The sequence below is a fragment of the Patiria miniata genome, unplaced genomic scaffold (genome assembly GCF_015706575.1).
Source record: "Patiria miniata isolate m_02_andy unplaced genomic scaffold, ASM1570657v1 HiC_scaffold_25, whole genome shotgun sequence".
Taxonomy (NCBI): Eukaryota; Metazoa; Echinodermata; class Asteroidea; order Valvatida; family Asterinidae; genus Patiria; species Patiria miniata.
The window spans coordinates 15,034,022-15,098,136 of NW_024037064.1; the positions used below are offsets into that span (position 1 = coordinate 15,034,022).

The window sequence follows — 64,115 nt, forward strand, 5'->3', positions numbered from 1 at the left end:
GCCATGATTCTACTAAAAAAGGGCCTAAAGGGCCCCAAAACCAGGAGCTGAAAGCTCCCACACAAAAGGGACCAAAAGGGTCCCAGTAAACCAGGAGCAAAAATTCTCCCACACAGAAGAGACCTAAAGGGTCTAAACAGCAAACACCAAGGGTTTCAAAAACCTAAAGGCGAAGAATTAGCTGACCTCCGACGACTGTGCAGAGAATTCCCCGCACGCACCACGTAGCACGGAAGCCGTCTTCGGTCAGCCTAGCAAAATCAGCACGAATTCTATCCCTGACCGCGCGCTTAATCCGATGGAGAACAATATCTGCGCTGGCAGTAGACTTATCGAACAAGGTCTCGCAACGCGAAGACCAAATAAGCCACTTGACAACGCAGATCAAGTACCAAACCAAAACACAATCTGCACGGTTATTCAAACCATCAGCATACAATACACAAGGTGCGGTCAGGGAGAAATGTTCCCCCAAGATCCTCCCACCCACATGTTCAACCCAACCCCAAGGAATAGAAACAAAGGCACAATCCCAAAAAACATGGTTAATAGTTTCCGGTTGGCCACAACCGGCGCGGGGGCACTTGCCGGCCCCATAACCCCAATTAAGAACTTTTTGGGCCGTTTTCACGGCCCGCCAAATGATTCTCCAGTTCAGATCCCGGAGACGGTGATCCAAAACGGAGCAGTTAGCAAATTTAAAAACCAAGGCTAAGTCTTGGAGGACTAAGACCGGTTTCCTAACAGGATCTTGGCCGAAAAAAATCAGGTATAATTGGCGGGAGGTACCCGCTTCCCAGGCAAAATTCGGAGCCAGCTTAAAAACAAGCAAGACCAGCTTGCAAAAATACCCATACCAAGAAGTGAGGTTCAAGGCGTGCGGCCTGCTGTTAGACCAAAACCCAACAGGCAGGATACTACGCAACGAAAATGTTACCCAATAAAGGGCAAAAAACCTCCAAGGAGGACCATCAACATCCAACACGCTCCTCAAACCCCGAACAAAAAGACTATCACATTTATGTCTGATATTAACTACGCCCAGCCCACCCTGATCAACAGGTTGAAAAAGGACTGGGCGCGAAACCAACTCGGTCTTATTAGACCAAATGAAACCAAAAATAGCCTTGTTCACCACCTTCTCCACCGAGGCGGGGAGGGGGTAAATAGGCGCTAGATAATACAGAGGCGAAAGAATAACTGAATTAACAACCAAAACTTTACCAAGAAGAGAAAGATTTCTCCCTTTCCATTTAGTAAGACAAGTGAGCAGAGCTGGAATTCGTTCCTTCCAGCTCTTCTCACCCATGTTTCCCTTACCAACAAAAATACCATTAATTTTAATGGGAGTTCTGGTCCACTTAATGTCAACCAGAGAAGACATATCATCAGGCCAGGCCCCGAAAATGAGGCCCTGAGATTTGGCCATATTCAGGCGAGAACCGCTCGCTAACTCATACTGTTTAATGATACCGAACAGTCGCACCAGCGACAAGCGATCCCTGACAATGCAAGTGGTGTCGTCAGCGTACTGAACGACTTTGCACTGCAAACCACTGCTGCCTGGAACCACCAGGCCACCGATGCGACCGTCACGGATAACTGTAGCCGCAAACGGCTCAATAAAAAGAACGTAGAGGAGAGGAGATAGGGGACATCCCTGCCTCACTCCCCTCGACAAACCAAACGGATCAGAAAGAACACCATTAACTAAAACTTGACTAGAAATGTCGGTGTACAAAAGTTTGACCCAGTGCAAAAAGTTAGGGCCGAACCCAAAACGACTCATGACTTTAAACAAAAAATTCCAGTTAACTCTGTCGAAAGCCTTCTGTTGATCTAAAGAGATTACAAGGCAGTCAAGGTTCTTTCCATCCACATACGCCACCAGATCCCGTAGGAGTCTGATGTTGTCGTGGATGGACCTCCCCTTGACGCCGCAAGTCTGGAAAGGACTGATGATGTCTGGCAGCACTTTGCTGATACGTAAGCATAAGGCCTTCGACAAAATTTTGTAGTCAACATTCAGCAAAGAAATTGGCCGTTTATTACGGGGATCTAACGGGTCACCGGGCTTTTCTAATAGAGTTAGAATGCCCGACCGCTGAGAAACAGCTAAACAATTCAACTTATAAGCACAACGAAAAACCCCCAGCAGGTCTGGACCTAACAACTCCCAGAAGGAAATGTAAAATTCCCTGGGAAGTCCGTCCCCACCAGGGGTCCTACAGTTGGCCATCCCCTTCAGTGCATCGGTCAACTCCGAGAGTTCAAGTGGACTCTCGAAATCCAAAAAAAGGTCATGAGGGACTCTGGAGGTTAACGAGTCTAGAAAGGGAGACTGGAGATCCTCCTCTACCGGCTCCTCGCTAAACAAATCGGAATAAAAGGACCGATAAACAGAGGCAATTTCTGCCGAAGTCTCGACAACAACGTCGTCGGCACCGCGGACAGAAGAAATAAACTTTTTTCTGGCTTGCTCGGACTCCAGCCGAAAGAAAAACTTGGATGGCTTCTCCGCATCATTGAGGACACGGACACGAGAACGTATTCGAGCCCCCTCAGCTTCAAAGTCATCCAATGTCTCCAATCTCCATTTCAAAGAGTCATACTGGGCTAGAAGCGCGGGGTTAGAATCCCCACTATTCAAATCAAGAAGAACAGATTTAAGAGAAGACATTAAGTCCTCCCTTTTCTTCCGTCGTTTCCTGGCTAAGCGGCTAGAAAAGCTGACCAACATTTGCTTGGAACGCAATTTGACGTCCTCCCACCAGAGGAGTTCATTATCAAACCCCTCCTTGAGCGAACGCCAACCTAAATAAGCTTGCGTAAACTCTTCTCTAAAAACGGCATCAGAAAGGATGGAGACGTTACACTTCCAGTAACCGCTCCCGATGCCGGGAGAAGAGGGGAAGGTAAATTTCAAAGTAATAGCATCATGATCAGACAAATAACAGGGCGAGTGCGAACAAGACTCCACATCCAGCAGACGGGACACGTAAAAACGGTCCAGCCTACTGGAGGCGGAGTTCGCCGCATTTCGCCAGGTAAAAGAATGAACATTAGGAAAACGATCTCTCCAACAGTCTTTTAGGGAAAAGGTGGACAAAAGCTGCCGCAACTCCGCGGCTCCCAAACCACACGAAGTAGCAGCAGAACCGCGACGGTCCAAATGGATGTCCAAAACACAATTAAAATCGCCACACAAAATAATTGGATGATTGCCTCTCAAATGAGAGGCCAGATTAGAAAAGAAAAGACGACGGGCTCCAGGGTCCGTGGGAGCGTAAACTACACAGAGATTAACACTACCCCCGTGACCCTGGAGGGTACCGCTAATAATACGACCCTCAGTATCCACTGAAGAATCGAAAAAACGTAAAGGACTACGCCTAGGAATAAGAATTACAGTACCAGAGGAGAAAGATGTGCCAAAACTGGCAAACATCTCTCCCCTCCATTCTGCACTCCATAAAGCCAAATCTGCAGGGGTGATATGACATTCCTGCAGGCAGGATATGTCATAATGATGACAAAACTGAAAAATGCGTTTTCTTTTCAGGGAATCACGCATTCCATTAACATTCAATGAAATAATGGAAATCATTGAAATAAATACAAGAAAGGAAAAGAAACAGACTGATGAAGGCGTCATTTTGCCTAGAAAAAAATACTCAATACTTCAAATAGGACCTAAGGTCCGCCGATCCGGCATCCAAAACGAAATGTGCATGTTCCTGGATCAGGTGGCTAAACCAGTCATAAGAAGACCGGGTGGTCTTGTCACAGCGGGGACACTTGAATTCCACAGGGGACTTATCCTGATGGACTGTCACCCTGTGGCTATTAAGCTCAGACCAAGCCTGGAAAACCTCCTTGCAAGCAGGAACGCTGCAAGGGATCAAATTTTCTTGGATCCCAGGAAGCTTAAGACTTTTAAGTTTAAGTCTGGCTTTCCTTACTACGGCAACGGTAGGTCCTTTAAGAACCTCCTGTGGGGCATCAGGGGTCTCGCTACATGTTTCCATGCCCTCAGAGCCCGAGCCGGAAAGTTCCTTCTCGGAAGCAATGCGGAGCACGGGCGTCAGTGAAGGAGGAGAACTTTTTTTGTGTTGTACTTCCTCATCCGAAGATGAGGAAGAAATTACACGCCTCTTTCTGTTACTTGGTCTTTTCCTGCTGGAACCAGCAGGAACCTTTGGGATTTTTCGCTGGCGTTCCAGCAGAAAAGTGTTGCACTCAGGCTCACTGCAAACAATTTGCGGCGGGCCGTTAACATTAGTGCAATCAGCACAAGAAAGAACAGTGATTTTCCTGTGACCGATGGGGCAGTCACAGGAAATACATAAAGCATCAACCCCGTAGGGTCCAACCTGCGTATTGCAGGAACTACACCGCACCTTCGGACGGCTAGACAAGCCGTCCTCCGGCGCGGTGCTGTTAAGCTTAGTGGGTGGGGTCTCCCCTACGGTTGACGAGCTAGATGGAGATGCATCAGAGGCAGCAGCCTGGGACTCAGGCTCGGCAGGAGTCGACGAAGTCGTCTCCTCCCGCACCACCTGAGCCCAGGTGCGTTTAGGAACTACTTTGTTTGCAAAGGAGTTAGGGCACATCTTAAAGTTGTGCCCCTCCTCCCCGCAAACAGTACAGACAACTCGGTTGGGGCACGAGGAAGCCACGTGCCCCACACCAAGGCACTTATAGCACTTTTCCTGCTTACAGGAATTAGCAAAATGGCCCTGCTGGCCACACTTTGCACAAGTCCTGGGCTGTCCAATGTAGGACACCCAGGCATTTCTATTACCAATCCGCATAACGGACGGTATGTTTTTCTTGATCCTCATACGGTACTGCCTAGTACCGTTGAAGATCGTAGGCTCTCCAGCGTGGGTACAAAACCGACCCTGGAGAACCTCGCCATAGGCACTCAGCAAACGACGAACAATATTGTCGTCGATGCTAAGACAAACATAGTGCATCGTCACAATGGCAATGCCATCAAAAGCAATCACCTGACATCCGGGGATGGATGTCAGGGACGGTTGATACGTCTTCGCCAGTTCTGGCGTCTTGAACACAACATCGAATCGATGCCCTGGCAAAGGCTGGACAGCCGACAGGTGGTCCTTGGCCACAATTCCCAACTTACTAAATTCCGAAAAAACTAGTTTCGGCGTAACTTCGCCGCCGAACCGCAGCTCGACGGCGCACTCTTTATATCGGAGAGATGGCATCTTGCCTATCTCCGACAAGGAAACAAAAAACGAAGGAAAACAAATGCACAGGCCGGTAAATACTCCTGGTAAAACACCGACCAGTTACCAAAATGATTACTGCAGGATGCAACTGCCACCCTGCAGCAAAAAGAAAAAAGGGACGGTCAGCAAATTGCTGATCAGTGAGGTATTTAAATATACAAGTGCAAAATGCACAGAGCCTATATATACAAAATGGCGTAAAAGGCAAGGCTTTTTGCCTTTACGCTTAGACAAAAAACAACAAGAACACAAAATCCCGTAGAGTTACGCACACGAATGCTGTTACGCAACACCACGGGTAACTGAATCAGAAGAAAGGAAAGGCCGTGCACTGCCCGGCGTGAACAAAAGAAGAGCTGAACAAAGGAATACACTGGCTAATACTGTACTGTGTGTTCAGCCAGCTACAAAAACCCACCCCCAAAACCCTCAAAAATACACCCAAAATCCAACAAATTTCAAACGAAAAGTAGACAGACTTCGTCTATGAAATAACCAAAACCCCTGGTAAAAAATTTAACTTTAGAAAAGCTCTGAAGATTTACTACGCTTCAAGAAAACACGGAGCTTCGGGAAGTCGTGATGATCTTAGCCAAAAGGGCGAGAAGCGATAACGATTAATATTAAAACAATAGCGCGGAAAGGGATTATTCGTCTTGAAATACTGTTTGCTATTGTTCTTCTTATTATTTATTTTTGCCTTTTTTTGTTTCCTGGTGTGAAAACAAAAAAAAAGACTCCTGCGCGTCCACCGCAACTCAACGAAACCAGGGGAGAGAGAGATGAGCAAGAAATCTCCGGCTTTCTCAGATTAACAGAGACATATACATTCTTAAAAATATTTCTATCATGCATTTTCATACACCTCGATCATATTTCACCCAAAATCTTGTTGAAAAAATTAATCCAGACAAAAAATGGGATCAATGCATCAGTGAGCGAGAGCGTCGGCACTAAATGCCGTACGTACGATGTACCGGGACAAGCATATCAATAGATGGCGCCCTTCAACACTCCCGGTCATCGCGCCTCGGCGTTTCCCATCTGGGTATTTCTCAGGGCCTGCCAATGGGTCCCACATTAGGGGCGGGGAAATACTTCAGTTTGTCAGTAAGCTCCGTGGCCGAGTGGTTAGAGAGCACATGTAGAAAGTAATAGACCGTGGGTTCGAGTCCCAGCCTGCCGCTTTCCTTTAATTGCTTGGTTATTGTTTTGTTTTGTTATTTTTTCACTTACTTATTTCCCCTTTTTGTAATAATTACTATTTTATTTCATTGATTTATTGTTTATTTCGTCATGAAGTTATAAGAAGAAAATTCGAAAGAAAAGAAAACATTCGTCATACCGTTTTCATTTGCGCTTATAATACTTATGTATCAATATCAATGCGGTCCCGCGGGGAGTTAATTGAAGAGAGAGAAAGAAAGAAAAGAAACAAACGGGAAACAAATGTCAACGCACCATTATTTGTCCATTTTTGTAACCTTTGGTGAATAAGTCATTCACATTCTACATGAGGCAACATTTAAGACAATGCATATACATACATGTATGGCTAATGTACTCAGCCGGCCGGCCGGTCACATACGCAGTGCGTAAAATTTTGCATAATGATTAAGTTAAAGGACACAGTGGGAATTCTATCTGGAACAGTGTTCTATTGTTTATAAAAAAAATTAGAGAAATTGATTTCGGCTATGAGTGAAGGTAGAGGTGGAGTTAGACAGGCAGCGACAAATCTCTTTTTTGAAGGTTGTGGTGGCTCTGAAAAGAGCCTTTTGGGTTTGTGGATGCAAAGTAAGTTCTTTTCTTTACTTTGACACTTTGGCGGTCTTCTTGGGCAGAAGAACTTGCTGGATGTTGGGAAGGACACCACCCTGCGCGATGGTAACTCCGCTCATCAACTTGTTCAACTCCTCGTCGTTGCGTATAGCAAGCTGCAGATGGCGGGGATTAATTCTCGTCTTCTTGTTGTCTCGTGCAGCGTTTCCGGCCAGTTCCAAGATCTCCGCGGTAAGGTACTCCATCACTGCCGCAAGGTAGACCGGTGCACCGGCACCGACACGCTGGGCGTAGTTGCCCTTACGCAGAAATCTGTGAACACGACCCACGGGGAACTGGAGTCCCGCCCTGGAGGACCTGCTCTTGGCCTTGCTTCTTGCTTTGCCGCTCTTTCCTCGCCCAGTCATCTTGACAGTATAGTGACAGAAGATGAATGTACTCTGCAGTAAAGGTGGTGTGTGAATGAACCCACTTGGAAAACACAACACTAGTTATAGCGTTCTGGTGGATTGGCTGAAGCGTGCCAAGTAGCCAATCACGCGACACGGGCGTGCCCGTCGCACGGTTGGGTGCACCGCATCCATTTTGGACGCGGGGGACGAGGGAACAAAAAATTACAACTGTGTCATCGTCGTTCAAAGTAATGGAATCACTAGATAAAACACAGAAACATGCAACATTCTTACCTCCATTTTAAGACGTTTTATTGTTATTCCGCCGAAGAAGTCCCATGATCTTTCGACCAGCCTCCGCACAATGGCAGTGATTCGTTGCTCTCACGCGGCGGTTAAAACTGGCCTCGGTTTCTTGCTAGATATTTGTAACATCCCACAGACGAAATCCTAATTTATTTTTTAATAGTAACCCACTCAACAAAATGCAAGCACTCGTCCGGAGATTGAAAGAAATGACCAATTGAAAAAGGCTGTGGCATAAATTAAATTATGTGTTTACGACGACGACAAGACTCAGGGATTAACTTTAATCGCATTACCTCCCCTCGCCTCACGAAGGGTAAAAGCATATTAAAAAAAAAGAGAGAGAGTGAAAGGGACACAACAGAATAAAAAAAGGTTAGTTGTAAAACCTAAGAAATGGGCTGATCGGGCGAACTGAGCTGACTGGCAAATCTCTTTTTGGAAACTGTGTTGGCTCTGAAAAGAGCCGTTTGGTTTTGAAGCCTTCAAAATTTCTATTTTGAAGTCGTGTACTTGGTGACGGCCTTGGTGCCTTCGCTGACTGCATGCTTAGCAAGCTCCCCGGGAAGAAGTAGGCGTACTGCTGTCTGCACTTCACGGCTTGTGATGGTGGACTTCTTGTTGTAGAGAGCGAGGCGAGAAGATTCGCTGGCGATGCGCTCAAACACGTCGTTGACAAAGCTGTTCATGATGCTCATTGCCTTGCTCGAGATTCCGGTGTCGGGGTGCACCTGTTTCATCACTTTGTAGATGTAGATGCCGTAGCTCTCCTTGCGACGCCGGTGCCTCTTTTTGTTTGCGCTAACCGGACCCTTAGTATTTCCGGCCTTCTTCTGACCTTTTCCGCTAACTTTGGGAGCCATATTGGAGGACTTGGAATGTATCGGATCGTGAGATCGAATGAAAGACCAGCACGTCTTGGCCGGCTTTTATTGTGCACAGCTTGGATTCTGACCACCCATGCATCGTCCACTTTCCCGCCAGTGACCGCTAACCCATGCGTGAAGAAAGCGGTATGCGTGCATAGTTATACAATGCACGCACGGCACGACCCCCCCCCCCCCCCTCCCCGGCAAGGGTATTTTTAGCCTTTTTCTCAGACTGACACGTGTATAAGTGTCCTTCTTAAATATTATTGTCTACTGAATTTCTGGGAAATAATAAAGTCATCTCCAGCGGAGGGCGAATTAATATGTCGTAGTGCACCAATACTTCTTTAAATGTTGTTTCCCCCTTATGCACCATCCATTTATAATGAATCATACAATGTAACGCAAAACCGACGAAAATAAGAGAACGAGTACCTGTAATTGTCAAAACAGATAGGAAATATATATCATTATTACCATGCCCATAACAATTCAATTTTGCCTGGAACACGTTTCGGATGAGGCATACGTATAGAACCCAAAAAGTGGAATGTATTTGGACAGAATATCAACAATAATAATTCGGAAAAAAATCAACGGCCCTTTATTCTTTATTTGAAGGAAAACTCAGGGATTGGACTTAATCTCTCTTTGAAGAAGTAGTGGCTCTGAAAAGAGCCGTTAGTTTTATTTCTTTTTGCGCACACAACGTGCTCAAGCTCGTTCACCCCGAATTCGGCGGGCCAACTGGATGTCCTTGGGCATGATGGTGACCCTCTTGGCGTGAATGGCGCACAGGTTGGTGTCTTCGAAGAGGCCGACGAGGTAAGCTTCGCTCGCTTCTTGCAATGCCATGACGGCAGAACTCTGGAATCGCAGTTCAGTTTTGAAATCCTGTGCAATTTCACGCACAAGTCTCTGGAATGGCAGCTTTCGGATCAGCAGTTCGGTGCTCTTCTGGTAGCGGCGAATCTCACGGAGGGCGACGGTTCCCGGTCGGTACCGATGGGGTTTCTTGACACCGCCAGTCGCCGGTGCGCTCTTGCGGGCCGCCTTGGTGGCCAACTGCTTCCTGGGGGCTTTCCCCCCGGTGCTCTTTCTTGCCGTCTGCTTGGTGCGCGCCATGGTCAAGGGTATGGTTTGATGAACGGTGATCACAACTGAGTGCAGATTGAGCGAACGGACCCCGCCTCTTAAGGCCGGCGCATAGCATCCTAGGTTGGAAGCCTAACAATGGGCTATCTTCCGATTGGGTGCTTCGGGGGCCAAGCGGAGACGCTTCAGTGATCACGATTTCCGTACGTTGAAAAAGTATAGACGTTAAATTTCAATCGAAAATGCTGCTTTTCCGAGCCTATAGTATTATGAGCCCTCGGCAACAGAATCCATTTGGGATCGTTGTGACTACAATATTTCTCCCACCCCCTACTTGGGATTAATTGAACCCCAATAAACACCCCCTCCCCCACCCCCTAAAAGAAAAGTGACAAACATACGGATTTCCCTGGCTGCTGTTTATGTTTGTTTTGTAATAAAGACAATAATCACACACACCCATTCGCGAACAAAATGTCACGGATCCCTCTATACGTTCCCCGCTATATCCTGAGACGAGCACCCAGTAATTATTACTTAATCGACTTTGACAAAAAATGGAGACCAGACATGTTTTACAGTGGAAATAGGGAGGGGAAAAGCAACTCTAAGAACACACATGACAAGGACAAGTGAAATCGAGTAAAATCAAGATTCAATCTCTTTTTTGAAATAGTGGTGGCTCTGAAAAGAGCCGTTCGGTTTGATTTTTGAATATGGTGTCTAGCCGCCGAAGCCGTACAGCGTGCGTCCCTGTCTCTTCAGCGCATACACCACGTCCATTGCAGTGACAGTCTTCCTCTTGGCGTGCTCGCAGTAGGTGACTGCATCGCGGATAACGTTCTCCAGGAAAACCTTGAGGACTCCGCGGGTTTCTTCGTAGATGAGCCCGGAGATACGCTTGACTCCTCCGCGGCGGGCCAGCCGACGAATGGCTGGTTTAGTGATTCCCTGGATGTTATCTCGGAGAACCTTGCGGTGTCGCTTGGCACCCCCTTTGCCTAGTCCCTTTCCTCCTTTGCCACGGCCAGACATGTTTGTGTCTCCTCAGTCGGTTGTAGATGATTCAATGGCCATCCCAGCCCCGGCGAGGCAACTTATAGGACATGCGCGGACGCGATATGAGCATGCGAAGCCATCAACTGTTACGGCGCCCTCTGGCGACCAATCGTGGCAGGAGCACTCATCCTGGGAAACAAACAAATCAGAAGCAAAACAAGGGGGAAAAGGGATAACAAATAAGAAAAGGAAGAAGATGCCTAGAAACATATTGCAACGAGACTCAAACAATACATTTATAACCAGACACAGAGGGGTCGTGGCCAAGCCTTTTTTTTTTTTTTTTTTTTTTTACACCTTGAACGGAAATCAATGGAAACGCCAACATCATAATTTAACAAGACTTTACACACTTACTAATATTTACCGTAATTCAATGTGAAAGCCCTGTCACCAAAACGTCAAAAGAAAACGAACCTTTAACGACGGGGCACCGTAGTCAGAACCTGTTTTTGTATTAATTTATGTTCCCCGAAGGGAGTGGGCCGAATCCCGGATGTACTGCTATACCGGGCCAACCCGTGGCCGGGACGAGGCAAGCCTCTATTCCACGGCCCAAATCCAAAAATCAGTTTAATATACTGGCTGTTCAATGAACAGCGTTTCAGATATTAAGCTGAAAAGAACAGATACTAATTTTTTGGTTTCGGGATCCTCCTAAAGAAGATCCCAGGATAGGGTAGTCACACTACACCTTAGTAAGTGAGGCTACGAGCCTCCCTACCCTTTGCCTAATAATTAAACTGACAAACACTTAACACGGACAAGACAAACAAACTGTGTAGCCACGCTACCCACGCGTTACCATGGTAGGGTACGACCCTAACTGTCTGCCGAAAACCATATTCAAACAAAATGCATACTATACACATCCAGACGAAACTTCCAAACTTCGATAAAAAAGACCTAAAGGGTCTAAAACATGAGAGCGAAGACTCTCACAGGTTCGACACAAGGCTCTAAAGAGATGCCATGATTCTACTAAAAAAGGGCCTAAAGGGCCCCAAAACCAGGAGCTGAAAGCTCCCACACAAAAGGGACCAAAAGGGTCCCAGTAAACCAGGAGCAAAAATTCTCCCACACAGAAGAGACCTAAAGGGTCTAAACAGCAAACACCAAGGGTTTCAAAAACCTAAAGGCGAAGAATTAGCTGACCTCCGACGACTGTGCAGAGAATTCCCCGCACGCACCACGTAGCACGGAAGCCGTCTTCGGTCAGCCTAGCAAAATCAGCACGAATTCTATCCCTGACCGCGCGCTTAATCCGATGGAGAACAATATCTGCGCTGGCAGTAGACTTATCGAACAAGGTCTCGCAACGCGAAGACCAAATAAGCCACTTGACAACGCAGATCAAGTACCAAACCAAAACACAATCTGCACGGTTATTCAAACCATCAGCATACAATACACAAGGTGCGGTCAGGGAGAAATGTTCCCCCAAGATCCTCCCACCCACATGTTCAACCCAACCCCAAGGAATAGAAACAAAGGCACAATCCCAAAAAACATGGTTAATAGTTTCCGGTTGGCCACAACCGGCGCGGGGGCACTTGCCGGCCCCATAACCCCAATTAAGAACTTTTTGGGCCGTTTTCACGGCCCGCCAAATGATTCTCCAGTTCAGATCCCGGAGACGGTGATCCAAAACGGAGCAGTTAGCAAATTTAAAAACCAAGGCTAAGTCTTGGAGGACTAAGACCGGTTTCCTAACAGGATCTTGGCCGAAAAAAATCAGGTATAATTGGCGGGAGGTACCCGCTTCCCAGGCAAAATTCGGAGCCAGCTTAAAAACAAGCAAGACCAGCTTGCAAAAATACCCATACCAAGAAGTGAGGTTCAAGGCGTGCGGCCTGCTGTTAGACCAAAACCCAACAGGCAGGATACTACGCAACGAAAATGTTACCCAATAAAGGGCAAAAAACCTCCAAGGAGGACCATCAACATCCAACACGCTCCTCAAACCCCGAACAAAAAGACTATCACATTTATGTCTGATATTAACTACGCCCAGCCCACCCTGATCAACAGGTTGAAAAAGGACTGGGCGCGAAACCAACTCGGTCTTATTAGACCAAATGAAACCAAAAATAGCCTTGTTCACCACCTTCTCCACCGAGGCGGGGAGGGGGTAAATAGGCGCTAGATAATACAGAGGCGAAAGAATAACTGAATTAACAACCAAAACTTTACCAAGAAGAGAAAGATTTCTCCCTTTCCATTTAGTAAGACAAGTGAGCAGAGCTGGAATTCGTTCCTTCCAGCTCTTCTCACCCATGTTTCCCTTACCAACAAAAATACCATTAATTTTAATGGGAGTTCTGGTCCACTTAATGTCAACCAGAGAAGACATATCATCAGGCCAGGCCCCGAAAATGAGGCCCTGAGATTTGGCCATATTCAGGCGAGAACCGCTCGCTAACTCATACTGTTTAATGATACCGAACAGTCGCACCAGCGACAAGCGATCCCTGACAATGCAAGTGGTGTCGTCAGCGTACTGAACGACTTTGCACTGCAAACCACTGCTGCCTGGAACCACCAGGCCACCGATGCGACCGTCACGGATAACTGTAGCCGCAAACGGCTCAATAAAAAGAACGTAGAGGAGAGGAGATAGGGGACATCCCTGCCTCACTCCCCTCGACAAACCAAACGGATCAGAAAGAACACCATTAACTAAAACTTGACTAGAAATGTCGGTGTACAAAAGTTTGACCCAGTGCAAAAAGTTAGGGCCGAACCCAAAACGACTCATGACTTTAAACAAAAAATTCCAGTTAACTCTGTCGAAAGCCTTCTGTTGATCTAAAGAGATTACAAGGCAGTCAAGGTTCTTTCCATCCACATACGCCACCAGATCCCGTAGGAGTCTGATGTTGTCGTGGATGGACCTCCCCTTGACGCCGCAAGTCTGGAAAGGACTGATGATGTCTGGCAGCACTTTGCTGATACGTAAGCATAAGGCCTTCGACAAAATTTTGTAGTCAACATTCAGCAAAGAAATTGGCCGTTTATTACGGGGATCTAACGGGTCACCGGGCTTTTCTAATAGAGTTAGAATGCCCGACCGCTGAGAAACAGCTAAACAATTCAACTTATAAGCACAACGAAAAACCCCCAGCAGGTCTGGACCTAACAACTCCCAGAAGGAAATGTAAAATTCCCTGGGAAGTCCGTCCCCACCAGGGGTCCTACAGTTGGCCATCCCCTTCAGTGCATCGGTCAACTCCGAGAGTTCAAGTGGACTCTCGAAATCCAAAAAAAGGTCATGAGGGACTCTGGAGGTTAACGAGTCTAGAAAGGGAGACTGGAGATCCTCCTCTACCGGCTCCTCGCTAAACAAATCGGAATAAAAGGACCGATAAACAGAGGCAATTTCTGCCGAAGTCTCGACAACAACGTCGTCGGCACCGCGGACAGAAGAAATAAACTTTTTTCTGGCTTGCTCGGACTCCAGCCGAAAGAAAAACTTGGATGGCTTCTCCGCATCATTGAGGACACGGACACGAGAACGTATTCGAGCCCCCTCAGCTTCAAAGTCATCCAATGTCTCCAATCTCCATTTCAAAGAGTCATACTGGGCTAGAAGCGCGGGGTTAGAATCCCCACTATTCAAATCAAGAAGAACAGATTTAAGAGAAGACATTAAGTCCTCCCTTTTCTTCCGTCGTTTCCTGGCTAAGCGGCTAGAAAAGCTGACCAACATTTGCTTGGAACGCAATTTGACGTCCTCCCACCAGAGGAGTTCATTATCAAACCCCTCCTTGAGCGAACGCCAACCTAAATAAGCTTGCGTAAACTCTTCTCTAAAAACGGCATCAGAAAGGATGGAGACATTACACTTCCAGTAACCGCTCCCGATGCCGGGAGAAGAGGGGAAGGTAAATTTCAAAGTAATAGCATCATGATCAGACAAATAACAGGGCGAGTGCGAACAAGACTCCACATCCAGCAGACGGGACACGTAAAAACGGTCCAGCCTACTGGAGGCGGAGTTCGCCGCATTTCGCCAGGTAAAAGAATGAACATTAGGAAAACGATCTCTCCAACAGTCTTTTAGGGAAAAAGTGGACAAAAGCTGCCGCAACTCCGCGGCTCCCAAACCACACGAAGTAGCAGCAGAACCGCGACGGTCCAAATGGATGTCCAAAACACAATTAAAATCGCCACACAAAATAATTGGATGATTGCCTCTCAAATGAGAGGCCAGATTAGAAAAGAAAAGACGACGGGCTCCAGGGTCCGTGGGAGCGTAAACTACACAGAGATTAACACTACCCCGTGACCCTGGAGGGTACCGCTAATAATACGACCCTCAGTATCCACTGAAGAATCGAAAAAACGTAAAGGACTACGCCTAGGAATAAGAATTACAGTACCAGAGGAGAAAGATGTGCCAAAACTGGCAAACATCTCTCCCCTCCATTCTGCACTCCATAAAGCCAAATCTGCAGGGGTGATATGACATTCCTGCAGGCAGGATATGTCATAATGATGACAAAACTGAAAAATGCGTTTTCTTTTCAGGGAATCACGCATTCCATTAACATTCAATGAAATAATGGAAATCATTGAAATAAATACAAGAAAGGAAAAGAAACAGACTGATGAAGGCGTCATTTTGCCTAGAAAAAAATACTCAATACTTCAAATAGGACCTAAGGTCCGCCGATCCGGCATCCAAAACGAAATGTGCATGTTCCTGGATCAGGTGGCTAAACCAGTCATAAGAAGACCGGGTGGTCTTGTCACAGCGGGGACACTTGAATTCCACAGGGGACTTATCCTGATGGACTGTCACCCTGTGGCTATTAAGCTCAGACCAAGCCTGGAAAACCTCCTTGCAAGCAGGAACGCTGCAAGGGATCAAATTTTCTTGGATCCCAGGAAGCTTAAGACTTTTAAGTTTAAGTCTGGCTTTCCTTACTACGGCAACGGTAGGTCCTTTAAGAACCTCTTGTGGGGCATCAGGGGTCTCGCTACATGTTTCCATGCCCTCAGAGCCCGAGCCGGAAAGTTCCTTCTCGGAAGCAATGCGGAGCACGGGCGTCAGTGAAGGAGGAGAACTTTTTTTGTGTTGTACTTCCTCATCCGAAGATGAGGAAGAAATTACACGCCTCTTTCTGTTACTTGGTCTTTTCCTGCTGGAACCAGCAGGAACCTTTGGGATTTTTCGCTGGCGTTCCAGCAGAAAAGTGTTGCACTCAGGCTCACTGCAAACAATTTGCGGCGGGCCGTTAACATTAGTGCAATCAGCACAAGAAAGAACAGTGATTTTCCTGTGACCGATGGGGCAGTCACAGGAAATACATAAAGCATCAACCCCGTAGGGTCCAACCTGCGTATTGCAGGAACTACACCGCACCTTCGGACGGCTAGACAAGCCGTCCTCCGGCGCGGTGCTGTTAAGCTTAGTGGGTGGGGTCTCCCCTACGGTTGACGAGCTAGATGGAGATGCATCAGAGGCAGCAGCCTGGGACTCAGGCTCGGCAGGAGTCGACGAAGTCGTCTCCTCCCGCACCACCTGAGCCCAGGTGCGTTTAGGAACTACTTTGTTTGCAAAGGAGTTAGGGCACATCTTAAAGTTGTGCCCCTCCTCCCCGCAAACAGTACAGACAACTCGGTTGGGGCACGAGGAAGCCACGTGCCCCACACCAAGGCACTTATAGCACTTTTCCTGCTTACAGGAATTAGCAAAATGGCCCTGCTGGCCACACTTTGCACAAGTCCTGGGCTGTCCAATGTAGGACACCCAGGCATTTCTATTACCAATCCGCATAACGGACGGTATGTTTTTCTTGATCCTCATACGGTACTGCCTAGTACCGTTGAAGATCGTAGGCTCTCCAGCGTGGGTACAAAACCGACCCTGGAGAACCTCGCCATAGGCACTCAGCAAACGACGAACAATATTGTCGTCGATGCTAAGACAAACATAGTGCATCGTCACAATGGCAATGCCATCAAAAGCAATCACCTGACATCCGGGGATGGATGTCAGGGACGGTTGATACGTCTTCGCCAGTTCTGGCGTCTTGAACACAACATCGAATCGATGCCCTGGCAAAGGCTGGACAGCCGACAGGTGGTCCTTGGCCACAATTCCCAACTTACTAAATTCCGAAAAAACTAGTTTCGGCGTAACTTCGCCGCCGAACCGCAGCTCGACGGCGCACTCTTTATATCGGAGAGATGGCATCTTGCCTATCTCCGACAAGGAAACAAAAAACGAAGGAAAACCAATGCACAGGCCGGTAAATACTCCTGGTAAAACACCGACCAGTTACCAAAATGATTACTGCAGGATGCAACTGCCACCCTGCAGCAAAAAGAAAAAAGGGACGGTCAGCAAATTGCTGATCAGTGAGGTATTTAAATATACAAGTGCAAAATGCACAGAGCCTATATATACAAAATGGCGTAAAAGGCAAGGCTTTTTGCCTTTACGCTTAGACAAAAAACAACAAGAACACAAAATCCCGTAGAGTTACGCACACGAATGCTGTTACGCAACACCACGGGTAACTGAATCAGAAGAAAGGAAAGGCCGTGCACTGCCCGGCGTGAACAAAAGAAGAGCTGAACAAAGGAATACACTGGCTAATACTGTACTGTGTGTTCAGCCAGCTACAAAAACCCACCCCCAAAACCCTCAAAAATACACCCAAAATCCAACAAATTTCAAACGAAAAGTAGACAGACTTCGTCTATGAAATAACCAAAACCCCTGGTAAAAAATTTAACTTTAGAAAAGCTCTGAAGATTTACTACGCTTCAAGAAAACACGGAGCTTCGGGAAGTCGTGATGATCTTAGCCAAAAGGGCGAGAAGCGATAACGATTAATATTAAAACAATAGCGCGGAAAGGGATTATTCGTCTTGAAATACTGTTTGCTATTGTTCTTCTTATTATTTATTTTTGCCTTTTTTTGTTTCCTGGTGTGAAAACAAAAAAAAAGACTCCTGCGCGTCCACCGCAACTCAACGAAACCAGGGGAGAGAGAGATGAGCAAGAAATCTCCGGCTTTCTCAGATTAACAGAGACATATACATTCTTAAAAATATTTCTATCATGCATTTTCATACACCTCGATCATATTTCACCCAAAATCTTGTTGAAAAAATTAATCCAGACAAAAAATGGGATCAATGCATCAGTGAGCGAGAGCGTCGGCACTAAATGCCGTACGTACGATGTACCGGGACAAGCATATCAATAGATGGCGCCCTTCAACACTCCCGGTCATCGCGCCTCGGCGTTTCCCATCTGGGTATTTCTCAGGGCCTGCCAATGGGTCCCACATTAGGGGCGGGGAAATACTTCAGTTTGTCAGTAAGCTCCGTGGCCGAGTGGTTAGAGAGCACATGTAGAAAGTAATAGACCGTGGGTTCGAGTCCCAGCCTGCCGCTTTCCTTTAATTGCTTGGTTATTGTTTTGTTTTGTTATTTTTTCACTTACTTATTTCCCCTTTTTGTAATAATTACTATTTTATTTCATTGATTTATTGTTTATTTCGTCATGAAGTTATAAGAAGAAAATTCGAAAGAAAAGAAAACATTCGTCATACCGTTTTCATTTGCGCTTATAATACTTATGTATCAATATCAATGCGGTCCCGCGGGGAGTTAATTGAAGAGAGAGAAAGAAAGAAAAGAAACAAACGGGAAACAAATGTCAACGCACCATTATTTGTCCATTTTTGTAACCTTTGGTGAATAAGTCATTCACATTCTACATGAGGCAACATTTAAGACAATGCATATACATACATGTATGGCTAATGTACTCAGCCGGCCGGCCGGTCACATACGCAGTGCGTAAAATTTTGCATAATGATTAAGTTAAAGGACACAGTGGGAATTCTATCTGGAACAGTGTTCTATTGTTTATAAAAAAAATTAGAGAAATTGATTTCGGCTATGAGTGAAGGTAGAGGTGGAGTTAGACAGGCAGCGACAAATCTCTTTTTTGAAGGTTGTGGTGGCTCTGAAAAGAGCCTTTTGGGTTTGTGGATGCAAAGTAAGTTCTTTTCTTTACTTTGACACTTTGGCGGTCTTCTTGGGCAGAAGAACTTGCTGGATGTTGGGAAGGACACCACCCTGCGCGATGGTAACTCCGCTCATCAACTTGTTCAACTCCTCGTCGTTGCGTATAGCAAGCTGCAGATGGCGGGGATTAATTCTCGTCTTCTTGTTGTCTCGTGCAGCGTTTCCGGCCAGTTCCAAGATCTCCGCGGTAAGGTACTCCATCACTGCCGCAAGGTAGACCGGTGCACCGGCACCGACACGCTGGGCGTAGTTGCCCTTACGCAGAAATCTGTGAACACGACCCACGGGGAACTGGAGTCCCGCCCTGGAGGACCTGCTCTTGGCCTTGCTTCTTGCTTTGCCGCTCTTTCCTCGCCCAGTCATCTTGACAGTATAGTGACAGAAGATGAATGTACTCTGCAGTAAAGGTGGTGTGTGAATGAACCCACTTGGAAAACACAACACTAGTTATAGCGTTCTGGTGGATTGGCTGAAGCGTGCCAAGTAGCCAATCACGCGACACGGGCGTGCCCGTCGCACGGTTGGGTGCACCGCATCCATTTTGGACGCGGGGGACGAGGGAACAAAAAATTACAACTGTGTCATCGTCGTTCAAAGTAATGGAATCACTAGATAAAACACAGAAACATGCAACATTCTTACCTCCATTTTAAGACGTTTTATTGTTATTCCGCCGAAGAAGTCCCATGATCTTTCGACCAGCCTCCGCACAATGGCAGTGATTCGTTGCTCTCACGCGGCGGTTAAAACTGGCCTCGGTTTCTTGCTAGATATTTGTAACATCCCACAGACGAAATCCTAATTTATTTTTTAATAGTAACCCACTCAACAAAATGCAAGCACTCGTCCGGAGATTGAAAGAAATGACCAATTGAAAAAGGCTGTGGCATAAATTAAATTATGTGTTTACGACGACGACAAGACTCAGGGATTAACTTTAATCGCATTACCTCCCCTCGCCTCACGAAGGGTAAAAGCATATTAAAAAAAAAAAGAGAGAGTGAAAGGGACACAACAGAATAAAAAAAGGTTAGTTGTAAAACCTAAGAAATGGGCTGATCGGGCGAACTGAGCTGACTGGCAAATCTCTTTTTGGAAACTGTGTTGGCTCTGAAAAGAGCCGTTTGGTTTTGAAGCCTTCAAAATTTCTATTTTGAAGTCGTGTACTTGGTGACGGCCTTGGTGCCTTCGCTGACTGCATGCTTAGCAAGCTCCCCGGGAAGAAGTAGGCGTACTGCTGTCTGCACTTCACGGCTTGTGATGGTGGACTTCTTGTTGTAGAGAGCGAGGCGAGAAGATTCGCTGGCGATGCGCTCAAACACGTCGTTGACAAAGCTGTTCATGATGCTCATTGCCTTGCTCGAGATTCCGGTGTCGGGGTGCACCTGTTTCATCACTTTGTAGATGTAGATGCCGTAGCTCTCCTTGCGACGCCGGTGCCTCTTTTTGTTTGCGCTAACCGGACCCTTAGTATTTCCGGCCTTCTTCTGACCTTTTCCGCTAACTTTGGGAGCCATATTGGAGGACTTGGAATGTATCGGATCGTGAGATCGAATGAAAGACCAGCACGTCTTGGCCGGCTTTTATTGTGCACAGCTTGGATTCTGACCACCCATGCATCGTCCACTTTCCCGCCAGTGACCGCTAACCCATGCGTGAAGAAAGCGGTATGCGTGCATAGTTATACAATGCACGCACGGCACGACCCCCCCCCCCCCTCCCCGGCAAGGGTATTTTTAGCCTTTTTCTCAGACTGACACGTGTATAAGTGTCCTTCTTAAATATTATTGTCTACTGAATTTCTGGGAAATAATAAAGTCATCTCCAGCGGAGGGCGAATTAATATGTCGTAGTGCACCAATACTTCTTTAAATGTTGTTTCCCCCTTATGCACCATCCATTTATAATGAATCATACAATGTAACGCAAAACCGACGAAAATAAGAGAACGAGTACCTGTAATTGTCAAAACAGATAGGAAATATATATCATTATTACCATGCCCATAACAATTCAATTTTGCCTGGAACACGTTTCGGATGAGGCATACGTATAGAACCCAAAAAGTGGAATGTATTTGGACAGAATATCAACAATAATAATTCGGAAAAAAATCAACGGCCCTTTATTCTTTATTTGAAGGAAAACTCAGGGATTGGACTTAATCTCTCTTTGAAGAAGTAGTGGCTCTGAAAAGAGCCGTTAGTTTTATTTCTTTTTGCGCACACAACGTGCTCAAGCTCGTTCACCCCGAATTCGGCGGGCCAACTGGATGTCCTTGGGCATGATGGTGACCCTCTTGGCGTGAATGGCGCACAGGTTGGTGTCTTCGAAGAGGCCGACGAGGTAAGCTTCGCTCGCTTCTTGCAATGCCATGACGGCAGAACTCTGGAATCGCAGTTCAGTTTTGAAATCCTGTGCAATTTCACGCACAAGTCTCTGGAATGGCAGCTTTCGGATCAGCAGTTCGGTGCTCTTCTGGTAGCGGCGAATCTCACGGAGGGCGACGGTTCCCGGTCGGTACCGATGGGGTTTCTTGACACCGCCAGTCGCCGGTGCGCTCTTGCGGGCCGCCTTGGTGGCCAACTGCTTCCTGGGGGCTTTCCCCCCGGTGCTCTTTCTTGCCGTCTGCTTGGTGCGCGCCATGGTCAAGGGTATGGTTTGATGAACGGTGATCACAACTGAGTGCAGATTGAGCGAACGGACCCCGCCTCTTAAGGCCGGCGCATAGCATCCTAGGTTGGAAGCCTAACAATGGGCTATCTTCCGATTGGGTGCTTCGGGGGCCAAGCGGAGACGCTTCAGTGATCACGATTTCCGTACGTTGAAAAAGTATAGACGTTAAATTTCAATCGAAAATGCTGCTTTTCCGAGCCTATAGTATTATGAGCCCTCGGCAACAGAATCCATTTGGGATCGTTGTGACTACAATATTTCTCCCACCCCCTACTTGGGATTAATTGAACCCCAATAAACACCCCCTCCCCCACCCCCTAAAAGAAAAGTGACAAACATACGGATTTCCCTGGCTGCTGTTTATGTTTGTTTTGTAATAAAGACAATAATCACACACACCCATTCGCGAACAAAATGTCACGGATCCCTCTATACGTTCCCCGCTATATCCTGAGACGAGCACCCAGTAATTATTACTTAATCGACTTTGACAAAAAATGGAGACCAGACATGTTTTACAGTGGAAATAGGGAGGGGAAAAGCAACTCTAAGAACACACATGACAAGGACAAGTGAAATCGAGTAAAATCAAGATTCAATCTCTTTTTTGAAATAGTGGTGGCTCTGAAAAGAGCCGTTCGGTTTGATTTTTGAATATGGTGTCTAGCCGCCGAAGCCGTACAGCGTGCGTCCCTGTCTCTTCAGCGCATACACCACGTCCATTGCAGTGACAGTCTTCCTCTTGGCGTGCTCGCAGTAGGTGACTGCATCGCGGATAACGTTCTCCAGGAAAACCTTGAGGACTCCGCGGGTTTCTTCGTAGATGAGCCCGGAGATACGCTTGACTCCTCCGCGGCGGGCCAGCCGACGAATGGCTGGTTTAGTGATTCCCTGGATGTTATCTCGGAGAACCTTGCGGTGTCGCTTGGCACCCCCTTTGCCTAGTCCCTTTCCTCCTTTGCCACGGCCAGACATGTTTGTGTCTCCTCAGTCGGTTGTAGATGATTCAATGGCCATCCCAGCCCCGGCGAGGCAACTTATAGGACATGCGCGGACGCGATATGAGCATGCGAAGCCATCAACTGTTACGGCGCCCTCTGGCGACCAATCGTGGCAGGAGCACTCATCCTGGGAAACAAACAAATCAGAAGCAAAACAAGGGGGAAAAGGGATAACAAATAAGAAAAGGAAGAAGATGCCTAGAAACATATTGCAACGAGACTCAAACAATACATTTATAACCAGACACAGAGGGGTCGTGGCCAAGCCTTTTTTTTTTTTTTTTTTTTTTTTACACCTTGAACGGAAATCAATGGAAACGCCAACATCATAATTTAACAAGACTTTACACACTTACTAATATTTACCGTAATTCAATGTGAAAGCCCTGTCACCAAAACGTCAAAAGAAAACGAACCTTTAACGACGGGGCACCGTAGTCAGAACCTGTTTTTGTATTAATTTATGTTCCCCGAAGGGAGTGGGCCGAATCCCGGATGTACTGCTATACCGGGCCAACCCGTGGCCGGGACGAGGCAAGCCTCTATTCCACGGCCCAAATCCAAAAATCAGTTTAATATACTGGCTGTTCAATGAACAGCGTTTCAGATATTAAGCTGAAAAGAACAGATACTTATTTTTAGGCCCCCAACAAGACCACAGGTGGGGCCGAGCAGGCCGACCACGCCGGACCAAGCTAGTAGGGTTGCGAACCCCCCTGCCCGACAAACAACAAACATGCAAAACCCGAAGGCCACACAAAAACTGACAACATAGAAACTGACCGCAAAACACATCAGGCTGCGCATGCGGCGGAACCAGGCTAATCACCAACAACAGAGCCACAATACGCAATAACACCCCGAAGGGATACAAACCCAAGCGTAGAAACACCGAAGCGGATAGGATCACCCTACTGGCAAGGAACCAGCCGGGGACCGCTTCGGGGGCGGAGCCTTACAGTCTCAAGGCAAAGTGCAATGCCGAGTCTGGACCTCCTCCTGATATTCCTGACCAAGACTTAGACCAAAGTGCAATGATCTTAGCCAAAAGGCCGAGAAGCGATAACGATTAATATTAAAACAATAGCGCGGAAAGGGATTATTCGTCTTGAAATACTGTTTGCTATTGTTCTTCTTATTATTTATTTTTGCCTTTTTTTGTTTCCTGGTGTGAAAACAAAAAAAAAGACTCCTGCGCGTCCACCGCAACTCAACGAAACCAGGGGAGAGAGAGATGAGCAAGAAATCTCCGGCTTTCTCAGATTAACAGAGACATATACATTCTTAAAAATATTTCTATCATGCATTTTCATACACCTCGATCATATTTCACCCAAAATCTTGTTGAAAAAATTAATCCAGACAAAAAATGGGATCAATGCATCAGTGAGCGAGAGCGTCGGCACTAAATGCCGTACGTACGATGTACCGGGACAAGCATATCAATAGATGGCGCCCTTCAACACTCCCGGTCATCGCGCCTCGGCGTTTCCCATCTGGGTATTTCTCAGGGCCTGCCAATGGGTCCCACATTAGGGGCGGGGAAATACTTCAGTTTGTCAGTAAGCTCCGTGGCCGAGTGGTTAGAGAGCACATGTAGAAAGTAATAGACCGTGGGTTCGAGTCCCAGCCTGCCGCTTTCCTTTAATTGCTTGGTTATTGTTTTGTTTTGTTATTTTTTCACTTACTTATTTCCCCTTTTTGTAATAATTACTATTTTATTTCATTGATTTATTGTTTATTTCGTCATGAAGTTATAAGAAGAAAATTCGAAAGAAAAGAAAACATTCGTCATACCGTTTTCATTTGCGCTTATAATACTTATGTATCAATATCAATGCGGTCCCGCGGGGAGTTAATTGAAGAGAGAGAAAGAAAGAAAAGAAACAAACGGGAAACAAATGTCAACGCACCATTATTTGTCCATTTTTGTAACCTTTGGTGAATAAGTCATTCACATTCTACATGAGGCAACATTTAAGACAATGCATATACATACATGTATGGCTAATGTACTCAGCCGGCCGGCCGGTCACATACGCAGTGCGTAAAATTTTGCATAATGATTAAGTTAAAGGACACAGTGGGAATTCTATCTGGAACAGTGTTCTATTGTTTATAAAAAAAATTAGAGAAATTGATTTCGGCTATGAGTGAAGGTAGAGGTGGAGTTAGACAGGCAGCGACAAATCTCTTTTTTGAAGGTTGTGGTGGCTCTGAAAAGAGCCTTTTGGGTTTGTGGATGCAAAGTAAGTTCTTTTCTTTACTTTGACACTTTGGCGGTCTTCTTGGGCAGAAGAACTTGCTGGATGTTGGGAAGGACACCACCCTGCGCGATGGTAACTCCGCTCATCAACTTGTTCAACTCCTCGTCGTTGCGTATAGCAAGCTGCAGATGGCGGGGATTAATTCTCGTCTTCTTGTTGTCTCGTGCAGCGTTTCCGGCCAGTTCCAAGATCTCCGCGGTAAGGTACTCCATCACTGCCGCAAGGTAGACCGGTGCACCGGCACCGACACGCTGGGCGTAGTTGCCCTTACGCAGAAATCTGTGAACACGACCCACGGGGAACTGGAGTCCCGCCCTGGAGGACCTGCTCTTGGCCTTGCTTCTTGCTTTGCCGCTCTTTCCTCGCCCAGTCATCTTGACAGTATAGTGACAGAAGATGAATGTACTCTGCAGTAAAGGTGGTGTGTGAATGAACCCACTTGGAAAACACAACACTAGTTATAGCGTTCTGGTGGATTGGCTGAAGCGTGCCAAGTAGCCAATCACGCGACACGGGCGTGCCCGTCGCACGGTTGGGTGCACCGCATCCATTTTGGACGCGGGGGACGAGGGAACAAAAAATTACAACTGTGTCATCGTCGTTCAAAGTAATGGAATCACTAGATAAAACACAGAAACATGCAACATTCTTACCTCCATTTTAAGACGTTTTATTGTTATTCCGCCGAAGAAGTCCCATGATCTTTCGACCAGCCTCCGCACAATGGCAGTGATTCGTTGCTCTCACGCGGCGGTTAAAACTGGCCTCGGTTTCTTGCTAGATATTTGTAACATCCCACAGACGAAATCCTAATTTATTTTTTAATAGTAACCCACTCAACAAAATGCAAGCACTCGTCCGGAGATTGAAAGAAATGACCAATTGAAAAAGGCTGTGGCATAAATTAAATTATGTGTTTACGACGACGACAAGACTCAGGGATTAACTTTAATCGCATTACCTCCCCTCGCCTCACGAAGGGTAAAAGCATATTAAAAAAAAAGAGAGAGAGTGAAAGGGACACAACAGAATAAAAAAAGGTTAGTTGTAAAACCTAAGAAATGGGCTGATCGGGCGAACTGAGCTGACTGGCAAATCTCTTTTTGGAAACTGTGTTGGCTCTGAAAAGAGCCGTTTGGTTTTGAAGCCTTCAAAATTTCTATTTTGAAGTCGTGTACTTGGTGACGGCCTTGGTGCCTTCGCTGACTGCATGCTTAGCAAGCTCCCCGGGAAGAAGTAGGCGTACTGCTGTCTGCACTTCACGGCTTGTGATGGTGGACTTCTTGTTGTAGAGAGCGAGGCGAGAAGATTCGCTGGCGATGCGCTCAAACACGTCGTTGACAAAGCTGTTCATGATGCTCATTGCCTTGCTCGAGATTCCGGTGTCGGGGTGCACCTGTTTCATCACTTTGTAGATGTAGATGCCGTAGCTCTCCTTGCGACGCCGGTGCCTCTTTTTGTTTGCGCTAACCGGACCCTTAGTATTTCCGGCCTTCTTCTGACCTTTTCCGCTAACTTTGGGAGCCATATTGGAGGACTTGGAATGTATCGGATCGTGAGATCGAATGAAAGACCAGCACGTCTTGGCCGGCTTTTATTGTGCACAGCTTGGATTCTGACCACCCATGCATCGTCCACTTTCCCGCCAGTGACCGCTAACCCATGCGTGAAGAAAGCGGTATGCGTGCATAGTTATACAATGCACGCACGGCACGACCCCCCCCCCCCCCCCCCTCCCCGGCAAGGGTATTTTTAGCCTTTTTCTCAGACTGACACGTGTATAAGTGTCCTTCTTAAATATTATTGTCTACTGAATTTCTGGGAAATAATAAAGTCATCTCCAGCGGAGGGCGAATTAATATGTCGTAGTGCACCAATACTTCTTTAAATGTTGTTTCCCCCTTATGCACCATCCATTTATAATGAATCATACAATGTAACGCAAAACCGACGAAAATAAGAGAACGAGTACCTGTAATTGTCAAAACAGATAGGAAATATATATCATTATTACCATGCCCATAACAATTCAATTTTGCCTGGAACACGTTTCGGATGAGGCATACGTATAGAACCCAAAAAGTGGAATGTATTTGGACAGAATATCAACAATAATAATTCGGAAAAAAATCAACGGCCCTTTATTCTTTATTTGAAGGAAAACTCAGGGATTGGACTTAATCTCTCTTTGAAGAAGTAGTGGCTCTGAAAAGAGCCGTTAGTTTTATTTCTTTTTGCGCACACAACGTGCTCAAGCTCGTTCACCCCGAATTCGGCGGGCCAACTGGATGTCCTTGGGCATGATGGTGACCCTCTTGGCGTGAATGGCGCACAGGTTGGTGTCTTCGAAGAGGCCGACGAGGTAAGCTTCGCTCGCTTCTTGCAATGCCATGACGGCAGAACTCTGGAATCGCAGTTCAGTTTTGAAATCCTGTGCAATTTCACGCACAAGTCTCTGGAATGGCAGCTTTCGGATCAGCAGTTCGGTGCTCTTCTGGTAGCGGCGAATCTCACGGAGGGCGACGGTTCCCGGTCGGTACCGATGGGGTTTCTTGACACCGCCAGTCGCCGGTGCGCTCTTGCGGGCCGCCTTGGTGGCCAACTGCTTCCTGGGGGCTTTCCCCCCGGTGCTCTTTCTTGCCGTCTGCTTGGTGCGCGCCATGGTCAAGGGTATGGTTTGATGAACGGTGATCACAACTGAGTGCAGATTGAGCGAACGGACCCCGCCTCTTAAGGCCGGCGCATAGCATCCTAGGTTGGAAGCCTAACAATGGGCTATCTTCCGATTGGGTGCTTCGGGGGCCAAGCGGAGACGCTTCAGTGATCACGATTTCCGTACGTTGAAAAAGTATAGACGTTAAATTTCAATCGAAAATGCTGCTTTTCCGAGCCTATAGTATTATGAGCCCTCGGCAACAGAATCCATTTGGGATCGTTGTGACTACAATATTTCTCCCACCCCCTACTTGGGATTAATTGAACCCCAATAAACACCCCCTCCCCCACCCCCTAAAAGAAAAGTGACAAACATACGGATTTCCCTGGCTGCTGTTTATGTTTGTTTTGTAATAAAGACAATAATCACACACACCCATTCGCGAACAAAATGTCACGGATCCCTCTATACGTTCCCCGCTATATCCTGAGACGAGCACCCAGTAATTATTACTTAATCGACTTTGACAAAAAATGGAGACCAGACATGTTTTACAGTGGAAATAGGGAGGGGAAAAGCAACTCTAAGAACACACATGACAAGGACAAGTGAAATCGAGTAAAATCAAGATTCAATCTCTTTTTTGAAATAGTGGTGGCTCTGAAAAGAGCCGTTCGGTTTGATTTTTGAATATGGTGTCTAGCCGCCGAAGCCGTACAGCGTGCGTCCCTGTCTCTTCAGCGCATACACCACGTCCATTGCAGTGACAGTCTTCCTCTTGGCGTGCTCGCAGTAGGTGACTGCATCGCGGATAACGTTCTCCAGGAAAACCTTGAGGACTCCGCGGGTTTCTTCGTAGATGAGCCCGGAGATACGCTTGACTCCTCCGCGGCGGGCCAGCCGACGAATGGCTGGTTTAGTGATTCCCTGGATGTTATCTCGGAGAACCTTGCGGTGTCGCTTGGCACCCCCTTTGCCTAGTCCCTTTCCTCCTTTGCCACGGCCAGACATGTTTGTGTCTCCTCAGTCGGTTGTAGATGATTCAATGGCCATCCCAGCCCCGGCGAGGCAACTTATAGGACATGCGCGGACGCGATATGAGCATGCGAAGCCATCAACTGTTACGGCGCCCTCTGGCGACCAATCGTGGCAGGAGCACTCATCCTGGGAAACAAACAAATCAGAAGCAAAACAAGGGGGAAAAGGGATAACAAATAAGAAAAGGAAGAAGATGCCTAGAAACATATTGCAACGAGACTCAAACAATACATTTATAACCAGACACAGAGGGGTCGTGGCCAAGCCTTTTTTTTTTTTTTTTTTTTTTTTACACCTTGAACGGAAATCAATGGAAACGCCAACATCATAATTTAACAAGACTTTACACACTTACTAATATTTACCGTAATTCAATGTGAAAGCCCTGTCACCAAAACGTCAAAAGAAAACGAACCTTTAACGACGGGGCACCGTAGTCAGAACCTGTTTTTGTATTAATTTATGTTCCCCGAAGGGAGTGGGCCGAATCCCGGATGTACTGCTATACCGGGCCAACCCGTGGCCGGGACGAGGCAAGCCTCTATTCCACGGCCCAAATCCAAAAATCAGTTTAATATACTGGCTGTTCAATGAACAGCGTTTCAGATATTAAGCTGAAAAGAACAGATACTAATTTTTTGGTTTCGGGATCCTCCTAAAGAAGATCCCAGGATAGGGTAGTCACACTACACCTTAGTAAGTGAGGCTACGAGCCTCCCTACCCTTTGCCTAATAATTAAACTGACAAACACTTAACACGGACAAGACAAACAAACTGTGTAGCCACGCTACCCACGCGTTACCATGGTAGGGTACGACCCTAACTGTCTGCCGAAAACCATATTCAAACAAAATGCATACTATACACATCCAGACGAAACTTCCAAACTTCGATAAAAAAGACCTAAAGGGTCTAAAACATGAGAGCGAAGACTCTCACAGGTTCGACACAAGGCTCTAAAGAGATGCCATGATTCTACTAAAAAAGGGCCTAAAGGGCCCCAAAACCAGGAGCTGAAAGCTCCCACACAAAAGGGACCAAAAGGGTCCCAGTAAACCAGGAGCAAAAATTCTCCCACACAGAAGAGACCTAAAGGGTCTAAACAGCAAACACCAAGGGTTTCAAAAACCTAAAGGCGAAGAATTAGCTGACCTCCGACGACTGTGCAGAGAATTCCCCGCACGCACCACGTAGCACGGAAGCCGTCTTCGGTCAGCCTAGCAAAATCAGCACGAATTCTATCCCTGACCGCGCGCTTAATCCGATGGAGAACAATATCTGCGCTGGCAGTAGACTTATCGAACAAGGTCTCGCAACGCGAAGACCAAATAAGCCACTTGACAACGCAGATCAAGTACCAAACCAAAACACAATCTGCACGGTTATTCAAACCATCAGCATACAATACACAAGGTGCGGTCAGGGAGAAATGTTCCCCCAAGATCCTCCCACCCACATGTTCAACCCAACCCCAAGGAATAGAAACAAAGGCACAATCCCAAAAAACATGGTTAATAGTTTCCGGTTGGCCACAACCGGCGCGGGGGCACTTGCCGGCCCCATAACCCCAATTAAGAACTTTTTGGGCCGTTTTCACGGCCCGCCAAATGATTCTCCAGTTCAGATCCCGGAGACGGTGATCCAAAACGGAGCAGTTAGCAAATTTAAAAACCAAGGCTAAGTCTTGGAGGACTAAGACCGGTTTCCTAACAGGATCTTGGCCGAAAAAAATCAGGTATAATTGGCGGGAGGTACCCGCTTCCCAGGCAAAATTCGGAGCCAGCTTAAAAACAAGCAAGACCAGCTTGCAAAAATACCCATACCAAGAAGTGAGGTTCAAGGCGTGCGGCCTGCTGTTAGACCAAAACCCAACAGGCAGGATACTACGCAACGAAAATGTTACCCAATAAAGGGCAAAAAACCTCCAAGGAGGACCATCAACATCCAACACGCTCCTCAAACCCCGAACAAAAAGACTATCACATTTATGTCTGATATTAACTACGCCCAGCCCACCCTGATCAACAGGTTGAAAAAGGACTGGGCGCGAAACCAACTCGGTCTTATTAGACCAAATGAAACCAAAAATAGCCTTGTTCACCACCTTCTCCACCGAGGCGGGGAGGGGGTAAATAGGCGCTAGATAATACAGAGGCGAAAGAATAACTGAATTAACAACCAAAACTTTACCAAGAAGAGAAAGATTTCTCCCTTTCCATTTAGTAAGACAAGTGAGCAGAGCTGGAATTCGTTCCTTCCAGCTCTTCTCACCCATGTTTCCCTTACCAACAAAAATACCATTAATTTTAATGGGAGTTCTGGTCCACTTAATGTCAACCAGAGAAGACATATCATCAGGCCAGGCCCCGAAAATGAGGCCCTGAGATTTGGCCATATTCAGGCGAGAACCGCTCGCTAACTCATACTGTTTAATGATACCGAACAGTCGCACCAGCGACAAGCGATCCCTGACAATGCAAGTGGTGTCGTCAGCGTACTGAACGACTTTGCACTGCAAACCACTGCTGCCTGGAACCACCAGGCCACCGATGCGACCGTCACGGATAACTGTAGCCGCAAACGGCTCAATAAAAAGAACGTAGAGGAGAGGAGATAGGGGACATCCCTGCCTCACTCCCCTCGACAAACCAAACGGATCAGAAAGAACACCATTAACTAAAACTTGACTAGAAATGTCGGTGTACAAAAGTTTGACCCAGTGCAAAAAGTTAGGGCCGAACCCAAAACGACTCATGACTTTAAACAAAAAATTCCAGTTAACTCTGTCGAAAGCCTTCTGTTGATCTAAAGAGATTACAAGGCAGTCAAGGTTCTTTCCATCCACATACGCCACCAGATCCCGTAGGAGTCTGATGTTGTCGTGGATGGACCTCCCCTTGACGCCGCAAGTCTGGAAAGGACTGATGATGTCTGGCAGCACTTTGCTGATACGTAAGCATAAGGCCTTCGACAAAATTTTGTAGTCAACATTCAGCAAAGAAATTGGCCGTTTATTACGGGGATCTAACGGGTCACCGGGCTTTTCTAATAGAGTTAGAATGCCCGACCGCTGAGAAACAGCTAAACAATTCAACTTATAAGCACAACGAAAAACCCCCAGCAGGTCTGGACCTAACAACTCCCAGAAGGAAATGTAAAATTCCCTGGGAAGTCCGTCCCCACCAGGGGTCCTACAGTTGGCCATCCCCTTCAGTGCATCGGTCAACTCCGAGAGTTCAAGTGGACTCTCGAAATCCAAAAAAAGGTCATGAGGGACTCTGGAGGTTAACGAGTCTAGAAAGGGAGACTGGAGATCCTCCTCTACCGGCTCCTCGCTAAACAAATCGGAATAAAAGGACCGATAAACAGAGGCAATTTCTGCCGAAGTCTCGACAACAACGTCGTCGGCACCGCGGACAGAAGAAATAAACTTTTTTCTGGCTTGCTCGGACTCCAGCCGAAAGAAAAACTTGGATGGCTTCTCCGCATCATTGAGGACACGGACACGAGAACGTATTCGAGCCCCCTCAGCTTCAAAGTCATCCAATGTCTCCAATCTCCATTTCAAAGAGTCATACTGGGCTAGAAGCGCGGGGTTAGAATCCCCACTATTCAAATCAAGAAGAACAGATTTAAGAGAAGACATTAAGTCCTCCCTTTTCTTCCGTCGTTTCCTGGCTAAGCGGCTAGAAAAGCTGACCAACATTTGCTTGGAACGCAATTTGACGTCCTCCCACCAGAGGAGTTCATTATCAAACCCCTCCTTGAGCGAACGCCAACCTAAATAAGCTTGCGTAAACTCTTCTCTAAAAACGGCATCAGAAAGGATGGAGACATTACACTTCCAGTAACCGCTCCCGATGCCGGGAGAAGAGGGGAAGGTAAATTTCAAAGTAATAGCATCATGATCAGACAAATAACAGGGCGAGTGCGAACAAGACTCCACATCCAGCAGACGGGACACGTAAAAACGGTCCAGCCTACTGGAGGCGGAGTTCGCCGCATTTCGCCAGGTAAAAGAATGAACATTAGGAAAACGATCTCTCCAACAGTCTTTTAGGGAAAAAGTGGACAAAAGCTGCCGCAACTCCGCGGCTCCCAAACCACACGAAGTAGCAGCAGAACCGCGACGGTCCAAATGGATGTCCAAAACACAATTAAAATCGCCACACAAAATAATTGGATGATTGCCTCTCAAATGAGAGGCCAGATTAGAAAAGAAAAGACGACGGGCTCCAGGGTCCGTGGGAGCGTAAACTACACAGAGATTAACACTACTCCCGTGACCCTGGAGGGTACCGCTAATAATACGACCCTCAGTATCCACTGAAGAATCGAAAAAACGTAAAGGACTACGCCTAGGAATAAGAATTACAGTACCAGAGGAGAAAGATGTGCCAAAACTGGCAAACATCTCTCCCCTCCATTCTGCACTCCATAAAGCCAAATCTGCAGGGGTGATATGACATTCCTGCAGGCAGGATATGTCATAATGATGACAAAACTGAAAAATGCGTTTTCTTTTCAGGGAATCACGCATTCCATTAACATTCAATGAAATAATGGAAATCATTGAAATAAATACAAGAAAGGAAAAGAAACAGACTGATGAAGGCGTCATTTTGCCTAGAAAAAAATACTCAATACTTCAAATAGGACCTAAGGTCCGCCGATCCGGCATCCAAAACGAAATGTGCATGTTCCTGGATCAGGTGGCTAAACCAGTCATAAGAAGACCGGGTGGTCTTGTCACAGCGGGGACACTTGAATTCCACAGGGGACTTATCCTGATGGACTGTCACCCTGTGGCTATTAAGCTCAGACCAAGCCTGGAAAACCTCCTTGCAAGCAGGAACGCTGCAAGGGATCAAATTTTCTTGGATCCCAGGAAGCTTAAGACTTTTAAGTTTAAGTCTGGCTTTCCTTACTACGGCAACGGTAGGTCCTTTAAGAACCTCTTGTGGGGCATCAGGGGTCTCGCTACATGTTTCCATGCCCTCAGAGCCCGAGCCGGAAAGTTCCTTCTCGGAAGCAATGCGGAGCACGGGCGTCAGTGAAGGAGGAGAACTTTTTTTGTGTTGTACTTCCTCATCCGAAGATGAGGAAGAAATTACACGCCTCTTTCTGTTACTTGGTCTTTTCCTGCTGGAACCAGCAGGAACCTTTGGGATTTTTCGCTGGCGTTCCAGCAGAAAAGTGTTGCACTCAGGCTCACTGCAAACAATTTGCGGCGGGCCGTTAACATTAGTGCAATCAGCACAAGAAAGAACAGTGATTTTCCTGTGACCGATGGGGCAGTCACAGGAAATACATAAAGCATCAACCCCGTAGGGTCCAACCTGCGTATTGCAGGAACTACACCGCACCTTCGGACGGCTAGACAAGCCGTCCTCCGGCGCGGTGCTGTTAAGCTTAGTGGGTGGGGTCTCCCCTACGGTTGACGAGCTAGATGGAGATGCATCAGAGGCAGCAGCCTGGGACTCAGGCTCGGCAGGAGTCGACGAAGTCGTCTCCTCCCGCACCACCTGAGCCCAGGTGCGTTTAGGAACTACTTTGTTTGCAAAGGAGTTAGGGCACATCTTAAAGTTGTGCCCCTCCTCCCCGCAAACAGTACAGACAACTCGGTTGGGGCACGAGGAAGCCACGTGCCCCACACCAAGGCACTTATAGCACTTTTCCTGCTTACAGGAATTAGCAAAATGGCCCTGCTGGCCACACTTTGCACAAGTCCTGGGCTGTCCAATGTAGGACACCCAGGCATTTCTATTACCAATCCGCATAACGGACGGTATGTTTTTCTTGATCCTCATACGGTACTGCCTAGTACCGTTGAAGATCGTAGGCTCTCCAGCGTGGGTACAAAACCGACCCTGGAGAACCTCGCCATAGGCACTCAGCAAACGACGAACAATATTGTCGTCGATGCTAAGACAAACATAGTGCATCGTCACAATGGCAATGCCATCAAAAGCAATCACCTGACATCCGGGGATGGATGTCAGGGACGGTTGATACGTCTTCGCCAGTTCTGGCGTCTTGAACACAACATCGAATCGATGCCCTGGCAAAGGCTGGACAGCCGACAGGTGGTCCTTGGCCACAATTCCCAACTTACTAAATTCCGAAAAAACTAGTTTCGGCGTAACTTCGCCGCCGAACCGCAGCTCGACGGCGCACTCTTTATATCGGAGAGATGGCATCTTGCCTATCTCCGACAAGGAAACAAAAAACGAAGGAAAACCAATGCACAGGCCGGTAAATACTCCTGGTAAAACACCGACCAGTTACCAAAATGATTACTGCAGGATGCAACTGCCACCCTGCAGCAAAAAGAAAAAAGGGACGGTCAGCAAATTGCTGATCAGTGAGGTATTTAAATATACAAGTGCAAAATGCACAGAGCCTATATATACAAAATGGCGTAAAAGGCAAGGCTTTTTGCCTTTACGCTTAGACAAAAAACAACAAGAACACAAAATCCCGTAGAGTTACGCACACGAATGCTGTTACGCAACACCACGGGTAACTGAATCAGAAGAAAGGAAAGGCCGTGCACTGCCCGGCGTGAACAAAAGAAGAGCTGAACAAAGGAATACACTGGCTAATACTGTACTGTGTGTTCAGCCAGCTACAAAAACCCACCCCCAAAACCCTCAAAAATACACCCAAAATCCAACAAATTTCAAACGAAAAGTAGACAGACTTCGTCTATGAAATAACCAAAACCCCTGGTAAAAAATTTAACTTTAGAAAAGCTCTGAAGATTTACTACGCTTCAAGAAAACACGGAGCTTCGGGAAGTCGTGATGATCTTAGCCAAAAGGGCGAGAAGCGATAACGATTAATATTAAAACAATAGCGCGGAAAGGGATTATTCGTCTTGAAATACTGTTTGCTATTGTTCTTCTTATTATTTATTTTTGCCTTTTTTTGTTTCCTGGTGTGAAAACAAAAAAAAAGACTCCTGCGCGTCCACCGCAACTCAACGAAACCAGGGGAGAGAGAGATGAGCAAGAAATCTCCGGCTTTCTCAGATTAACAGAGACATATACATTCTTAAAAATATTTCTATCATGCATTTTCATACACCTCGATCATATTTCACCCAAAATCTTGTTGAAAAAATTAATCCAGACAAAAAATGGGATCAATGCATCAGTGAGCGAGAGCGTCGGCACTAAATGCCGTACGTACGATGTACCGGGACAAGCATATCAATAGATGGCGCCCTTCAACACTCCCGGTCATCGCGCCTCGGCGTTTCCCATCTGGGTATTTCTCAGGGCCTGCCAATGGGTCCCACATTAGGGGCGGGGAAATACTTCAGTTTGTCAGTAAGCTCCGTGGCCGAGTGGTTAGAGAGCACATGTAGAAAGTAATAGACCGTGGGTTCGAGTCCCAGCCTGCCGCTTTCCTTTAATTGCTTGGTTATTGTTTTGTTTTGTTATTTTTTCACTTACTTATTTCCCCTTTTTGTAATAATTACTATTTTATTTCATTGATTTATTGTTTATTTCGTCATGAAGTTATAAGAAGAAAATTCGAAAGAAAAGAAAACATTCGTCATACCGTTTTCATTTGCGCTTATAATACTTATGTATCAATATCAATGCGGTCCCGCGGGGAGTTAATTGAAGAGAGAGAAAGAAAGAAAAGAAACAAACGGGAAACAAATGTCAACGCACCATTATTTGTCCATTTTTGTAACCTTTGGTGAATAAGTCATTCACATTCTACATGAGGCAACATTTAAGACAATGCATATACATACATGTATGGCTAATGTACTCAGCCGGCCGGCCGGTCACATACGCAGTGCGTAAAATTTTGCATAATGATTAAGTTAAAGGACACAGTGGGAATTCTATCTGGAACAGTGTTCTATTGTTTATAAAAAAAATTAGAGAAATTGATTTCGGCTATGAGTGAAGGTAGAGGTGGAGTTAGACAGGCAGCGACAAATCTCTTTTTTGAAGGTTGTGGTGGCTCTGAAAAGAGCCTTTTGGGTTTGTGGATGCAAAGTAAGTTCTTTTCTTTACTTTGACACTTTGGCGGTCTTCTTGGGCAGAAGAACTTGCTGGATGTTGGGAAGGACACCACCCTGCGCGATGGTAACTCCGCTCATCAACTTGTTCAACTCCTCGTCGTTGCGTATAGCAAGCTGCAGATGGCGGGGATTAATTCTCGTCTTCTTGTTGTCTCGTGCAGCGTTTCCGGCCAGTTCCAAGATCTCCGCGGTAAGGTACTCCATCACTGCCGCAAGGTAGACCGGTGCACCGGCACCGACACGCTGGGCGTAGTTGCCCTTACGCAGAAATCTGTGAACACGACCCACGGGGAACTGGAGTCCCGCCCTGGAGGACCTGCTCTTGGCCTTGCTTCTTGCTTTGCCGCTCTTTCCTCGCCCAGTCATCTTGACAGTATAGTGACAGAAGATGAATGTACTCTGCAGTAAAGGTGGTGTGTGAATGAACCCACTTGGAAAACACAACACTAGTTATAGCGTTCTGGTGGATTGGCTGAAGCGTGCCAAGTAGCCAATCACGCGACACGGGCGTGCCCGTCGCACGGTTGGGTGCACCGCATCCATTTTGGACGCGGGGGACGAGGGAACAAAAAATTACAACTGTGTCATCGTCGTTCAAAGTAATGGAATCACTAGATAAAACACAGAAACATGCAACATTCTTACCTCCATTTTAAGACGTTTTATTGTTATTCCGCCGAAGAAGTCCCATGATCTTTCGACCAGCCTCCGCACAATGGCAGTGATTCGTTGCTCTCACGCGGCGGTTAAAACTGGCCTCGGTTTCTTGCTAGATATTTGTAACATCCCACAGACGAAATCCTAATTTATTTTTTAATAGTAACCCACTCAACAAAATGCAAGCACTCGTCCGGAGATTGAAAGAAATGACCAATTGAAAAAGGCTGTGGCATAAATTAAATTATGTGTTTACGACGACGACAAGACTCAGGGATTAACTTTAATCGCATTACCTCCCCTCGCCTCACGAAGGGTAAAAGCATATTAAAAAAAAAGAGAGAGAGTGAAAGGGACACAACAGAATAAAAAAAGGTTAGTTGTAAAACCTAAGAAATGGGCTGATCGGGCGAACTGAGCTGACTGGCAAATCTCTTTTTGGAAACTGTGTTGGCTCTGAAAAGAGCCGTTTGGTTTTGAAGCCTTCAAAATTTCTATTTTGAAGTCGTGTACTTGGTGACGGCCTTGGTGCCTTCGCTGACTGCATGCTTAGCAAGCTCCCCGGGAAGAAGTAGGCGTACTGCTGTCTGCACTTCACGGCTTGTGATGGTGGACTTCTTGTTGTAGAGAGCGAGGCGAGAAGATTCGCTGGCGATGCGCTCAAACACGTCGTTGACAAAGCTGTTCATGATGCTCATTGCCTTGCTCGAGATTCCGGTGTCGGGGTGCACCTGTTTCATCACTTTGTAGATGTAGATGCCGTAGCTCTCCTTGCGACGCCGGTGCCTCTTTTTGTTTGCGCTAACCGGACCCTTAGTATTTCCGGCCTTCTTCTGACCTTTTCCGCTAACTTTGGGAGCCATATTGGAGGACTTGGAATGTATCGGATCGTGAGATCGAATGAAAGACCAGCACGTCTTGGCCGGCTTTTATTGTGCACAGCTTGGATTCTGACCACCCATGCATCGTCCACTTTCCCGCCAGTGACCGCTAACCCATGCGTGAAGAAAGCGGTATGCGTGCATAGTTATACAATGCACGCACGGCACGACCCCCCCCCCCCCCCTCCCCGGCAAGGGTATTTTTAGCCTTTTTCTCAGACTGACACGTGTATAAGTGTCCTTCTTAAATATTATTGTCTACTGAATTTCTGGGAAATAATAAAGTCATCTCCAGCGGAGGGCGAATTAATATGTCGTAGTGCACCAATACTTCTTTAAATGTTGTTTCCCCCTTATGCACCATCCATTTATAATGAATCATACAATGTAACGCAAAACCGACGAAAATAAGAGAACGAGTACCTGTAATTGTCAAAACAGATAGGAAATATATATCATTATTACCATGCCCATAACAATTCAATTTTGCCTGGAACACGTTTCGGATGAGGCATACGTATAGAACCCAAAAAGTGGAATGTATTTGGACAGAATATCAACAATAATAATTCGGAAAAAAATCAACGGCCCTTTATTCTTTATTTGAAGGAAAACTCAGGGATTGGACTTAATCTCTCTTTGAAGAAGTAGTGGCTCTGAAAAGAGCCGTTAGTTTTATTTCTTTTTGCGCACACAACGTGCTCAAGCTCGTTCACCCCGAATTCGGCGGGCCAACTGGATGTCCTTGGGCATGATGGTGACCCTCTTGGCGTGAATGGCGCACAGGTTGGTGTCTTCGAAGAGGCCGACGAGGTAAGCTTCGCTCGCTTCTTGCAATGCCATGACGGCAGAACTCTGGAATCGCAGTTCAGTTTTGAAATCCTGTGCAATTTCACGCACAAGTCTCTGGAATGGCAGCTTTCGGATCAGCAGTTCGGTGCTCTTCTGGTAGCGGCGAATCTCACGGAGGGCGACGGTTCCCGGTCGGTACCGATGGGGTTTCTTGACACCGCCAGTCGCCGGTGCGCTCTTGCGGGCCGCCTTGGTGGCCAACTGCTTCCTGGGGGCTTTCCCCCCGGTGCTCTTTCTTGCCGTCTGCTTGGTGCGCGCCATGGTCAAGGGTATGGTTTGATGAACGGTGATCACAACTGAGTGCAGATTGAGCGAACGGACCCCGCCTCTTAAGGCCGGCGCATAGCATCCTAGGTTGGAAGCCTAACAATGGGCTATCTTCCGATTGGGTGCTTCGGGGGCCAAGCGGAGACGCTTCAGTGATCACGATTTCCGTACGTTGAAAAAGTATAGACGTTAAATTTCAATCGAAAATGCTGCTTTTCCGAGCCTATAGTATTATGAGCCCTCGGCAACAGAATCCATTTGGGATCGTTGTGACTACAATATTTCTCCCACCCCCTACTTGGGATTAATTGAACCCCAATAAACACCCCCTCCCCCACCCCCTAAAAGAAAAGTGACAAACATACGGATTTCCCTGGCTGCTGTTTATGTTTGTTTTGTAATAAAGACAATAATCACACACACCCATTCGCGAACAAAATGTCACGGATCCCTCTATACGTTCCCCGCTATATCCTGAGACGAGCACCCAGTAATTATTACTTAATCGACTTTGACAAAAAATGGAGACCAGACATGTTTTACAGTGGAAATAGGGAGGGGAAAAGCAACTCTAAGAACACACATGACAAGGACAAGTGAAATCGAGTAAAATCAAGATTCAATCTCTTTTTTGAAATAGTGGTGGCTCTGAAAAGAGCCGTTCGGTTTGATTTTTGAATATGGTGTCTAGCCGCCGAAGCCGTACAGCGTGCGTCCCTGTCTCTTCAGCGCATACACCACGTCCATTGCAGTGACAGTCTTCCTCTTGGCGTGCTCGCAGTAGGTGACTGCATCGCGGATAACGTTCTCCAGGAAAACCTTGAGGACTCCGCGGGTTTCTTCGTAGATGAGCCCGGAGATACGCTTGACTCCTCCGCGGCGGGCCAGCCGACGAATGGCTGGTTTAGTGATTCCCTGGATGTTATCTCGGAGAACCTTGCGGTGTCGCTTGGCACCCCCTTTGCCTAGTCCCTTTCCTCCTTTGCCACGGCCAGACATGTTTGTGTCTCCTCAGTCGGTTGTAGATGATTCAATGGCCATCCCAGCCCCGGCGAGGCAACTTATAGGACATGCGCGGACGCGATATGAGCATGCGAAGCCATCAACTGTTACGGCGCCCTCTGGCGACCAATCGTGGCAGGAGCACTCATCCTGGGAAACAAACAAATCAGAAGCAAAACAAGGGGGAAAAGGGATAACAAATAAGAAAAGGAAGAAGATGCCTAGAAACATATTGCAACGAGACTCAAACAATACATTTATAACCAGACACAGAGGGGTCGTGGCCAAGCCTTTTTTTTTTTTTTTTTTTTTTTACACCTTGAACGGAAATCAATGGAAACGCCAACATCATAATTTAACAAGACTTTACACACTTACTAATATTTACCGTAATTCAATGTGAAAGCCCTGTCACCAAAACGTCAAAAGAAAACGAACCTTTAACGACGGGGCACCGTAGTCAGAACCTGTTTTTGTATTAATTTATGTTCCCCGAAGGGAGTGGGCCGAATCCCGGATGTACTGCTATACCGGGCCAACCCGTGGCCGGGACGAGGCAAGCCTCTATTCCACGGCCCAAATCCAAAAATCAGTTTAATATACTGGCTGTTCAATGAACAGCGTTTCAGATATTAAGCTGAAAAGAACAGATACTTATTTTTTAGGGTTCCCCCACAAGACCACAAGTGGGGAACCAGGCAGGCCGACCACGCCGGACCAAGCTAGTAGGGTTGCGAACCCTCCTGCCCGGGACAAAACAACAACACGCAAAACCCGAAGGTTTACATAAAACTGACAACATAGAAACGGCCCGAAGGCCACACACATAGGCCTGTACATTTGGGGGTGGCACTAGGTACCAACCACTTGCCAAATGCACAGAAAACACCCCGAAGGGATACCACCAAGGTAGGATCACCCGAACTGGCCGCCCTTGGGAAACCAGCCGGGGACCGCTTCGGGGGCGGGGCCTTACAGTCTCAAGGCAAAGTGCAATGCCGAGTCTGGACCTCCTCCTGATATTCCTGACCAAGACTTAGACCAAAGTGCAATGATCTTAGCCAAAAGGCCGAGAAGCGATAACGATTAATATTAAAACAATAGCGCGGAAAGGGATTATTCGTCTTGAAATACTGTTTGCTATTGTTCTTCTTATTATTTATTTTTGCCTTTTTTTGTTTCCTGGTGTGAAAACAAAAAAAAAGACTCCTGCGCGTCCACCGCAACTCAACGAAACCAGGGGAGAGAGAGATGAGCAAGAAATCTCCGGCTTTCTCAGATTAACAGAGACATATACATTCTTAAAAATATTTCTATCATGCATTTTCATACACCTCGATCATATTTCACCCAAAATCTTGTTGAAAAAATTAATCCAGACAAAAAATGGGATCAATGCATCAGTGAGCGAGAGCGTCGGCACTAAATGCCGTACGTACGATGTACCGGGACAAGCATATCAATAGATGGCGCCCTTCAACACTCCCGGTCATCGCGCCTCGGCGTTTCCCATCTGGGTATTTCTCAGGGCCTGCCAATGGGTCCCACATTAGGGGCGGGGAAATACTTCAGTTTGTCAGTAAGCTCCGTGGCCGAGTGGTTAGAGAGCACATGTAGAAAGTAATAGACCGTGGGTTCGAGTCCCAGCCTGCCGCTTTCCTTTAATTGCTTGGTTATTGTTTTGTTTTGTTATTTTTTCACTTACTTATTTCCCCTTTTTGTAATAATTACTATTTTATTTCATTGATTTATTGTTTATTTCGTCATGAAGTTATAAGAAGAAAATTCGAAAGAAAAGAAAACATTCGTCATACCGTTTTCATTTGCGCTTATAATACTTATGTATCAATATCAATGCGGTCCCGCGGGGAGTTAATTGAAGAGAGAGAAAGAAAGAAAAGAAACAAACGGGAAACAAATGTCAACGCACCATTATTTGTCCATTTTTGTAACCTTTGGTGAATAAGTCATTCACATTCTACATGAGGCAACATTTAAGACAATGCATATACATACATGTATGGCTAATGTACTCAGCCGGCCGGCCGGTCACATACGCAGTGCGTAAAATTTTGCATAATGATTAAGTTAAAGGACACAGTGGGAATTCTATCTGGAACAGTGTTCTATTGTTTATAAAAAAAATTAGAGAAATTGATTTCGGCTATGAGTGAAGGTAGAGGTGGAGTTAGACAGGCAGCGACAAATCTCTTTTTTGAAGGTTGTGGTGGCTCTGAAAAGAGCCTTTTGGGTTTGTGGATGCAAAGTAAGTTCTTTTCTTTACTTTGACACTTTGGCGGTCTTCTTGGGCAGAAGAACTTGCTGGATGTTGGGAAGGACACCACCCTGCGCGATGGTAACTCCGCTCATCAACTTGTTCAACTCCTCGTCGTTGCGTATAGCAAGCTGCAGATGGCGGGGATTAATTCTCGTCTTCTTGTTGTCTCGTGCAGCGTTTCCGGCCAGTTCCAAGATCTCCGCGGTAAGGTACTCCATCACTGCCGCAAGGTAGACCGGTGCACCGGCACCGACACGCTGGGCGTAGTTGCCCTTACGCAGAAATCTGTGAACACGACCCACGGGGAACTGGAGTCCCGCCCTGGAGGACCTGCTCTTGGCCTTGCTTCTTGCTTTGCCGCTCTTTCCTCGCCCAGTCATCTTGACAGTATAGTGACAGAAGATGAATGTACTCTGCAGTAAAGGTGGTGTGTGAATGAACCCACTTGGAAAACACAACACTAGTTATAGCGTTCTGGTGGATTGGCTGAAGCGTGCCAAGTAGCCAATCACGCGACACGGGCGTGCCCGTCGCACGGTTGGGTGCACCGCATCCATTTTGGACGCGGGGGACGAGGGAACAAAAAATTACAACTGTGTCATCGTCGTTCAAAGTAATGGAATCACTAGATAAAACACAGAAACATGCAACATTCTTACCTCCATTTTAAGACGTTTTATTGTTATTCCGCCGAAGAAGTCCCATGATCTTTCGACCAGCCTCCGCACAATGGCAGTGATTCGTTGCTCTCACGCGGCGGTTAAAACTGGCCTCGGTTTCTTGCTAGATATTTGTAACATCCCACAGACGAAATCCTAATTTATTTTTTAATAGTAACCCACTCAACAAAATGCAAGCACTCGTCCGGAGATTGAAAGAAATGACCAATTGAAAAAGGCTGTGGCATAAATTAAATTATGTGTTTACGACGACGACAAGACTCAGGGATTAACTTTAATCGCATTACCTCCCCTCGCCTCACGAAGGGTAAAAGCATATTAAAAAAAAAGAGAGAGAGTGAAAGGGACACAACAGAATAAAAAAAGGTTAGTTGTAAAACCTAAGAAATGGGCTGATCGGGCGAACTGAGCTGACTGGCAAATCTCTTTTGGAAACTGTGTTGGCTCTGAAAAATTCGAAAGAAAAGAAAACATTCGTCATACCGTTTTCATTGCGCTTATAATACTTATGTATCAATATCAATGCGGTCCCGCGAGTTAATTGAAGAGAGAGAAAGAAAGAAAAGAAACAAACGGGAAACAAATGTCAACGCACCATTATTTGTCCATTTTTGTAACCTTTGGTGAATAAGTCATTCACATTCTACATGAGGCAACATTTAAGACAATGCATATACATACATGTATGGCTAATGTACTCAGCCGGCCGGTCACATACGCAGTGCGTAAAATTTTGCATAATGATTAAGTTAAAGGACACAGTGGGAATTCTATCTGGAACAGTGTTCTATTGTTTATAAAAAAAATTAGAGAAATTGATTTCGGCTATGAGTGAAGGTAGAGGTGGAGTTAGACAGGCAGCGACAAATCTCTTTTTGAAGGTTGTGGTGGCTCTGAAAAGAGCCTTTGGGTTTGTGGATGCAAAGTAAGTTCTTTTCTTTACTTTGACACTTTGGCGGTCTTGGGCAGAAGAACTTGCTGGATGTTGGGAAGGACACCACCCTGCGCGATGGTAACTCCGCTCATCAACTTGTTCAACTCCTCGTCGTTGCGTATAGCAAGCTGCAGATGGCGGGGATTAATTCTCGTCTTCTTGTTGTCTCGTGCAGCGTTTCCGCCAGTTCCAAGATCTCCGCGGTAAGGTACTCCACTGCCGCAAGGTAGACCGGTGCACCGGCACGACACGCTGGGCGTAGTTGCCCTTACGCAGAAATCTGTGAACACGACCCACGGGGAACTGGAGTCCCGCCCTGGAGGACCTGCTCTTGGCCTTGCTTCTTGCTTTGCCGCTCTTTCTCGCCCAGTCATCTTGACAGTATAGTGACAGAAGATGAATGTACTCTGCAGTAAAGGTGGTGTGTGAATGAACCCACTTGGAAAACACAACACTAGTTATAGCGTTCTGGTGATTGGCTGAAGCGTGCCAAGTAGCCAATCACGCGACACGGGCGTGCCGTCGCACGGTTGGGTGCACCGCATCCATTTTGGACGCGGGGGACGAGGGAACAAAAATTACAACTGTGTCATCGTCGCTCTGAAAAGAGCCGTTTGGTTTTGAAGCCTTCAAAATTTCTATTTTGAAGTCGTGTACTTGGTGACGGCCTTGGTGCCTTCGCTGACTGCATGCTTAGCAAGCTCCCGGGAAGAAGTAGGCGTACTGCTGTCTGCACTTCACGGCTTGTGATGGTGGACTTCTTGTTGTAGAGAGCGAGGCGAGAAGATTCGCTGGCGATGCGCTCAAACACGTCGTTGACAAAGCTGTTCATGATGCTCATTGCCTTGCTCGAGATTCCGGTGTCGGGGTGCACCTGTTTCATCACTTTGTAGATGTAGATGCCGTAGCTCTCCTTGCGACGCCGGTGCCTCTTTTTGTTTGCGCTAACCGGACCCTTAGTATTTCCGGCCTTCTTCTGACCTTTTCCGCTAACTTTGGGAGCCATATTGGAGGACTTGGAATGTATCGGATCGTGAGATCGAATGAAAGACCAGCACGTCTTGGCCGGCTTTTATTGTGCACAGCTTGGATTCTGACCACCCATGCATCGTCCACTTTCCCGCCAGTGACCGCTAACCCATGCGTGAAGAAAGCGGTATGCGTGCATAGTTATACAATGCACGCACGGCACGACCCCCCCCCCCCCCCCCCCCCCCCGGCAAGGGTATTTTTAGCCTTTTTCTCAGACTGACACGTGTATAAGTGTCCTTCTTAAATATTATTGTCTACTGAATTTCTGGGAAATAATAAAGTCATCTCCAGCGGAGGGCGAATTAATATGTCGTAGTGCACCAATACTTCTTTAAATGTTGTTTCCCCCTTATGCACCATCCATTTATAATGAATCATACAATGTAACGCAAAACCGACGAAAATAAGAGAACGAGTACCTGTAATTGTCAAAACAGATAGGAAATATATATCATTATTACCATGCCCATAACAATTCAATTTTGCCTGGAACACGTTTCGGATGAGGCATACGTATAGAACCCAAAAAGTGGAATGTATTTGGACAGAATATCAACAATAATAATTCGGAAAAAAATCAACGGCCCTTTATTCTTTATTTGAAGGAAAACTCAGGGATTGGACTTAATCTCTCTTTGAAGAAGTAGTGGCTCTGAAAAGAGCCGTTAGTTTTATTTCTTTTTGCGCACACAACGTGCTCAAGCTCGTTCACCCCGAATTCGGCGGGCCAACTGGATGTCCTTGGGCATGATGGTGACCCTCTTGGCGTGAATGGCGCACAGGTTGGTGTCTTCGAAGAGGCCGACGAGGTAAGCTTCGCTCGCTTCTTGCAATGCCATGACGGCAGAACTCTGGAATCGCAGTTCAGTTTTGAAATCCTGTGCAATTTCACGCACAAGTCTCTGGAATGGCAGCTTTCGGATCAGCAGTTCGGTGCTCTTCTGGTAGCGGCGAATCTCACGGAGGGCGACGGTTCCCGGTCGGTACCGATGGGGTTTCTTGACACCGCCAGTCGCCGGTGCGCTCTTGCGGGCCGCCTTGGTGGCCAACTGCTTCCTGGGGGCTTTCCCCCCGGTGCTCTTTCTTGCCGTCTGCTTGGTGCGCGCCATGGTCAAGGGTATGGTTTGATGAACGGTGATCACAACTGAGTGCAGATTGAGCGAACGGACCCCGCCTCTTAAGGCCGGCGCATAGCATCCTAGGTTGGAAGCCTAACAATGGGCTATCTTCCGATTGGGTGCTTCGGGGGCCAAGCGGAGACGCTTCAGTGATCACGATTTCCGTACGTTGAAAAAGTATAGACGTTAAATTTCAATCGAAAATGCTGCTTTTCCGAGCCTATAGTATTATGAGCCCTCGGCAACAGAATCCATTTGGGATCGTTGTGACTACAATATTTCTCCCACCCCCTACTTGGGATTAATTGAACCCCAATAAACACCCCCTCCCCCACCCCCTAAAAGAAAAGTGACAAACATACGGATTTCCCTGGCTGCTGTTTATGTTTGTTTTGTAATAAAGACAATAATCACACACACCCATTCGCGAACAAAATGTCACGGATCCCTCTATACGTTCCCCGCTATATCCTGAGACGAGCACCCAGTAATTATTACTTAATCGACTTTGACAAAAAATGGAGACCAGACATGTTTTACAGTGGAAATAGGGAGGGGAAAAGCAACTCTAAGAACACACATGACAAGGACAAGTGAAATCGAGTAAAATCAAGATTCAATCTCTTTTTTGAAATAGTGGTGGCTCTGAAAAGAGCCGTTCGGTTTGATTTTTGAATATGGTGTCTAGCCGCCGAAGCCGTACAGCGTGCGTCCCTGTCTCTTCAGCGCATACACCACGTCCATTGCAGTGACAGTCTTCCTCTTGGCGTGCTCGCAGTAGGTGACTGCATCGCGGATAACGTTCTCCAGGAAAACCTTGAGGACTCCGCGGGTTTCTTCGTAGATGAGCCCGGAGATACGCTTGACTCCTCCGCGGCGGGCCAGCCGACGAATGGCTGGTTTAGTGATTCCCTGGATGTTATCTCGGAGAACCTTGCGGTGTCGCTTGGCACCCCCTTTGCCTAGTCCCTTTCCTCCTTTGCCACGGCCAGACATGTTTGTGTCTCCTCAGTCGGTTGTAGATGATTCAATGGCCATCCCAGCCCCGGCGAGGCAACTTATAGGACATGCGCGGACGCGATATGAGCATGCGAAGCCATCAACTGTTACGGCGCCCTCTGGCGACCAATCGTGGCAGGAGCACTCATCCTGGGAAACAAACAAATCAGAAGCAAAACAAGGGGGAAAAGGGATAACAAATAAGAAAAGGAAGAAGATGCCTAGAAACATATTGCAACGAGACTCAAACAATACATTTATAACCAGACACAGAGGGGTCGTGGCCAAGCCTTTTTTTTTTTTTTTTTTTTTTTTACACCTTGAACGGAAATCAATGGAAACGCCAACATCATAATTTAACAAGACTTTACACACTTACTAATATTTACCGTAATTCAATGTGAAAGCCCTGTCACCAAAACGTCAAAAGAAAACGAACCTTTAACGACGGGGCACCGTAGTCAGAACCTGTTTTTGTATTAATTTATGTTCCCCGAAGGGAGTGGGCCGAATCCCGGATGTACTGCTATACCGGGCCAACCCGTGGCCGGGACGAGGCAAGCCTCTATTCCACGGCCCAAATCCAAAAATCAGTTTAATATACTGGCTGTTCAATGAACAGCGTTTCAGATATTAAGCTGAAAAGAACAGATACTAATTTTTTGGTTTCGGGATCCTCCTAAAGAAGATCCCAGGATAGGGTAGTCACACTACACCTTAGTAAGTGAGGCTACGAGCCTCCCTACCCTTTTACCTACTATCAAGAACAAACAGACACTTGACAAAGACAAGACATGCAGTCTGTGTAGCCACGCTACCCACGCATTACCATGGTAGGGTACGACCCTAACTGACTGGCAGGAAAATATACAAACAGAAAACTATACCATGAAACTTCCGGACTCAACAACGCTCATGCGAGCAAACATACAATAAAAAGGACCTAAAGGGTCCTAACCAACAGAGCGAAAACGCTCACAGGTCCGACCTAAGGAACCGAAACGGTCCTTAAACAACAAAAGCCAGCAAAAAGCCAAGCTTAGTAAAAAAAGGCCTAAGGGGCCCCAAAACCAGGAGCAAAGAACTCCCACAAAAAGGGGACCTAAAGGGTCCCAAAAAACAAGGAGCAAAAGGCTCCCACAAAAAAGGACCTAAGGGGCCCGAGATAAACAAGGAGCGAAAGTCTCAAGGCTGTAATAGTGCAAAAAAAACAAAATCACAACCTAAAGACAAGTTGGTCGTCTCTGATGAAACATACCGCTCCCCGCACGCACCAGATGGTGCGGAACTTGGCCCGGTCCAGCCGGACAAAGTCTAAACGAATGCGGTTCTTGACCGCAGCCTTGACACGGTGAAGCACGTGGTCGGCATCCGGCCGTGAGCCATCATACAATGTCTCACAGCGCGAACACCAAACCAACCACTTCACCGTGCTAATCAAATACCAGACCAGAAGAGAGTCTGGCCTGGTCTCTAGCCCTGACCCATACAAAACGCAGGAGCGGGTCAGGGAAAAATAGCGGGCCAGGGCTTTACCACCAATGTGTTCGACCCATGCCCACAAAATGTAAACAAAAGGGCAGTCCCAGAAAACGTGGCCCAGTGATTCGGGAGCGGCACAGCCAACCCGAGGACACTGGCCGTCACCAATGCCCCAATGGCCTAAACGTTGGGAAGTTTTCAAGGCTCCCCATATCACCCTCCAATTCAAGTCGCGCAAGCGGTTACTCAAATTGGAGGAGTGACACAATTTAAAAAGATGAAGAAAATCATCGCACCTAACCGCCGGACACTGGACCGGCTGCTGACCTGACAACAGGTCATACAGTTGTCGGACCGTAATTGGCCCCCAGTCAATATCCGGCGAAATTGTAGATACAAGCAGGACCAGCCTGCAAAAATGGCGATAAAACCCAGTGGGTTGGAGGGCGTGTGGGGTATCATTCCTCCAGATGTTACGGGGGAGAACCCCAAGGAGTGACGAGGCCGCCCAGTACAGAGAAAAAAATCTCCAAGGAGGACCATCGTCACTCAACAAAACCCTAAACCCACTGACAAAGAAAGCGTCACATTTGTGACGAATATTGGTGACCCCAAGGCCACCATTAGCTAAAGTCTGGACAAGGACTGACCTTTTTACAAGTTCAGTCTTGCCAGACCAAATAAACGAAAAAATGGCCCGGTTAATAACCCTCTCTACCGAAACCGGCAGAGGATAAACCGGGGCCAAGAAAAACAACGGAGTTAAAATCAAGGTGTTGACCAGCAACACCTTGCCTAAAAGAGAGAGCATCCTCCCTTTCCACATGTCCAAAGTGGACTGCAGATTGGGGATCCGCTCTCTCCAATTCATAGGGCCCATGTCCCCACCGCCAACCCAGACACCGTTGATTTTAATCGGGTCTCTGGTCCACTGGATAGGGACCTCGTCGGGAAGGCAGTCGGGCCATGAGCCAAAAACCAAGCCTTTCGACTTGGCGAAGTTAAGGCGAGACCCGCTCGCACGAGAAAATGCATCGATGATGCCAAACAACCGCCTCACCGATCTGAAATCCCGAACTATGCAGGTTGTATCGTCTGCGTACTGCAGAACCCTGCATTCGAGGCCACTGGCCCCAGGGATTGTCAGACCGGCAAGACGGCTATCTTTAATGACAGTCTGAGCAAAAGGCTCGATAAAAAGCACGTATAAAAGAGGGGAGAGGGGGCAACCCTGCCTCACTCCCCTCGTGACTAAAAAGGGTTCTGAAAGAGAACCATTAGTTAAAACGGCACTGGATATGTTTGTGTACAACAGCTCTATCCAGTGCCTAAAATTAGGTCCAAAACCAAAACGGTCGAGGACTTTAAAAAGAAAATCCCAATTGACCCTGTCAAAGGCCTTCTGCTGGTCTAGGGAAATAACAAGGCAGTCAAGGTTCTTCCCATCCACGAATGCTACCAGATCCCGAAGGAGTCTGATATTATCATGGATGGACCTCCCCTTGACGCCACAAGTTTGAAACTGACCGACAATGTCGGGCAACACCCGACCAAGGCGGAGGCACAAGGCCTTCGACAGGATCTTGTAGTCAACATTAAGAAGGGATATAGGACGCTTGTTCCTAGGATCAAGCGGATCCCCACCCTTCTCTAAAAGTGTGATGATTCCCAATCGCTGGGAATCACCTAGACTATTTAAAGAAAAGGCACAACGGAAGACCCCGAGAAGGTCGGGACCGACCAAATCCCAGAACTTCACGTAGAATTCCTTGGGCAGGCCGTCCCCACCAGGAGTCTTACCGTTGGCCATACTACGTAGAGCCACATCGAGCTCAGGCAGCCCAAGTGGGCTGTCCAAGTCAATGCGGCTAGCTTCGTCCAAAACATTGGACAGAGAGTCCAGAAACGGAGACTGCGATTCAACCTCCACAGGCTCGGCCGAAAACAAATCGAGATAAAAATCTCTATAAACTGTCGAGATTTCTTCCGGAGAGGAAACAATGTCCCCTCCAGGACTATAAACGGAAGAAATAGTTTTCTTCCGAGCCTGAGAGGTCTCGAGCTGGTAAAAATACCTGGACGGCTTCTCCCCTTCCTCGAGGTCACGAACCCGCGCGCGGATCCGAGCCCCCTCCGCTTCAAAGTCGTCCAGTTTAGCAAGCTCGTTTCTAATTTCCTCGTGCCGAGCAAGAACCTCAGGGTTACATTGCCCAGAATTGAGGGCGGAAACGACTGAGCGCAGGGCAGCCACAAGTGACTCCCTGCGCCGTCGTCTATTTCTTACCAACCGGCAAGAAAAGGAAATAATGAATCGCTTAATGCGGGACTTGACGTCCTCCCACCAGAGGAGTTCGTTTCCGTACCCCTCCTTGAGAGTCCGCCAGCCCGCATAAGCCTTTCTGAAATCCGTTTGAAAGCCAGCGTCGGCCAGGACGGAAACATTACATTTCCAAAAACCCCGACCGGCGCCGGCAATCTCCGGGAAATTAAATTTCAAATCAACACAGTCATGGTCACTGAAATAGCATGGCGAATGCCCGCAAGACACGACACCCACCGAACTGGATGTGTAAATACGATCCAGCCGGCTAGTGATCGTGTTTGCCGCATTTCGCCATGTAAAAGAATGCGTGGACGGGTTGAAAGACCGCCAGCAGTCCTTAAAAGAAAAGTCGGAAATGAGGTGACCGAGCTCCGCGGCGCCGATCCCACAAGATGTGGAATCTGAACCACGGCGGTCAAGCTCTAAATCCAGGACACAGTTAAAGTCTCCTGCTAAAATAACAGGACAACTACCCGTCAAGAAACAAGACAACTCCGTGAAGAAGAGACGACGCGACCTGGGGTCAGTCGGGGCATAAACTGTGCACAATCGCACACCCTTTCCTCCCCCCGGACCGCGCAAAATTCCAGAAACGATCCTTCCATCAGAATCGATGGAAAGATCAGAAAATTCAAAAGGACTTTTGGCAGGCAGAAGGATGACGGTCCCGCAGGAAGAAGATGTGCCAAAACTGGCAAAAATCTTCCCCCTCCACTCCGCCTGCCAAGAAACTAAATCGTCATTGCCAGAAATATGACACTCCTGAAGACAGGAAATATCATACTCCCGACAAAGACTAAAAACGCGTCTCCTCTTCACGGGGTCACGCATTCCATTGACGTTCAATGAAAGCAATTGACCATGGTGTGCTGAAGTGAACATATTACTCGGGTGGATCACCTTTCGGTTTACCACCCGAGTCTAGAGTGGCAGCGGGGGGAGAACTACTGTCCCCCACCCGCTTGTCCGTATCCGGGCCCTGGGGCTCGGACCGGCTAGTTTGTGTGTCCCCCAAAGGTGTTGTGCGGGGGACAGCACTAGTTTTGGATGACTTTGTAGGCTCATCCACTTTCATCTCAGACTCAGATGAGTCTGAGAGACATTTCCCCGAGATTTTTTTGGGGACTGCACCCGAAGAGGGAGAATCGGAGCCAGAAGAGGGATGACGAGCCCTCTTCTTCATCTTCCTCTTCCCTCTAACGGGTAAAAAACCCACCGCCCTATCTATTGCAGCCGCCTGGCAGTCAATGGCGTCGCAAGACACCACGGGCTTGGCGTTAATACCCGTGCAGTCCGCGCAGCCGGCCACATGAAAGGGCATAGCCCTCGAAATCCCACGGTCGCAATGGAAACATTCCCACGCGACCGGAGACTTCAGAGGGCCTATCTGCCTCGAGCATTGAATGCACGCTGCTCGAGGCAATTCAAAATTCGACGACTCGGAACTCTCCGAGTCTGACAAATCAGACCCGGGAGTTACAGCTGGGTTGGACTTCTCCGCCGCCGCCACGTCCAAAACGGGCGTGGACTCGGGGGAAGACGGAGAAGACTCCAACCCACTAGATTTGGCAGGAGAGGATTCCGCTCCAACAGATGGTACCGGAGCAGACTTCCCCTGCACTACTACATCAGCCCACCGTTTGGTGGGCTGAACTTTCCTGGCGAAGGATTTGGGACACAGCTTAAAGCCATGCCCCTCCTCCTCGCACAAAGTACAAACCACCCTGTTGGGGCATTCCCCAGAAGGGTGGCCTACAAGCAAACATTTGTAGCACCTTACGGTACTACATTTGTTTGCCGAGTGTGTCGGGTCCCCGCACCGGGCGCACGTCCGGGTCTGGCCGGAGTGGCCGACCCAGGCGTTGCGGTTCCCAATGCGGAGAACCGACGGTATAGATTTGACACCCGACATTAAGTACTGTCGGGTGCCAGTGAATACGGCAGGTTCCTCAGGGTAGGTTTGGAATCTTCCCTTGTGGACCCTGCCGTACCTAGACAAGATGGACCGGACGACATTGTCGTCCACGTCCATCTCAACGTACTTGACAGTGACCAGCTTCAGGCCGAATGATGAAACACGGCAACCTGGAAGCCGGTCTAAAACTGGCTCAAACTTTCGAGCTAGTGCGACCGATTTGAACGTCATGTCAAATCGGCCGCCAGGTAGGGTTGCAAGGCCTCAAGGTGAGTGGCCGGGATAATCCCGACCCCCTTGAGGGCCTTGAACACACACTTGACGTCTCCTTGCCCCCAAAACTAAGTTCGAGGGCTCGGAGACGCCTGGCTTCGCTAGCGTTTGACGGCATGCTAAGCCTAGAAAGAAAAAGGAAAGGAAAAATCCGACTTGGATTTCCTTCACAAAAATAAAAAATACCGTTACAAGCTTGTAACGGTATTGACTATATTAAATATATACAACGAAGAGTGAGTCACAACTGCTGACTCACTCAACAAGAAGATAAATCACAGGTAGCAACTGCCTACCTGTGATTAAGAAAGAAAAATGAACGCGGAGGCCAGGCCCCGCAGACCCGAAATTCCCCACCGGTGTAGTGCAGAGAACCCCGAGCCTACAGGCCCGCAATACCCGCGCTACGGCTCGCTCCCCGCTGCCGACCCACCACCTAGTGTAACGGCGGTAGTCGGCTGCGTAACGGGTCACAAGCCGCAGCACAAGCACACGGGTCCCAACCCCGCAAACACTAAAGAAAGGAAAAAATTCCCCCAACAAAGGACTTCACGGGGCTATGCACACGCACAGCCCCACCCAAATGAATAGGGCCGTGCACGCTGCCACGGCCTAAACAAAGAAACACGTAGAAACGAATGGGCCGTGCACGCTGCCACGGCCCAAACAATAGACGTGTACAAATGAATAGGCTGGCGTGTACAGCACTGCGTACACAGCCAGCAACGAAAAACCAAAACCAAAAACACCCAAAATATCACCAAAAATGAAACAAAATCTGTAAAAACTAGACCTACTTGGTCTATAAACTAAGACGAAAACGTAGATACAAAAATATCGACTAACGCGATCTAAAAACTTGATTTTCTTCGAAGACAACCCGGAGCTCCGGGGAGGCGTGGCTGTCTGAAAAGAACAGATACTACACATGATCTTAGCCAAAAGGCCGAGAAGCGATAACGATTAATATTAAAACAATAGCGCGGAAAGGGATTATTCGTCTTGAAATACTGTTTGCTATTGTTCTTCTTATTATTTATTTTTGCCTTTTTTTGTTTCCTGGTGTGAAAACAAAAAAAAAAGACTCCTGCGCGTCCACCGCAACTCAACGAAACCAGGGGAGAGAGAGATGAGCAAGAAATCTCCGGCTTTCTCAGATTAACAGAGACATATACATTCTTAAAAATATTTCTATCATGCATTTTCATACACCTCGATCATATTTCACCCAAAATCTTGTTGAAAAAATTAATCCAGACAAAAAATGGGATCAATGCATCAGTGAGCGAGAGCGTCGGCACTAAATGCCGTACGTACGATGTACCGGGACAAGCATATCAATAGATGGCGCCCTTCAACACTCCCGGTCATCGCGCCTCGGCGTTTCCCATCTGGGTATTTCTCAGGGCCTGCCAATGGGTCCCACATTAGGGGCGGGGAAATACTTCAGTTTGTCAGTAAGCTCCGTGGCCGAGTGGTTAGAGAGCACATGTAGAAAGTAATAGACCGTGGGTTCGAGTCCCAGCCTGCCGCTTTCCTTTAATTGCTTGGTTATTGTTTTGTTTTGTTATTTTTTCACTTACTTATTTCCCCTTTTTGTAATAATTACTATTTTATTTCATTGATTTATTGTTTATTTCGTCATGAAGTTATAAGAAGAAAATTCGAAAGAAAAGAAAACATTCGTCATACCGTTTTCATTTGCGCTTATAATACTTATGTATCAATATCAATGCGGTCCCGCGGGGAGTTAATTGAAGAGAGAGAAAGAAAGAAAAGAAACAAACGGGAAACAAATGTCAACGCACCATTATTTGTCCATTTTTGTAACCTTTGGTGAATAAGTCATTCACATTCTACATGAGGCAACATTTAAGACAATGCATATACATACATGTATGGCTAATGTACTCAGCCGGCCGGCCGGTCACATACGCAGTGCGTAAAATTTTGCATAATGATTAAGTTAAAGGACACAGTGGGAATTCTATCTGGAACAGTGTTCTATTGTTTATAAAAAAAATTAGAGAAATTGATTTCGGCTATGAGTGAAGGTAGAGGTGGAGTTAGACAGGCAGCGACAAATCTCTTTTTGAAGGTTGTGGTGGCTCTGAAAAGAGCCTTTTGGGTTTGTGGATGCAAAGTAAGTTCTTTTCTTTACTTTGACACTTTGGCGGTCTTCTTGGGCAGAAGAACTTGCTGGATGTTGGGAAGGACACCACCCTGCGCGATGGTAACTCCGCTCATCAACTTGTTCAACTCCTCGTCGTTGCGTATAGCAAGCTGCAGATGGCGGGGATTAATTCTCGTCTTCTTGTTGTCTCGTGCAGCGTTTCCGGCCAGTTCCAAGATCTCCGCGGTAAGGTACTCCATCACTGCCGCAAGGTAGACCGGTGCACCGGCACCGACACGCTGGGCGTAGTTGCCCTTACGCAGAAATCTGTGAACACGACCCACGGGGAACTGGAGTCCCGCCCTGGAGGACCTGCTCTTGGCCTTGCTTCTTGCTTTGCCGCTCTTTCCTCGCCCAGTCATCTTGACAGTATAGTGACAGAAGATGAATGTACTCTGCAGTAAAGGTGGTGTGTGAATGAACCCACTTGGAAAACACAACACTAGTTATAGCGTTCTGGTGGATTGGCTGAAGCGTGCCAAGTAGCCAATCACGCGACACGGGCGTGCCCGTCGCACGGTTGGGTGCACCGCATCCATTTTGGACGCGGGGGACGAGGGAACAAAAAAATTACAACTGTGTCATCGTCGTTCAAAGTAATGGAATCACTAGATAAAACACAGAAACATGCAACATTCTTACCTCCATTTTAAGACGTTTTATTGTTATTCCGCCGAAGAAGTCCCATGATCTTTCGACCAGCCTCCGCACAATGGCAGTGATTCGTTGCTCTCACGCGGCGGTTAAAACTGGCCTCGGTTTCTTGCTAGATATTTGTAACATCCCACAGACGAAATCCTAATTTATTTTTAATAGTAACCCACTCAACAAAATGCAAGCACTCGTCCGGAGATTGAAAGAAATGACCAATTGAAAAAGGCTGTGGCATAAATTAAATTATGTGTTTACGACGACGACAAGACTCAGGGATTAACTTTAATCGCATTACCTCCCCTCGCCTCACGAAGGGTAAAAGCATATTAAAAAAAAAGAGAGAGAGTGAAAGGGACACAACAGAATAAAAAAAGGTTAGTTGTAAAACCTAAGAAATGGGCTGATCGGGCGAACTGAGCTGACTGGCAAATCTCTTTTTGGAAACTGTGTTGGCTCTGAAAAGAGCCGTTTGGTTTTGAAGCCTTCAAAATTTCTATTTTGAAGTCGTGTACTTGGTGACGGCCTTGGTGCCTTCGCTGACTGCATGCTTAGCAAGCTCCCCGGGAAGAAGTAGGCGTACTGCTGTCTGCACTTCACGGCTTGTGATGGTGGACTTCTTGTTGTAGAGAGCGAGGCGAGAAGATTCGCTGGCGATGCGCTCAAACACGTCGTTGACAAAGCTGTTCATGATGCTCATTGCCTTGCTCGAGATTCCGGTGTCGGGGTGCACCTGTTTCATCACTTTGTAGATGTAGATGCCGTAGCTCTCCTTGCGACGCCGGTGCCTCTTTTTGTTTGCGCTAACCGGACCCTTAGTATTTCCGGCCTTCTTCTGACCTTTTCCGCTAACTTTGGGAGCCATATTGGAGGACTTGGAATGTATCGGATCGTGAGATCGAATGAAAGACCAGCACGTCTTGGCCGGCTTTTATTGTGCACAGCTTGGATTCTGACCACCCATGCATCGTCCACTTTCCCGCCAGTGACCGCTAACCCATGCGTGAAGAAAGCGGTATGCGTGCATAGTTATACAATGCACGCACGGCACGACCCCCCCCCCCCCCCCCCCCCCCGGCAAGGGTATTTTTAGCCTTTTTCTCAGACTGACACGTGTATAAGTGTCCTTCTTAAATATTATTGTCTACTGAATTTCTGGGAAATAATAAAGTCATCTCCAGCGGAGGGCGAATTAATATGTCGTAGTGCACCAATACTTCTTTAAATGTTGTTTCCCCCTTATGCACCATCCATTTATAATGAATCATACAATGTAACGCAAAACCGACGAAAATAAGAGAACGAGTACCTGTAATTGTCAAAACAGATAGGAAATATATATCATTATTACCATGCCCATAACAATTCAATTTTGCCTGAACACGTTTCGGATGAGGCATACGTATAGAACCCAAAAAGTGGAATGTATTTGGACAGAATATCAACAATAATAATTCGGAAAAAAAATCAACGGCCCTTTATTCTTTATTTGAAGGAAAACTCAGGGATTGGACTTAATCTCTCTTTGAAGAAGTAGTGGCTCTGAAAAGAGCCGTTAGTTTTATTTCTTTTTGCGCACACAACGTGCTCAAGCTCGTTCACCCCGAATTCGGCGGGCCAACTGGATGTCCTTGGGCATGATGGTGACCCTCTTGGCGTGAATGGCGCACAGGTTGGTGTCTTCGAAGAGGCCGACGAGGTAAGCTTCGCTCGCTTCTTGCAATGCCATGACGGCAGAACTCTGGAATCGCAGTTCAGTTTTGAAATCCTGTGCAATTTCACGCACAAGTCTCTGGAATGGCAGCTTTCGGATCAGCAGTTCGGTGCTCTTCTGGTAGCGGCGAATCTCACGGAGGGCGACGGTTCCCGGTCGGTACCGATGGGGTTTCTTGACACCGCCAGTCGCCGGTGCGCTCTTGCGGGCCGCCTTGGTGGCCAACTGCTTCCTGGGGGCTTTCCCCCCGGTGCTCTTTCTTGCCGTCTGCTTGGTGCGCGCCATGGTCAAGGGTATGGTTTGATGAACGGTGATCACAACTGAGTGCAGATTGAGCGAACGGACCCCGCCTCTTAAGGCCGGCGCATAGCATCCTAGGTTGGAAGCCTAACAATGGGCTATCTTCCGATTGGGTGCTTCGGGGGCCAAGCGGAGACGCTTCAGTGATCACGATTTCCGTACGTTGAAAAAGTATAGACGTTAAATTTCAATCGAAAATGCTGCTTTTCCGAGCCTATAGTATTATGAGCCCTCGGCAACAGAATCCATTTGGGATCGTTGTGACTACAATATTTCTCCCACCCCCTACTTGGGATTAATTGAACCCAATAAACACCCCCTCCCCCACCCCCTAAAAGAAAAGTGACAAACATACGGATTTCCCTGGCTGCTGTTTATGTTTGTTTGTAATAAAGACAATAATCACACACACCCATTCGCGAACAAAATGTCACGGATCCCTCTATACGTTCCCCGCTATATCCTGAGACGAGCACCCAGTAATTATTACTTAATCGACTTTGACAAAAAATGGAGACCAGACATGTTTTACAGTGGAAATAGGGAGGGGAAAAGCAACTCTAAGAACACACATGACAAGGACAAGTGAAATCGAGTAAAATCAAGATTCAATCTCTTTTTTGAAATAGTGGTGGCTCTGAAAAGAGCCGTTCGGTTTGATTTTTGAATATGGTGTCTAGCCGCCGAAGCCGTACAGCGTGCGTCCCTGTCTCTTCAGCGCATACACCACGTCCATTGCAGTGACAGTCTTCCTCTTGGCGTGCTCGCAGTAGGTGACTGCATCGCGGATAACGTTCTCCAGGAAAACCTTGAGGACTCCGCGGGTTTCTTCGTAGATGAGCCCGGAGATACGCTTGACTCCTCCGCGGCGGGCCAGCCGACGAATGGCTGGTTTAGTGATTCCCTGGATGTTATCTCGGAGAACCTTGCGGTGTCGCTTGGCACCCCCTTGCCTAGTCCCTTTCCTCCTTTGCCACGGCCAGACATGTTTGTGTCTCCTCAGTCGGTTGTAGATGATTCAATGGCCATCCCAGCCCCGGCGAGGCAACTTATAGGACATGCGCGGACGCGATATGAGCATGCGAAGCCATCAACTGTTACGGCGCCCTCTGGCGACCAATCGTGGCAGGAGCACTCATCCTGGGAAACAAACAAATCAGAAGCAAAACAAGGGGGAAAAGGGATAACAAATAAGAAAAGGAAGAAGATGCCTAGAAACATATTGCAACGAGACTCAAACAATACATTTATAACCAGACACAGAGGGGTCGTGGCCAAGCCTTTTTTTTTTTTTTTTTTTTTTACACCTTGAACGGAAATCAATGGAAACGCCAACATCATAATTTAACAAGACTTTACACACTTACTAATATTTACCGTAATTCAATGTGAAAGCCCTGTCACCAAAACGTCAAAAGAAAACGAACCTTTAACGACGGGGCACCGTAGTCAGAACCTGTTTTTGTATTAATTTATGTTCCCCGAAGGGAGTGGGCCGAATCCCGGATGTACTGCTATACCGGGCCAACCCGTGGCCGGGACGAGGCAAGCCTCTATTCCACGGCCCAAATCCAAAAATCAGTTTAATATACTGGCTGTTCAATGAACAGCGTTTCAGATATTAAGCTGAAAAGAACAGATACTAATTTTTTGGTTTCGGGATCCTCCTAAAGAAGATCCCAGGATAGGGTAGTCACACTACACCTTAGTAAGTGAGGCTACGAGCCTCCCTACCCTTTTACCTACTATCAAGAACAAAACAGACACTTGACAAAGACAAGACATGCAGTCTGTGTAGCCACGCTACCCACGCATTACCATGGTAGGGTACGACCCTAACTGACTGGCAGGAAAATATACAAACAGAACTATACCATGAAACTTCCGGACTCAACAACGCTCATGCGAGCAAACATACAATAAAAAGGACCTAAAGGGTCCTAACCAACAGAGCGAAAACGCTCACAGGTCCGACCTAAGGAACCGAAACGGTCCTTAAACAACAAAAAGCCAGCCAAAAAACCAAGCTTAGTAAAAAAAGGCCTAAGGGGCCCCAAAACCAGGAGCAAAGAAAACTCCCACAAAAAGGGGACCTAAAGGGTCCCAAAAAACAAGGGGCAAAGGCTCCACAAAAAAGGACCTAAGGGGCCGAGATAAACAAGGAGCGAAAGTCTTAAGGCTGTAATAGTGCAAAAAAAACAAAATCACAACCTAAAGACAAGTTGGTCGTCTCTGATGAAAACATACCGCTCCCCCGCACGCACCAGATGGTGCGGAACTTGGCCCGGTCAGCCGGACAAAGTCTAAACGAATGCGGTTCTTGACCGCAGCCTTGACACGGTGAAGCACGTGGTCGGCATCCGGCCGTGAGCCATCATACAATGTCTCACAGCGCGAACACCAAACCAACCACTTCACCGTGCTAATCAAATACCAGACCAGAAGAGAGTCTGGCCTGGTCTCTAGCCCTGAACCATACAAAAAGCAGGAGCGGGTCAGGGAAAAATAGCGGGCCAGGGCTTTACCACCAATGTGTTCGACCCATGCCCACAAAATGTAAACAAAAGGGAGTCCCAGAAAACGTGGCCCAGTGATTCGGGAGCGGCACAGCCAACCCGAGGACACTGGCCGTCACAATGCCCCATGGCCTAAACGTGGGAAGTTTTCAAGGCTCCCCATATCACCCTCCAATTCAAGTCGCGCAAGCGGTTACTCAAATTGGAGGAGTGACACAATTTAAAAAGATGAAGAAAATCATCGCACCTAACCGCGGACACTGGACCGCTGCTGACCTGACAACAGGTCATACAGTTGTCGGACCGTAATTGGCCCCCAGTCAATATCCGGCGAAATTGTAGATACAAGCAGGACCAGCCTGCAAAAATGGCGATAAAACCCAGTGGGTTGGAGGGCGTGTGGGGTATCATTCCTCCAGATGTACGGGGGAGAACCCAAGGAGTGACGAGGCCGCCCAGTACAGAGAAAAAAATCTCCAAGGAGGACCATCGTCACTCAACAAAACCCTAAACCCACTGACAAAGAAAGCGTCACATTTGTGACGAATATTGGGACCCAAGGCCACCATTAGCTAAAGTCTGGACAAGGACTGACCTTTTACAAGTTCAGTCTTGCCAGACCAAATAAACGAAAAATGGCCCGGTTAATAACCCTCTCTACCGAAACCGGCAGAGGATAAACCGGGGCCAAGAAAAACAACGGAGTTAAAATCAAGGTGTTGACCAGCAACACCTTGCCTAAAAGAGAGAGCATCCTCCCTTCCACATGTCCAAAGTGGACTGCAGATTGGGGATCCGCTCTCTCCAATTCATAGGGCCCATGTCCCCACCGCCAACCCAGACACCGTTGCTTTTTAATCGGGTCTCTGGTCCACTGGATAGGGACCTCGTCGGGAAGGCAGTCGGGCCATGAGCCAAAAACCAAGCCTTTCGACTTGGCGAAGTTAAGGCGAGACCGCTCGCACGAGAAAATGCATCGATGATGCCAAACAACCGCCTCACCGATCTGAAATCCCGAACTATGCAGGTTGTATCCGTCTGCTACTGCAGAACCCTGCATTCGAGGCCACTGGCCCCAGGATTGTCAGACCGGCAAGACGGCTATCTTTAATGACAGTCTGAGCAAAAGGCTCGATAAAAAGCACGTATAAAAGAGGGGAGAGGGGGCAACCCTGCCTCACTCCCCTCGTGACTAAAAAGGGTCTGAAAAGAGAACATTAGTTAAAACGGCACTGGATATGTTTGTGTACAACAGCTCTATCCAGTGCCTAAAATTAGGTCCAAAACCAAAACGGTCGAGGACTTTAAAAAGAAAATCCCAATTGACCCTGTCAAAGGCCTCCTGCTGGTCTAGGGAAATAACAAGGCAGTCAAGGTTTTCCCATCCACGAATGCTACCAGATCCCGAAGGAGTCTGATATTATCGGATGGACCTCCCCTGACGCCACAAGTTTGAAAAGACCGACAATGTCGGGCAACACCCGACCAAGGCGGAGGCACAAGGCCTTCGACAGGATCTTGTAGTCAACATTAAGAAGGGATATAGGACGCTTGTTCCTAGATCAAGCGGATCCCCACCCTTCTCTAAAAGTGTGATGATTCCCATCGCTGGGAATCACCTAGACTATTCAAAGAAAAGGCACAACGGAAGACCCCGAGAAGGTCGGGACCGACCAAATCCCAGAACTTCACGTAGAATTCCTTGGGCAGGGCGTCCCCACCAGGAGTCTTACCGTTGGCCATACTACGTAGAGCCACATCGAGCTCAGGCAGCCCAAGTGGGCTGTCCAAGTCAATGCGGCTAGCTTCGTCCAAAACATTGGACAGAGAGTCCAGAAACGGAGACTGCGATTCAACCTCCACAGGCTCGGCCGAAAACAAATCGAGATAAAAATCTCTATAAACTGTCGAGATTTCTTCCGGAGAGGAAACAATGTCCCTCCAGGACTATAAACGGAAGAAATAGTTTTCTTCCGAGCCTGAGAGGTCTCGAGCTGGTAAAAATACCTGGACGGCTTCTCCCCTTCCTCGAGGTCACGAACCCGCGCGCGGATCCGAGCCCCCTCCGCTTCAAAGTCGTCCAGTTTAGCAAGCTCGTTTCTAATTTCCTCGTGCGAGCAAGAACCTCAGGGTTACATTGCCCGAATTGAGGGCGGAAACGACTGAGCGCAGGGCAGCCACAAGTGACTCCCTGCGCCGTCGTCTATTTCTTACCAACCGGCAAGAAAAGGAAATAATAAATCGCTTAATGCGGGGACTTGACGTCCTCCCACCAGAGGAGTTCGTTTCCGTACCCCTCCTTGAGAGTCCGCCAGCCCGCATAAGCCTTTCTGAAATCCGTTTGAAAGCCAGCGTCGGCCAGGACGGAAACATTACATTTCCAAAAACCCCGGACCGGCGCCGGCAATCTCCGGGAAATTAAATTTCAAATCAACACGTCATGGTCACTGAAATAGCATGGCGAATGCCCGCAAGACACGACAACCACCGAACTGGATGTGTAAATACGATCCAGCGGCTAGTGATCGTGTTTGCCGCATTTCGCCATGTAAAAGAATGCGTGGACGGGTTGAAAGACCGCCAGCAGTCCTTAAAAGAAAAGTCGGAAATGAGGTGACCGAGCTCCGCGGCGCGCCGATCCCACAAGATGTGGAATCTGAACCCACGGCGGTTCAAGCTCTAAATCCAGGACACAGTTAAAGTCTCTGCTAAAATAACAGGACAACTACCCGTCAAGAAACAAGACAACTCAGTGAAGAAGAGACGACGCGACCTGGGGTCAGTCGGGGCATAAACTGTGCACAATCGCACACCCTTTCCTCCCCCGACCGCGCAAAATTCCAGAAAACGATCCTTCCATCAGAATCGATGGAAAGATCAGAAAATTCAAAAGGACTTTTGGCAGGCAGAAGGATGACGGTCCCGCAGGAAGAAGATGTGCCAAAACTGGCAAAAATCTTCCCCCTCCACTCCGCCTGCCAAGAAACAAATCGTCATTGCCAGAAATATGACACTCCTGAAGACAGGAAATATCACACTCCCGACAAAGACTAAAACGCGTCTCCTCTTCACGGGGTCACGCATTCATTGACATCAATGAAAGCAAATTGGACCATGGTGTGCTGAACGTGAACAATATTACTCGGGGATCACCTTTCGGTTTACCACCGGAGTCTAGAGTGGCAGCGGGGGGAGAACTACTGTCCCCCACCCGCTTGTCCGTATCCGGGCCCTGGGGCTCGGACCGGCTAGTTTGTGTGTCCCCCAAAGGTGTTGTGCGGGGGACAGCACTAATTTGGATGACTTTGTAGGCTCATCCACTTTCATCTCAGACTCAGATGAGTCTGAGAGACATTTCCCCGAGATTTTTTTTGGGGACTGCACCCGAAGAGGGAGAATCGGAGCCAGAAGAGGGATGACGAGCCCTCTTCTTCATCTTCCTCTTCCCTCTAACGGGTAAAAAACCCACCGCCCTATCTATTGCAGCCGCCTGGCAGTCAATGGCGTCGCAAGACACCACGGGCTTGGCGTTAATACCGTGCAGTCTGCGCAGCCGGCCACATGAAAGG

At 47.4% G+C, this 64,115-nt stretch overlaps 7 non-coding genes across 7 annotated transcripts; all 7 read right to left on the reverse strand.

The window, feature by feature from the left end:
* Window positions 1-11,236: 11,236 nt before the first annotated feature.
* LOC119733590 lies at window positions 11,237-11,429 on the reverse strand. Its single transcript, XR_005271929.1, has one exon. It is a non-coding gene; the product is annotated as a U2 spliceosomal RNA (small nuclear RNA).
* An 11,535-nt stretch (window positions 11,430-22,964) lies between these two features.
* LOC119733488 lies at window positions 22,965-23,148 on the reverse strand. The gene has a single exon (XR_005271857.1). It is a non-coding gene; the product is annotated as a U2 spliceosomal RNA (small nuclear RNA).
* Window positions 23,149-28,924: 5,776 nt separating this feature from the next.
* LOC119733591 lies at window positions 28,925-29,117 on the reverse strand. The gene has a single exon (XR_005271930.1). It is a non-coding gene; the product is annotated as a U2 spliceosomal RNA (small nuclear RNA).
* Window positions 29,118-40,654: 11,537 nt separating this feature from the next.
* LOC119733492 lies at window positions 40,655-40,839 on the reverse strand. Its single transcript, XR_005271861.1, has one exon. It is a non-coding gene; the product is annotated as a U2 spliceosomal RNA (small nuclear RNA).
* A 6,857-nt stretch (window positions 40,840-47,696) lies between these two features.
* LOC119733592 lies at window positions 47,697-47,889 on the reverse strand. The gene has a single exon (XR_005271931.1). It is a non-coding gene; the product is annotated as a U2 spliceosomal RNA (small nuclear RNA).
* A 6,065-nt stretch (window positions 47,890-53,954) lies between these two features.
* LOC119733533 lies at window positions 53,955-54,150 on the reverse strand. The gene has a single exon (XR_005271894.1). It is a non-coding gene; the product is annotated as a U2 spliceosomal RNA (small nuclear RNA).
* Window positions 54,151-59,515: 5,365 nt separating this feature from the next.
* LOC119733593 lies at window positions 59,516-59,708 on the reverse strand. Its single transcript, XR_005271932.1, has one exon. It is a non-coding gene; the product is annotated as a U2 spliceosomal RNA (small nuclear RNA).
* Window positions 59,709-64,115: the final 4,407 nt, after the last annotated feature.